Source organism: Cryptomeria japonica, chromosome 2, assembly GCF_030272615.1.
Source record: "Cryptomeria japonica chromosome 2, Sugi_1.0, whole genome shotgun sequence".
In the NCBI taxonomy this organism is placed as follows: domain Eukaryota; kingdom Viridiplantae; phylum Streptophyta; class Pinopsida; order Cupressales; family Cupressaceae; genus Cryptomeria; species Cryptomeria japonica.
In genome coordinates, this window is record NC_081406.1 from 531,389,852 (window position 1) to 531,461,940 (window position 72,089).

General features: G+C 37.3%; 1 protein-coding gene across 2 annotated transcripts; it reads right to left on the reverse strand.

Annotated features, from left to right (window-relative positions):
* Positions 1-992: 992 nt before the first annotated feature.
* On the reverse strand, positions 993-42,806 carry LOC131052183 (uncharacterized). 2 transcript variants are annotated; one of them, XM_057986800.2, is made up of 6 exons: positions 42,147-42,806; positions 37,789-38,907; positions 37,520-37,702; positions 37,271-37,425; positions 36,509-36,619; positions 993-1,343 (listed from the first exon to the last, which is right to left on the reverse strand). In XM_057986800.2, exons 1-6 carry the CDS (start codon positions 42,282-42,284, stop codon positions 1,280-1,282), a joined length of 1,770 nt encoding a protein of 589 aa, XP_057842783.2. In that variant the 5' UTR covers positions 42,285-42,806; the 3' UTR covers positions 993-1,279. The 2 variants fall into 2 exon arrangements, with proteins under 2 accessions (XP_057842783.2, XP_057842784.2); XM_057986801.2 differs by lacking the exon at positions 42,147-42,806 and adding an exon at positions 40,577-40,670.
* Between the last annotated feature and the right edge of the window lie 29,283 nt (positions 42,807-72,089).

Below are 72,089 nucleotides of genomic sequence, written 5' to 3' on the forward strand. Positions count from 1 at the left end.
ACATGCATAGAGGAAAGAAGGTGCCTTAAAATCTCAATGTATAGTAGATAGAATGTGTTTGCATAAGAATTAAAAACGAGATTGCATGAATAGAAAAAGGATGTATGCCTACCAAAAGCAAGTTGATACACATGGAAATATATGTGTGCCTGTCAACAAATAAAAAAGAAAAAAGAAAAAAAAGAATAAGAAAGAAGTAAGGATCATTCTTGCATGAGCTAGATAAAATTAAGGATTAAATTGAGGTTTGTGCTTGATTGCATTTGAAAAGCATACATGCATAGGATAAGACGAGCCATGTTTGTTTACATTTATTTCACATACATCCTAATAACAAAGAGGGAAGTAACCCATGGGCACCCAAGACAATAACAAGAAGCAAGTGCAACTTTGATGCACAAGGCCTTGTAATGAGAGGATAAGTAAAATTAGATATCATATAACCCACCTAAATTTGGGCGACAATAGATGATCTAAAAACATGATATTTGGGCAATAATTAGATAATAGTGGAACAAATCTTCAACTAGTAGGATATGTGTCAATGTAATTACTTCTTCAACCTTTGTTAGATTATCAAATGATGATGTAATTAATAATTCATTATAAATATGTATTATGTCTAAATTAAGTGTTAGCGAACAATTTTCAAGCAGCCTTAATTTTCAAAATTGCTGTTATGTAAGTTTAGCATATGAATCTTTAATCTAATTCAATAGGTAACCCTCCATTTGTTCCTCTCAAACATTGCAACATGCAGGGTCCCCCATCCTGGAATCCAAGTCTCTTGGTGATTATGCATATAGCTTCAGTTTAAAAAATTCCCATTATGTAAGTTTAAGATTTGAATCTTCAATTTAATTCACTAGGTGACCCTCACTTTGTTCATCGTGAACACATAAGCACATGTAGCATATGATTTAGTAATATCTCAAGTAGTCATGCATTATTATCAGAAGCACTGGGGAGACTGATATAATAAAACACAGAAATTGACCATGAATGGATATATATATATCTTCAAAATACTTTGTTTGATGGGTGATAGCATAGTCACCATGAGACATGGATGGAGGTACACGATGTCTTTTTGAAATAGGTATATTCTATGAATGAGTAATGCATATATTACATTTAAATATAATCAGAAGAAGATTCGAGTACATTTTAGGGACAGAGTTGTCATCCTGGAATCCAAGTCTCTTGGTGACTATGCACACTAGCAAAACTGTACTAGGTGTTTTGTTAAACCCTTATCACATAAAGGCCAATGGCACTGTTATGAGCTTCCCGCCTGAGTTCTGAGGCTGTCACAAACATTTCCCCTGCAAAGTGGGCAAACTCTGTACAAAAGGCAACATATTTAATAGTAAGCATTCATTTGCAGTCTAAGTCCATTAGGAAAAGTAAAACTCAAATTCGCAAATTCGGAAATGGAAAATGAGAAATATTCTGTTCTATGTCAGCAAAGCATGCTATAAGCAAATAAACATTAACTTCACCACACATGGAGAAATTTATAATTTTTGATACTCTACAAATAGAGAAGTTTGAATAAGTAAAATCCAATAATCTGAGTTCTTAAACATAACAGAATATAGACAAAAGAAAAAATGTAAAATAATGAGTGCTTCAATCTCATCGATATGCCCTGGAATAAACACATCATTCTGATAATGCAACAAAAAAGTATCACCCTTAAAAATAGATAGCCAAAAGGTCTCTTTGATAAATGATGCACTACCATGATTGGAATAAACATCTCGGCCTGAAAATATTATACAGAAAAGTATCATCCCTAAAAACAGATACCCAAAAGCCACTTTGATAAAGTATGCATTTCCATTATTAGCAATGATCTATTTACTTACAGGCTCGAAACATAGCCTAATTACATCTGACAAGAAAGTTTCAAAAGCAATTTGTTTTGGAAACTTGGTGTGCTTGATTTTAACCTACACATTTGATTACACAGACCCTCTCTAGTATTGTTCTAAAATGTTCCTTGCAAGATTTTTTATGTTATCTTCATAAAATTACTAAACTAAAACTAGAGGCAGCTACAGTTGGATACAATCAAACACCAGGCTTAATGGTATACAAACATTTTATAGAAGGCAATTCAGTCACTGATCAATACACAGAGCTATTGAGATTCTTTTTTAAACAAAGTCTGATCCACAATCATCTTGATTGCTTGCGGACCATTACTAATCTGATTCACAAAAAAAAAAAAAAATGACCTGTAAACTTTTTGCAGACATTTTTCATAAGGATCCACTTCATTAGAATGCTTTACACTCTGAAAACAACAAGGGGTAACATGCCATATACATGATTAAGATCCATGAGCAACTTAGCCTCCAAGCCCTACGAGAATTCCCTCTAACAGAAACTTCAACATTGTAAAAATTGGTCATGATCTCCCTCTTATCTTGAAAATGAGAAAACCAGTTAGCTATACGTCTCAAATTGGAATTGCAATCTTAAGGAATTCATCTTAGGGGAAACTGTACCCCTCTATTGATACATACTATAGTCCATCCATTGTAAAGAATGTTACAAATTATTTACAACAAACATCCCAAACTCTTACTGCTGAAACATGCGATAACCAAATAGTGAATGCATTAGTTTGGCATTTTGCTGAGATTAACAATTTATTGAACCGTGCTCTATAACATTGCTTTTAAAGTACAATCACTTGGATAAAAAATCACTTTTTTCCATTTTGGTAGCAGTTCCATAAGATTAAGATCATGGATGCAACAAATTCCTACAGGAGATGAATTGCCCAAGTACTAAAGTGTGTATATTAGCTTGTGTGAACTTCGGTGACATACTAACCCATAGATCCGTGTTGTGTATTATATGTTTGTGATTAAGTTCTATGTACTTAGGTTTAGTTGTTAGATAGTAGACCACATAGGTACATGGAAGTTACCCAAGTTGGTTGTAACTGGTATGGCTTTTTATACCCTCCCTTGTAAATTCAATCTGAACCTATAAATGATAGCAATGCCATAGAAAATGCAATGTGGATGAAGCAGTTTGCATTTCTATAAACCCCATTTGATTAGTTTCTTGGATCACTAGCAACTAGCAAGTGCAAAAACAGAAATCTTTGAAATTTTTTGGACAATTTAGCCACAAATTAGAGAGGCGGAATTTATGCTCAAGACAGTTAAATCTTGAAATGCAATGATGATAAACTCTATGGTTACAGGATTCATTTCCATATTTGATTTTGGTCTTGAACCTGTGATCTAATTCTCTCTTCACCTGCAATACAAAAATTTAAAAACATGCATCATTTGTTCTTTTATAGTTGATAAGGGTTCATTTTTAATTATACCTTCAAAGGGGAATAAAGAATGAATATGCTGCAAACACAGTCCATAAAACCCATACACTCTAGTCTAGCCATGTGTACTGGTGAGACCATAAAATGTCTCATATTTAACCCATTAAAATCATCTATTTCTTCTTAGTGTATTGTTGTAAAAGTGGATTTGAGTAATGATTGAAATTTTTTAGCTTGATTAAGGTAGAATATAAAATAGATATTTGGTTTATTTTAGTTAAATAAATATGATCCAAAGTGCTTCTAATATGTCTCTATGAGTGTGCAAGATGTTGCAATGTAGTTGAATGAGTTATTAAATAACTCATGACAAGATGAAGCTTCAAAAACACTTACAGCAGAGAGCTCCAGACATTAACTCCAAACAACTCCTGACAAGGCTTTGAAGACATTAAGAGAAGATAGAGAAGATTCTTGAAGACTCCCAGCACATTCCAACAATCATGCAAAATAATGGAGCATCAACCATTCCTAAATCAATGGGCAAAGTGTTTGTTTCATGCAAGTTACAGTTGCACACTACACTACGTTATCTTTCTCCAACAAAGATAATTCAAGCTACCAAAGCACTCCAATGTGATTGAATTATTGTAGAATCTACTTCATCATGATAAACAATGATTTGGTCAACTGAACTGAAGAATAATAATCTTTCATTCACGTTGAGAACTTGAGACTTCCTAGAAATCAGGCGCCCAGAAATTGTGAAAAACGTAGTCTCGGTAAAACGGCCATATCTCTCTCGTTTCTCAACGAAATTAAAAAATTAAAAAGGATCTGGAAAGTAGACTTGAAGGGCTAAAACCCCTTTTGAGGGTTTGGCAAGATTTGCAATAGTGAAGAAGCAGTTCACATCAAAAAATGACTGAGACAAATTGGCGGGATGAAGGACAGCAGTGTCAATTTTCTCAAAGATTTGTAAACTACCCCCTTAAAAATAGGATCTTGGATCCAAATTCTTAGTAGATTGGTTGGGTAGATATGGAATGACAATCCTATAAATATATTATAATCAATCAAGCAAAGGGGGGGATTAGAAAGGCTTGTTTCAGCCCAAAGAAATAGGATAGACTAGTTTCATTTCTAGCAATGTATTTTCCAGAATTTTTTAGAGTAAATTTGAATTCAAGCAAGTATTTTATTTCTAGAAAGTATGAATTAGTTTAGCCTTTTCAATTCATGCAAGTGTTCCTTAGATTAGCCTTTCCTTTCCTGCAAGTGTGTCTTAGATTAGCTTTCCTTTCCTGCAATTTAGAATAGACTGTCAAATGAGTTTTCTCAATTGTCTATTGCATATAGCCATGGACACCACCCTGGATTGATAAATTAAATGATGAGGATTACAGAAACCCTATCATGTACATGTTTAAACCTTTATATTGCTGCATTTGGAGTTGCCTTCGAACATTAAAATAACACCAAATTATATAAAACATGGAAAAAAGTTTCCAGTGTTTTCTCAACACCACCAGAAACAAAATTTGTCATTTGTCAATTTGTAGGAAGTCTTGACGTCCTCCAATGACAGATATGTTGTGATGTGTACAATTTGTAGTAAGTTTTGACATCCTCCAATGACAGATATGTTGTGATGTCACACATCACAGACCCCCTCTTTTCGCTTTCCTAGTTTAGTGTTTTAGGTAGTTGTCTTCGCTTGTTAGTAGTTTCATAGTTTTTGTATTTTGCTTGTGGGAAGGATTAGTCTTGTCAGTCAGGGATATGGTAAGTTTTGAGTCAAATAGGTGGGATCAGGTCAAGAGGTCTTGTTTCAGGTCCGAAATCATTCAAGACTTAGGATTGAAGAGTAAATTGCGAAAGCTGCAAAATCTTGTCAAAAGTTGTCAATCTTGCAAAGTTGTCAAAATGCAAAATTAAGATTAGAAGAATATGGGTGCTTTGATCATTTTGGGGTGGAAATTTCGCCCAATGTTGCTTTCAATCTTCACAAGTATATGGTACGGTTTTGCCCTTTCATCTAATGCAAGAGGTGTGTAAAGTTTGGCCTTGTGATTCAATGCATAAGAATAGAGGAAATCCGACCTTTGGGAGTTTCAATGTGCCACCATTCTCAAAACCCGACCTTGTCTTGGGTGATTCAATGTGTGACTATAGAGGATTCCTGCCCTTGTGTTTTTATACAAAAGCATTGCCTAATTCCGACCTTGCATCTATACATGGCAATGAGAGATTTCCGCCCTTATCCCTGAGGTTTTATTCACCTTGTTTAGACTTTTCAATGCCTAGCAATTAAGGATTTCGCCCTTAGAGGTTTCAATGCACAACCATGTTTCAAATTTAACCTTAAACATGATCAAATGGCAAATGCAATCAATGCATGACCTCTTGCTATACCCGACCTTGTTATGCATGCATAAGAAGAAATTTCGCCTTTGATATTTTATGCAAGAGTTTGGTGTAGATCTGACTTTTGTCTTGCATTACATGAAAGTGCTCGAAAATTTGATCTTGTTAGATGCTTAACGCATGAGCACCCTCAAACTCTAACCTTGATGTGTATGCACAAGCAAGGTAAAACCCCAAAATTATACATGATGTTGACAAAAGTCCAATTTCCTACATGGGAAGCACAGAAACCTGAATATATGCACATCATATGTGAAATCCCACACAGCAAGGTAGTGTTGGCGGCAATATTGTACACGGAAATAAAACTAGTTAATTAAGTTGTAATTGTGTTGGTTAGTTGGCAACCGAGGGGTGGCAGTTGCGGTGCGACGGTTGGCGCTCGCACCCCCTCGGCATCTTTATATACTTCCAAATGTAACTTGTGGACCACAACGACTAGGAATGGAATAACATCTCTTATATTGCATCTGATATCTATGGCATTATTATTCTCCATTACGTGCTTTATGTCTTAAGTTATCACCCGAGGGGGTAAACATTTGGCGCCGTTGCCTAGACGAACTCGGGAACGGAAGACACGGATGGCGCACGGACACGATGGGCCTACCTGTCGGTGAGATTAACCCAGAGGCCGATGACGCGCAAAGGGAACAATCGTCGTGGGACGCAGAGCGTGATGGCAAGAGGCGAAGGGGAAATTGAACCCTGGAATAATCCCGACACACTGTTGATATAAATTGTGGCCGAAAGGCAAAATAAAAATAAAAATAATAAAAAGTTTTTTTTGTACATGGCGTGTGTTTGCTGTGTACGGAAGTGACTTATGCCCAATAGACTCAATAAGGACAAAAATAAAAAGATACAAAGTGACGAATGGGAAGTGGCACAAACCGCGTTGAATCTCAGACAGCAAATAGAACGAAGGCGTAGGCTAAGGCAGCTTGCCAAGGGACGCCCGGCCGAGGGGTTGCTCGAAGGGAACCCAGGAGGTGTCACGGAGGTTGCGGAGGCAGAGATAGACGGAGAGAATTACACTGTCGTAGGGTTGCCCGAAGGGAACCGAGAAGGAGTCACGGAGGGTGCCGAAGGAGAACTCTACAATTCACCAAAATACCACCGTAGGGTAAGAAGTTGTGAAGAGTTGGTGGAACAAACAAGGCGAAGTCTAAACCTGATCGACGCTACCAGAGACCTACTAAAGAATTTGTCCATTTCGGAGGACAACCGAAGGGAGACAGTAGAAGGTGACAGTACGACCGAAGGTGCCGAGGGAGCACAAGGGTACCGTACAGGAGGCATTTTGTTCGGTTCGGTGTCAGCAACTTCCTCTGGAGGACCCACGAGTGGAGGTTTAGTTGCAGGAGGCGGAGGATCGCCAGGTACAAGCACACAAGGAATTAGAGGAGCAAGACCCAGCGGTGGGATGGCGAGTAAACAGAAATTGCCAAAGTTCACAGGGGAGGGCAAGGAAGATCCCTTACGGCACTGCCGTACATGTGAAACCATTTGGTCCGCCAACGGAGTGACAGACCAAGATGACTGGGTACAGCAGTTCCCAGCCACATTACGAGGAGTTGCCATAGATTGGTACCCCGATGTAGACAAGCAAAAAGTGGCCACGTGGGCCAATCTACAGAAGGAATTCACGGAGGAGTTTCGGTTGCTCCATGATGACAATGAAATTGTAACGGAGATATACAGTACCAAACAAGGTACCAAGGAGACAATACGAGCATACAGCAGGAAGCTGAAGGAATTGCTGGGTAAAATGGAAAGCCAACCAGCAGAGGGATTGAAGAAACGATGGTTCGTTGAAGGATTGAAATCCTCCCTACGAAAAAAGATGAAAATTGTACCCTCGACGTCATATGACAACGCCTATAATAGGGCGATGGACCTAGAGAGCGAATACAAAACGTCAAAGAAGAAGAAAAGTAATAAATATTCATCTGACGATGATGAAGGCTCTGACGGGGAAAGCAACAGTAGTGGCGAATCGACTAAAAAGGTGCACGCTCTCCAAAAGGACATGGAACGAATGTTGAAAGAATTCAAAGCCATGAAGGGGAGTACAAGTAAGACTGAAGAAAACGACGTGTGGTGTACCGACTGTAGGAGTGACGGACACACCAAGGGGTCCTGTCCCAAGAAGGCTTTCTGCGACATTTGTTAGGTTGCGGGACATTTGACAAAGGAATGTCCCTACAATATGAAAACCAGGAGCCAACAAGTTCTCTTCACGTAAGAGCAGCCGGTCGTTGGAACTTCGCAAACCAACACAACGGCATCATCTGGAGGTTACCGGGACAACAGACGCGGTGGCGGAAGGAATAGCAACAATAAGAATAACGGAAGCCGTATCCAGTATGACGCCAAGGGCCGGCCAGTTATCCAATGTAGGGCTTGTAATCAGTGGGGGCACTTTGCCCGTGATTGCACGAAGGAAGCCACCCCTCAGCACCTCTGCCGATGGTGTGGGCCAGGCGACCATGAGGACGCAAATTGCCCACAGGCAGGGGTTAATCTCCTCAACATTGAGAAGGCTGAGAAGACTGGTGAGAAAGAAGTACTGGCAATCACCCGCGCCCAGACGAAAAAAACCACTTATCTCGACCCCCATACGGAGAAGGAGAGATTACGGGAGGCAAAGGCCAATATTGAACATGAGATAACAGCCGAACGACGGGACAACGAGGTGGCGAGTACATCATCCCGTACAGAAGCGGAAAATAACATCATTGGGCAAGTACTGCAGATGGAAGTACCTATAAGGGTAAAGGACCTTCTAGAAACAATGCCACAGTTAAGAACCGCCATTTTTAATTCCATACAAACCACTACACAGGCACCTTTGCGTACCACACGAGCGGAAGTTCCGGTCAGCCCTTCGGCTGACCCAATGTTGTTGGCCTTAAATAGTGGTCGGCATCCTACTGTAGTAGAGATGGGAATTCTCAGGGCTATCCTCAAAGACACCGTCGTGGACGGAGGTTCGGGGGTGAATGTACTGCCAAAGGATACATGGAAGAAGCTGGGGAAGCCAAAACTATGGCCACCCACGTTCAACTTGGTAGGTGCAGACCAGCACGGCATCAAGCCACTCGGCACCCTGATGGCCCAGCCGGTCACCATCGGCACGCAACCTTTCATACTAGATTTTGTGGTAATCCCACTCAAGAAGAAGGGGTACGACGCCATCTTAGGCAGAGGGTGGCTGGTTACAGCAAAGGTGAACCACGACTAGAAAAAGAACACCCTTTCTATGGAGAAAGGGGGGCGGAAGTACACCATTGATCTTAGGACCCAGGTTGTTGACGAGGAACTGGCATCATCTTCGGAATCGGAGGGTGAAGGAAAAGGCTACCCGAGGGACGAAGGACGGGGCTTCAAGGAGCCCAACGACGAAGGGATTCTCAAACTAGGAGAATGCTCCGAGGATGAGACAGGGTCATTGAACGGGCTCTTCCACTGGCAGATGCAGGATTACGAAATGTTCCAGAGCTATAGGCTCGAAGTAGAGGAACTAGAGCAACCAACAAAGGTGTACCTGTCGGAATACAGAGAATATTGGAAGGGAGACGCCCCAAACCCTGGCGACGTAGATAATCCGAAGAGTGTCGGCAACGATTGGAACCCTGTGTGGAAGGCCGCAGCCTTCAAAATCTTTATTATTCTTCTTCTTCTTATGTACAGGAAGGAGACCGTGGTCCCTGTAGAATTTGTGGTTCCAAGTCTTTGGATGGCCATGGAAAATAAACTTGCCACCAATAGGTTCAAATTGAAACCCTACCACGAGAAGCGCGCAGGAGACCTGAGAGGCCAGAAGGACACCTGGGAGTCCGGAGGGGGACTCGAGAGGCCGGGCAGGCGACTCGCCAGGCACAGGACCAAAACGGGAGACTCTCGGGTGAGGCAAACCGAGAAGGATGAAGGGCGATCCCAAAGACAGGGGACCCGAGCCGAAGACTCTCTAGACAACTAAATTAGGAAATCGAAAAAAAAAAAAAAGAGTACCGTATGGCCGTACGAATCTGTATGGCTGAAAAAAAAAGTTATATAAAATTAAAAAAAATTTAAAAAAAATTTAAAAAAAAAAGAGAAAAAGGCAAGAAAACAAAAGCGCCACAGTGGAAACACCGTACGATGGGACCACCGGCAGTGGCGACACCGACGGTGACCACCGTACGGTGATCACCGTGCAGTGGGCCACCAGTGGTGGTGACCACCGTGCGGTGGTGACACCAACGGTGGGACCACCGTATGGTGGACACCACCGTACGGTGGTAACCATCGTCGTGCAGAAAGGCCAAAACACAAAAACGCACGCAAAGACTAAGACGCGCAGCCGCTCCGTCGTCAGTGGTCCACCGTACGGTGGAGGGGTGTTGACGACACGAGAAGGTGGCCGCACGATCGGAGGTGCCAGTGCTGTTGTTGACCGTACAGGGAGGTTGTATGGCCAGGGTGGCATCAGGGACATTACACTGCCAAAAAAAAACGACGATGACCAGATTTAAAATGATTCGCTGGAGTTTGAAGCCAAGACACTGGAAATTCAGAGTGGAGAAGAAAGGTTTTTGGCATCTTAAAATATCACAGAAATGTTGTGCGCCATGGACTTTCGTATGGTTCTGAGGGTTGTAAATTGGTGCTGGCGGCGGGGGCGCTGCCCCTCGACCCCGCGGGGGCGCTGCCCCAGACCCCGCTGGAGGCGCTGCCCCCAGACCCCCAGTTTATTTTTTGAGCTACAATACACTTTTTTGAGTTGGGCGAAGGGCATCTGAGAAGTCATGGTAAGTGTGGGTTGTTCCGTACGGTGAGAAAGAAGCCTGACGCTAAGCATTGGCGGGAAGCCATTAGCCGTAGAGGAAGATGGATTTGGAGGGTGCGAACAAACAAAGTTGCGGGAAGGCATTGTAGAATCCGCGCAGTTGTATGACACTAGGGAGTTATTCAGTTCAGTTATTAGCCTTTGGGGAGTGTAATGGAGGATTTGAGGTGTCTCCTAGCCTTTGTGCCAGCGGGTTGTGGCCACCTCCAGACAGGAATGGTACGCTTTGAGGAACTTGGAGTATGTCTCGGCTGGACGTGAGGTTGCCTTGGTGGATGCAAAGAGGGCTCGGGAGGAGCTGACCACCAGGTTGGAGGCAGTACTAGCATGAGACGTAGCTCAGCGTACCCAGGAGTTGGATGTCGAGAGGGCAACGCCGGTGGCTATCGAGGACAAATTGGCTAGGGAGACAGTATCATTTGAGTAGCAATTAGTGGAGGCTGAGACTAAACCGCGTGTTTTGCAGACAAGTTTGGTTTAGGCACAAGAGGACTTGGATGTCAAAAGAAGCAATAATGGTGAAATCCGCACTTGAGCATAGGATGGTAGCAAAAAAGGGTTTTTAAGCGAGGACGTAGCAGGCGTATAAGTTTCGGGCTCGACTGGCGTCAGCAGTTCTGTTTAATGTCATCACTATTTTGTATTAAGTCGTCTGGAGACGACTTCTTTTCTTTTGGGGGGGATGATGTTGGCGGCAATATTGTACACAGAAATAAAACTAGTTAATTAAGTTGTAATTGTGTTGGTTAGTTGGCAACCGAGGGGTGGCAGTTGCGGTGCGACGGTTGGCGCTCGCACCCCCTCGGCATCTTTATATACTTCTGAATGTAACTTGTGGACAACAACGACTAGGAATGGAATAACATCTCTTATATTGCATCTGATATCTATGGCGTTATTATTCTGCATTACGTGCTTTATGTCTTAAGTTATCACCCGAGAGGGGTAAACAGGTAGGAGTGCTAGGTTGGCTAGATTCTTTGAGGGATATACAAACTTCAAAATTGCAAGCAGTTAGTGCTAGGTCGGCTAGGATGGATTTGAAAACTTTAAGTGTATTTGAAAGCTATAAAGGGAGATAGAATTCTCATTAAAGCCTAATATCAAATGCACTTGATCAATCAGCAATAACCAGAGCAGAAGAGCAGCAGAGTTCCATTTTATTCAGAGCAGAATGACAAAGAAGAAGGCGAGTATAAATGAAAGACTGCATCATATGGTGCCTTGATAAACCTAAAACAATACATGATTGGGCAACCTTTGTGAAAACATTACATGAGCACTTGCCAAGTCCGAAATATTTCATGCGAGGGTTGAAATTCCGCAATCATACATGGAACCCTCTAAATCCCAAAAACATACATGAACTTGCTAAAATTCCAAAATCTTACATGATCAATGCAAAACCCCGATTTCATGCATGATAGGCAGCAAATCCCAAAAATCAGTGCAGAGCAGAGGTATGAAATGTTTGATTTGTAATGCTTGCTGATAAGGATACCATCACCTTGTATTTATATGATGAAAGAAGAATGTTGAAAGGGGGCTGACTTACGCTGAGGATAATCACCCCAAGGGATAAGGTATGGCCGACCTGGTGTTAAGGGAATTGAAGCTCCTTCAAAGAACATGGAAGATAAAATGGAACGTGTGAAGGTGACTCCAGGTTGAACCGACCTGATTGAAGAATAGACGATTGCAATTTTTAGAGGGAAAGATACTAAATCTGAACAAATCTAAGTAAAACCCGTGGCCGACATAGCAAGTGTGGTAGGTGTACAAGAAGCATATAAAGAGCAAACTTAGCAAACCATTTTCCACAATGCAAATCACAATCACATACCAGCAAATTGTAAGAAGAGCCAACCAACAAATCCAAAGGAAGAGGTTGGAATGTTGTCAAAGTAGAGTGGTAAATATAAGTTCAAATTCAATGCAGTTCAAAGTAAAAAAGAGCAGAGGTCGAACTGCAAACCTGAGACATTCTTAGTTGCAGATCTGAAACATAGGCCAATTCCATAGCATTTATCAATTTGCAAGGGGTTTTGAGTGATAGGGGTTTGTGAGAGAGTTTTTTGGTCATGTATGTTTGATTCATGGTTTGTTTGTTTTGCAGGTTGAAAGTGAGGAAGGGAGGCTTAAAGGATGACAAGAGAAGTAACATGGAGATGAAGGACAATATTAAATGCACCCCAACAAGGAAGCAGAAAAATCTACTAAGTATGGCTGCATTTGCAAACTTCTCTTGCAATCCAGCCCAAGGCAAATATATCAAGAGTTGGCGCATTTGCAAGCTCCTCTTGCAATCCCACCCGAGGACTTCTCATGCAAACACTGAGGGGGAATTGCAAGACTACCATGCAATCCCGCCCAAGGGAGAAGAAGGATATAGTCGATAATACTTGCAATTTTGCCTTAAAATATGATCAAAATGGAAGGTGAATTCAATGATGAAGTCCAGGCAAGAAGCGTTTAGGGTTTATAAGATACAAATTGACATTGCCTAAGGGATGGGCGGAATACCTTTATCCTCTTGCAATCCCGCCCAAGATGGAGACTATTTCCACGTTGTCTTGCAATTTTCACCAAGTAGAGCGCAATTGCAAGCAAACTTTGCAATCCCACCTAGGAGGGCGCTAATTCACCCTTGTCATGCAATTTCAATCTAAAGAGGACGCTAATCCACATAAGGCTTGTGATTCTGCCCTGGTCATGAAAATGTGGATAGGATCAGCATTTAAGGAGGTTTGCATAGGATGAACACCAGGACTCCAAGGCAAGAAAAGAGGTTAGGCTTCAAGACAAGGAAGAGATTAAGGTTTGAGAGTAATAATGGTAAGGAGGAGATTAACATTGCAACATGAAGAATGATTTCATAACTTTGGTGATACAATCACAAAATGAAGGATTCAACAAAGCAAGCCTATTCCAACAATGCGACGAAGAGCTCAAGATATTCATGACATTACAATAAGGAGTGAATTATAAAACAATCTTGAATTTCAACTCCGTAAAGTTCAACTCCCAAAAGCTTTGCTTCAAAATCTTCCAGTGTATGCGATGAGCTTGTTTAACATTCCTCCTAAATATGCTGAGATTTTGGAAAGAATTCAGAAGCGTTTTCTTTGGTCTGGAGTCAAAGAGTAGAAAAGGATCCTGTTGGTGGCTTGGGAGAGTGTGTGTAGGCCCAAGAATTTTGGGGGTCTGGGTCTGAGAAAGTTGAGGTATTTTAACCTTGCTTTGTTGGCTAAGCAGATTTGGAGGCTTTTTAAATCCCAGGGAGAATGGAGCTCCATTTGGCGGAGTAAGTATTTGCAGAATTTAAATTCTATAGATTCAAAGTATTTGTGGAGTAAGTATTGGAGCTCATAAACTTGCAGAACTTGGGTTCCATCCTCTGGAACAATGTGATTCAGGCCAAATGTATCATTGAAAAAGGGGTTCGATGGAGTGTGGGCTCTGGTAGAAAGGTTTGTTTTTGGGAAGATAGCTGGATTGGTCATGAACCCCTCATTAGACACCAAGATCTCAGACCCTATATGGAGGATTGTCTTGACTGCTTTGGGGGATATGTTGCTGATTATATTTCTGATGGTGTTTGGAAGGATCTCCCAGGGATCAACAGTGATCTGTCTTCCCTTCGGTGTGCCCTTAATTCTGTGAGAATTCCAAGTTGAGATACGCCTGACAAGTTGATTTGGGTTGCTTCCTCCTCTAGTGATTTCTTTGTTGCTTCAGTTGTCTCTTCTCTTGGCAAGTTCCCTTCACCTCCCCCGTTCTGGGCTAAAGTTTAAAAATCTATGCTAATTCCAAAAATAAATATTTTCTTTTGGATTTTGATTCAAAACAAAGCCTTGACGCTGTATAACTTGTGTAAAAGGGGCTTTTTGTGTTGTAATGATTTGGAAACTGCTGCCCACCTCATCCTTGGTTGTTTGTTTGTTTAGGAGGTTTGGAGTTTTTTCCTTTGTCAGTGGCAAGTTGAATGGGTGGTTCCCTCTTCTATTCAGGATCCGTTGGCTCAGTGGGCTGTCCCTACTTCCAACTTTGCTTTAGCTCTCCTGCGGTCTCTGTTGTTGCCACATCTTTCCTAGGGTGTTTGGAAGGAAAGAAATAACAAAGTCTTCAAGGACTTTGCTCTGCCAGTTGATGTTGTCACTTCTAAGATTTGCAAAGCTATCATGGAGAACTTTAATGTCGGGATTGCCAAATTTAACCCTCGTGGTATAATTTCTTGTACTGAATATGACTCTCTAGTGGCTGCTAACTGGAAAATCTAGTGGGATATTACTCACTCTATCAAACCTTGAAAGGGGACTAGAGAAAATGTTGTGTGGCACTCAGCACTCTCTGGGTGGTGAACACTGAAGATCGACTTTGATGGGGTGGCCAAAGGGAATCCTGGACTGGCTAGGTGTGGGGGCGTGTTGAGAGATGAAGATGGTAGGTTATTATTGGCAGTGGCGCTTCCCTTGGGATGTCAGACCAACCACCTTGCTGAAGCTATTGCTGCTTACCATGATCTTTGTTTTGCTAGACAATTGAATTGCACCCATGTGTGGATTGAGGGTGACTCTAATAATACAATCCAATGTCTTAAGGGAGATCAAAAATCGTCATGGTCTATTGCTTGTTGGATTGAGGACTCCATTTATATCATAACGTCTTTTGATAAGTATTATATTTCTCATATTTATAGAGAAGGGAACGGGGTTGCTGATTTTTCCGTCAATTTGGGTGTTAAAAATGATAATATCATTTTTTGGAATGGGGGCGATCGCATTTTGGAGGATGCTAGACATTTGGTTGCCTATGATAGGTTCCACACGTGAAATGCGAGGCCTAATCAAATATGATGGGTTTGCTTTGTAAGTTTGTGCTAAAAGATCATTTATTGATGATGAGGTGGAAGGTACTGGCTGTGATTAGAAATGATTTTAAGTGTATTACACACTTTCTGGGTTATTCTCAATTGGCATTCTGTATTTTCTGCTGGTATTTCTGGGCGGAGATTTTGAGTAGAGCCAAAAAGATGGGTGGTGACAGGAAGCATTTGGAACCCATCAATTGTGACGATGTGAAGAAGAATTTGACTATTTGGAGCCTGGATAAGGGGGGTGTCACACAATACCTAGAGAAGCTCCATGGGTTTGATCCTATGGTCACTGCCCTATTTGCGAAAGGTTGGGAGAATGCCAGCATTACTTTGGTGGGCCGAAGGTTTGAAATAACATAGATCATAGCCCAAGTGACTAGTCTATTGATGGAAGGAACCAATTCTTCAAGGACAAAAAGCTTTCTGCGGGTGCAACTAAGCAGTTCTTGAAGGGGAAAGAGAAGAAGAGACTAGTCAAGAGCTCGAAAGGAGGATACAACACTGGCTCCACTAAATCAATATGGGCAGTTGTGCTTAAGGTACTAATGCAATACTTCTCGTTAGATGGTTGATTTACTAGAATGTATGGAGAGCATTTTGTCCTCCTTAACCATTTCAGGCACAAACGTAAAATTTTGTTTCCTTTTTATTTGTGGTCTTCATTGGATGCAAGTATTAGAGACCACAGGAAGAACCCTAAAAACCTTGTTCCCCATGGGGGTCTCATGCTGCTTATTTTTTATTATTGTAAATCTTTACCCTCTCCGTCTGGGAATCCCCCACCTGCTTCCCCTGAGGATACAACAAATTTTGAAGGAGATGACTAGAGCACAGATGTGATTTTGAGAAAGTTTCTCTAGTTAGGGAGGGGAAGGGCTCTAGGGTTAGAAAGGAGAACGTGAGCCAAAAAAGGGCCTCCTCCATTCTGGCTAGCAAGGAAACATCCCTCTATTCATAGTGCCTTTGGGAAGTCTATGCCTAACACTAACCGTGAGGGTAGATCCTCTTTTCCCAAGGATTTGAATGCTGAGTCACCCCTTTTGAATTTGGAGTAGGAAAGTCCCAATGACCTGTTAGGCATTGCTAGGAATATGGTGGTGGATTCCTTTTGTATCAACAAATGGGTTTTTAATAAAATTAAGGATATTCCCTCAAACTGTATGCTCTTACTAGCAGATAGGAGAATAGGGAGGCCCCGTGGGAGGTTAATGAAGGAGGAAACCTGGTCGTGTCGCTTCAACAAGCCATGAAGGATATTGAGATAATGAAGAGGGATTATGAGGGCCGAATCATAGGCCTAGAAAAAAAAATGAAGAACATTAATGACAGTCTCACCACTCTTGTTTCCTTTAGCCACAAGTGGTTAAGAGCAACTCGGATAGCATTGATACCATGGTGGACTGACTTGAGAAGAGGTACTAGAACAAGAATCAAGTGGTTGATGTTGATGTAGAAGATAAAGGCAAGCAGTTGATGGAAGAGGATGTTGGCCCGTGCAAGCGTACCCATGGAACCTTGAGGGTAGTGGAGCAACCTGCCCAGGTTATCCTGGAATTCAAGAAAATTGCCACGAATATGTCCCAACAGGAAGCTGAAGTTGTTGAGGCCTTAAAGACCTCTTAATTAGGTCTCTTTTGATTTTATTTTTTTTTGTTGTTGGGTGGCTGCCCTTTTAATGTCTTTTTGCTAATGGCAGCGTTTTGTATTTAGGGTTTCAAATCCCTTCAAAACCTATTTGATCCTTAATCAAAAACAATCTTGAATTTCCTTCAAAAATCCAAGATCAAGGTCACTACAAGAAGAGAAGGACATCATGCACAAAGTAACAAATGCGCATGGAAGACACAGCTATGACTACGCATGAGGATCAAGACATGACATCATGAAGAGGGCGAAAAAAGAAGATGACTAGCAATGAGAGCATTTCTTGATCCGATAGTTTCAAAAGAGTTAATGAAAGCTAGAAGATGATGCAATTTGAGAATATGTCCATGATCATCACACCGGGCTTGATAATGTTGAGTATCAAGAGATATTGCTCAAGGTAGGACACTTCTTTGTGATGATCTAGAAGTTGTGAATGCTGAGTTGGTATCTAGTCATCATCAACCCAATCAAGTTATGCCCAATCAACTCATCCAAAATCATTGAAGCCAACTCATTCCAAAATGACAACTATTAATGTGAAAGGCACAAACCTCGATGTAACAAATCCTATTTTCTTATCAATCCACATTCAATGTAGAACATGCATCCAAATTGTTGTAATGATCTCATTGGTTAAGAGGGAGTTAATTGTAACTAACCCTAATTAGGGTTTTATTGTTAAATCTTGGCCATTGATTTGAGAATCAATCAGAGCCATCCATTTGTAATGGAGAAGCTATAAAAGGCCTAACCTTCTCATTTGTAAAGGTTAATAGTTCAGTAGTAGAATAATAAATGGCTAAGTAGACTAGAGTAGAAGGGAAGACCAAAATTGTTGCGAAGGCTTGATGGAATAAACATAATACTTTCATTGAAGATATGGTGGATTTTGTGTGTTATTTCAACATGTTGCATGGTTTCTACTTCTCTAAGTTTAGTTTAAGTTCATTTATCTTGATGGAGAAATGTGGAGATATTTGATGAATTCTTTGGTTCATACTTCTAGTGGTTTGTTGATTGTAAGCTATAGTGTAAAGTTAGCCTAAGCCTAATCATTGTTGCTGAGTTTGATTGTGGATATTGGTTCAAGTTGCGCTAGCATTGGGTATTTGTGTGAATATTTGCAATCATGAAAATCATTCGCTACCTTAGGAGATCGCATTAGTTTTGTGTAGTTGTTGCTATCGTGGTGAAGCACAACTTTGGTTTGAAGGAATTTGTCTATCAAAGCATTATTCATTATTATCAATGTCCTTAGGATTAGTATAGATTCTTTAAACCCTTTATCCTTTTTGACATTTCTTTGTTTGAGAAAAGTTAGTTTGCAAGTTCCAAGCTGTGATTCATAAACGTAAGTCCCTTTGTGATACTAGCATATCACATCATATACACCGAGTCTATCCAGGTGCATTGTCAAGACCTGGCTAAACAAACCTTGGAGTCACCTTGTTTGATCACACAATCTAGCATTTGAGGAGTCTTTGTTCAAGAGAGCATAGGATACTTAGTATTTTATTCTGTGTTGGCAAGTGTCATAAAAAACACATCAACAAGATACTTCACATATGGTTTTGGTATTTCTTTGTTGACATGTGGGAAGGGAGAGGTTTCATTTTAAAACTGTAGACCTATCAAAAGTTTGAAGAAGCCATTGAATTTTGGCTGTAAAGATGGACTGGTAACAAGTTGATATATTAATAGTTCAGATTTCAAGAGTTCAAGGTTTATTTTAGTGGATGATGCCTAAAACCACAAGTTTTTTCAATATTTCAATATAGAATTATGCCTAGTTGATTTGAGGGTTTAGAAGGTGATATTTTATTTGATGAAATATGTAATGTCCCCTTTTTATCAAATGCCTTAGTTTGCCCAGAAATCAAATTTCCAACGAAGTAGGAGATGGAGTAGGGTTATGTACCAACTTAGATCACCCAAATTGAGGTCCTGCAAACATGTTAGATAATCATTGAAATATAATTAAACAAAATATTGTTAGAAATACTAAGCAAAACATAGATCTCATTACTAGGGTTTAGGAACATTAACTTGAATATAAGATAAACATAACTTAACAATGGATCCCAACCATAGGGAGGCTAGGACAAAGGGGTAGGTAAGGGTGCCTAAATGTTCCTCTACCCTAGGCCCAAGAGCAGATCTCTTGTCCCTGTTGACCCCATGGGACCATTTGGTCACTACCATGGGGTGGCGTACCTAGTGAGGAATCCTGTAGCCGTTCCCCTCACCATACTACCTTTATCTTCTGCCCTATAATATGAATTCCTAACTCCCATAGCCAATCATGATAGGGAAGTTAGGATGACTGCAGTAGGGTGTCGTGAGGATCCTTCCCTCCTACGTCCAAGGGCAACACTCCTTATGCCCCCTTGGCCTCATGGGAACATTCGGTCACCACCATGAGGTGGCGTACTTGGAAGATGACCTCACCACTGTTTCCCCTCCCTGTATCTTTCTTTCTTAATTATGGTTGACACTTGACAGTATTAAACAACATAAATAGATTATGCATTATTGCCTTAATTTGGTATAAGAGATTATATGATCACATATAAAGATTATGCATAGTTGACTCTATTAATACACTCAAAATTATATGAACATATGATTTCTTAACTAACCCATATGCTGTTCAATGAGTAATTCAAGTAGTCATTATCATATTGTTAACTGATATTCTTTCCATACCAGATCGCAGATAGATTATTAATATATGCTGGCTGTCGATATCTGAAATTGTCTGGCTTTTTTCCAATGGTGAACTGAATCTGATTCCTTTCATCCCACCTTTTGAATTGCTAAGATGATCTTTTTATATCCTTCTTCCATGCTGGAGAGTCATGCTCTTTGACCACTGCCTATTCATATTTGACTTTTGCTAAGAGACGCCTTGTTTGATTGAACTGTTTCTCTTAATTAACTCATAGTTTGTGAATAGGATCGTTGCACCATAGGAGAGGAAAGGTGGGTCCCTTAAGGCTGATGATAATTAACAAACCCTGCTATATGTTATAGGCGGTCAAAGCACATTGTTCAATTTTATAAAATTGTGAAGTCTTACTTTATAAGACAATTTTATATTCAGATTTGCTGATAAGGGATGTCAGATCGGGGGGCATGACAAAATATGGATGTAATTACAGAACATACAGAAAAATAGTGATTTGTTCCTTTTTCACCTCTTCTCCCTAGATTGTGGCTAGTGATATTAATGTTATTCTTAACTAGGAAGAAAACAAAGGTGGTTTTAATCAAACAAACCCTTCTTCCTCCATGCTAAAGGGCAATATAAACTTTCTTAATCTATTAGATGTTAAGCCTAAAAATAGGTCTCTTCACTTGGACTAGTGGAAGGCAACCAAAACTTTATTTCTAAGAGATTGGATGGATTTCTAGTTCAGTGATGCTTTAATCTCATTCTTTGAAATTTTGAACTAGAGCGGCTCAAAACTAGCCTATCAAGTTTTCTTCCTCCCTCTTCTCCAACTTAAGACAGGCTCCTTTCAAATTCCAACAGATGTGGCCTAGAGACAAAATGTGATGTACAAGCATCCTACTAAACCTTACCACATTTCACTGCATAGCCTCAATTTAGCTCGCAACATAGAACTAGAGTTCAGCAACATCTCAGTCACAACATATCCAGATCACAACAGCTTTGGATCAGTCTACAAAAAGCTACCATCACCAAAAGTTGACAGTTTGGAGCAGTCAATCCTCAGTTCATCAAGTGAAATTTATGAAACCTTTTCATACCTTACAGCATCAAACCTGATATATCACAAGGTAGTATACGACCAAAGGAATCTTCAACTGGAATTGCAACAGATTTCATTATCTCTTAGAGATTCATCATCGGATTTAGGCCGACCTGAATATTTCACAAGACATTGAGTGTTGGTACACATTGCAATCAATACAGATCATTCCTAAAGTTTGAAGTTGATATATATAAATATCTCTTGCATTCATTGAGAGGCAGTTTTTAGTTTTTGGATAAGTTCGGAGTTCAATTTCTTAGCTCTTAGTGGGTTAAATAGTTAATCAGTTAGCCAATTTAGGAGTTTTGAGTTTTATGTTTGAATTTCCTTGTAATGTAAGCTTGTGATAAGCCTATGGCAGTTTGCGAGCCAGTCTATAATCTGCATATTATGATCATTTTATTATATCAAATCAATGATGAGTTATTTTCTATTTGATGACAATTCCGTTGTGTTAACTCTCAGTTGCAAGGTTGGAAAATCCTTTCTCTAGACCTTGCATCCATGACTACATCAAGTGGTATTAGAGTGAGATTTCAAATCTTTGGGTGTAAAGACATTTGGAAATATCTGAGGGTGAGCAAATTGTTGACTTGAGTCAGCCTATAAGTGTTTGTCGATAGAGTGCTCACTACGAGGTAATGTAATGTCCCCTACTAGGGTTTGGTCTATTTTAACCATAATTAATCTATTTCAAAGTACTCGTGACTTAAACTACATAGACTAGGAGACACAACCATCTTAATATGAATCCAATCAGCGATAACATACTGATATTGAATTGATAATTCAATCTGATTTATAATCTCAGATTTACTTGTTCATTCAAATTACTGTTTCCATATATATATATATTATTTTCAGATAGTATTATACTATATACTTTGCTGCAAGGTAGTTCTTATAAAATACTATAGTAATTATAATCATTATATTATTCTCTATAATTATATTATTATTATTAAGTTCTGCAGAAAAACATTATTGTGCTTCTTATATTAAGCACATATTAAGAACACCCCATGCATACAACCGAGAACAAGGATGTTACTGCCTGTAACTTAATGACAGTTCTGATCTGACCTGATCCATGGTGATCTCTACACTATTAATCTTGAAGTATATGCAGCTGGTTCTTGACACTAGGTCAAATGGTCAAGTTGGGCAATCTGAATAGGATATAATAAAGATATGATCCCCTTCTGAAGGAGTTCGATCTCCATCTTATATCTTGCATGTTGGGAAAGGTTGCAATCAAAGAGATATGTCTTTTCCTAATTATGTCTCCACATAATTAGATCACCCCTATTCATAGAAGATCGATTCTCTTAATGCAATCGCACCCCTTTCTTTAATTAGTGATCATGTTGATCGGTTAATTATCCTTAATCGTACCATTTTCATGCTTTGTCTGATTGCTATCATTAAGTGTCCGTAATACTCTTAATTACTGCGGTTTAGTTATGGTTTGTAATTACCAATCTTGTATTACGCACATAGACTAATCATTATTAATTAGTCATCGTTCCTTCTTATTGCACAATCATGTGTCTTGCTTTAATCGATTGCTTTATCAGTTACTCACATGGTCGTTTCATGTATGATCGATCTGTAATACTTGTTCTTGATGAGATTCTTGGTGTGATAATGATATCATTATGTCCTTCATCTCTTGGCATAATTCCTTAATTTAATAATAACTCTTTATCGAATATCAATGAGAATTGAGTTTCATATATGATTGATCTGTCTTTTGATTGTGAAGGACCATCAATTTGGCTCTGCCGATTATCGATATCAAGTCTATTTGATCTATAGTCATCATGCTGACCGATGAATAGTGATTGTCGATCAAGACATACAATTCAATCATCGACATGGAATATACCCCGTTATTTATTCCATTGTGGTTCCCCTCTATGTTAAATGGATTGCCTTCAACATTATCGGTTGCATACCTTCTTAGAAAGATCAGAGATTGTAATATTTGTTTAATGTAATATAAAATACATATTTAATAATTTCAAATAATCATTCGTTGATAAATACTATTTTATATTAATTAATAAATAATAATTGCTTTGTTTAGGTTATATATAACGATCAAGGAGGGGAAATGACAGGTAATTGCAAACTTGAAGCCAGATTGGCAACAAGAGGCAATTGCACTTGATCCAAGGAAAGATGCCACCAGAAGGATGCCTTATTTGGTGGATTTTGTGTGTTATTTCTACATGTTGCATGATTTCTACTTCTCTAAGTTTAGTTAAAGTTCATTGATCTTGATGGAGAAATGTGGAGATATTTGATGAATTCCTTGGTTCATACTTTAGTGGTTTGCTGATTGTAAGCTATAGTGTAAAGTTAGCCTGAGCCTAATCATTGTTGCTAAGTTTGATTGTGGATATTTGTTCAAGTTGCGCCAGCATTGGGTATTTGTAAGAATATTTGCAATCATGAAAATCATTCACTACCTTAGAAGATTGCATCAATTTTGTGTAGTTGTTGCTATCATGGCGAAGCACGGCTTGGTTTGAAGGAGCTTGTCTATCAAAGCATTATTCATTATTATCTTCTTTAAACCCTTTATTAGAATATTGTAATGTTTGTTTGATGGTCATCTTAGTCATCTTAGTCTTCTTAGTCGTCTTTAGTTACTTTCTATTTTTTAGCTTTAGTTTACAGTTTTTTCTTTTAGGAACATCATCTCTTGTAAATTCTTTATATTGAGCTCTCGCTCTGTTGTTTAATAACATCGAATATTTTAACATGGTATCAGAGCAGGCCAATGGGATTTCATAAAATTTGGCAAATTTTTTGAGAAAAAAATTCGTAACCTCTTCTTGTCTAAATTTTTTTCCAAAAATTTGTTTTTTTGATTTTTTATAAATCATTGGAGGTTTAGTTGAAATCTTTTCAGAATTTTGTGGGCTCTTTTGGAGCTATAATTCAAAAATTTTGTGGGTTCGTTGACTTGTGTTTGTGGGCAATTCGAGTGTTACATTTGAAGATCGTGTAGGGCTTCACTGCATTAGGCCTTGTTCAATGTCTTCATCTCCCTGCAACAATGGGACTAGGGCACGCAATTTGCCTCTTTGTTTGGTCGACTGGAGATGTTCTTATGGGTTTTAATAAAAAAAAATTGATGGGTTTTAATAAATTTTTTGATTTTCGCTTTAAAAATTTCTGAAGGGTTTTAATAATTTTTTCCCTTAAAAAATTTTGGGAGGGTTTTAATAAGTTTATCCTAAAAAAATTATTCTATTATCGTAAGGGTTTTTCAATTTTTGCCTCAAAAATCATGTCTGGTCATCTGTAATTCGTGATGTTACTCGTTCACATGGGATTCTGGGTTTTGTCTGATTTTATCCTTAAAAATCACTAGTATAGGTGTTCCTATCTTAATTTTTTACCATTTTTTTTTTGAAAAAACGATGCTTTGAAATCTTCGGTTTCTGGGTTTGGCAATTTTTTTCCTCAAAAATCGTGGCTTCTTGTATTCTGTTTTGGGACATCATGCTCATTTGCAAAAGTTTGTGGATGATTTGTGATCTCTAGAAGTTCTCCAAATTCTGGGAATGTTAGTGGCAGGCTCATCTCAGTGACAAGGTCAGTGGCAGGCTCTTGTTGCAGAACATTCTGAGAAGAAGGGGGCAGCCTTCTCTGTTTTTCTCTGGGTAGTTAGAACGATGACCATTAAGAGAGGGTATTAGAATATTGTAATGTTTCTTTAATGGTCATCTTAGTCTTCTTAGTCATCTTTAGTTAGTTTCTATTTTTCCGCTTTAGTTTACGATTGATTCTTTTAGAAACATCATCTCTTGAAAATTCTTTAAATAGAGCTCTCGCTCCATTGTTTAATAACATCAAATATTTTAACACCCTTTACCCTTTTTGATATTTCTTTGTTTGAGAGTAGTTTGCAAGTTCCAGCTATGATTCATAAACGTAAGTCCCTTTATGATACTAGCATATCACATCATATACACTGAGTCTATCCATGTGCATTGTCAAGACCTAACTAAAGAAACCTTGGAGTCACCTTGTTTGATCATGCAGTCTAGCATTTGAGGAGTCTTTGTTCAAGAAAGCATAGGATACTTAAAATTCTATTCTGTGTTGGCAAGTGACATAAAAACACATCAAAAACATACTTCACATATGGTTTCGGTATTTCTCTGTTGACATGTGGGAAGGGAGAGGTTTCATTTTAAAATTGTAGACCTATCAAAAGTTTGAAGAAGCCATTGAATTTTGGCTGTAAAGATGGACTGGTTACAAGTTGATATATTAATAGTTCAAATTTCAAGAGTTCAAGGTTTATTTTAGTGCATGATGCCTAAAACAAGAAGTTTTTTCAATATTCCAATATAGAATTATGCCCAGTTGATTTGGGGGTTTAAAAGGCGATATTTTATTTGATGAAATATGGATGTAATTACAGAACATACAGAAAAAATAATGATTTGTTCCTTTTTCACCTCTTCTTCCTAGATTGTGGCTAGTGATTTTAATGCTATTCTTAACTAGGAAGAAAACAAAGTTGGTTTTAATCAGATAAACCCTTCTTCCTCCATTCTAAAGGGCAACATAAACTTTCCTAATCTATTAGATGTTAAGCCTAAAATAGGTCTCTTCACTTGGAGTGGTAGAAGGCAAGTTTTCTTCTTCCCTCTTCTCGAACTTAAGACAAGCTCCTTTCAAATTCCAACAGATATGGCCTAGAGCCAAATGTGATGCAGAAGCATACCAGTAAATCTTACCACATTTCACCGCATAGCCTCAATTTGGCTCGCAGCATAGAACTAGAGTTCAACAACATCTCAGTCACAACATATCTAGATCACAACGGCTTTGAATCAGTCTACAAAAAGCTACCATCACCAAAAGTTGACAGTTTGGAGCAGTCAACCCTCAGTTCATCAAGCGAAGTTTACGAGACCTCTTGATACCTTACGGCATCAAACCTGATAGATCACAAGGTAGTATACAACCAAAGGAATCTTCAATTGGAATTGCAACAAATTTCATTAACTCTTGGAGATTCATCATCGGATTTAGACTGATCTAAATGTTTCATAGGACATCGAGTTTTGGTACACATTGCAATCGACACGGATCATTCCTAAAGCTTGGAGTTGATATATATAAATATCTCTTGCATTCATTGAGAGGCAGTTTAGTTTTTGGATAAGTTCAGAATTCGATTTCTTAGCTCTTAGTAGGTTAAATAGTTAATCAGTTAGCCAATTTGGGAGTTTTGAGTTTTATGTTTGAATTTCTTTGTCATGTAAGCTTGTGATATATGGTGGCTTGCGAGCCAGTCTATAATCTACATATTATGATCATTTTATTATATCAAAGCAATGATGAGTTCTTTTCTATTCAAGGACAATTCTGTTGTGTTAACTCTCAGCTGGAAGGCTGGAAAATCCTTTCTCTAGACCCTGCATCCATGACTATATCAAGTGGTATTAGAGTGAGATTTCAAATCCTTTGGGAGTAAAGGCATTCATGGGCATAATATCACGATTGGGAAGAAGCTTATTTTGATATCTTTCAAGGAGCACAAGAATGCACTGCGCAGTAGTGCCAAACTCTATTTAGTGGATGGAAGGAAATATTTGGATCGATTGAGACATGAAAACATATGTTTTACATTAATTCCAAAAAAGTGTGACAATCAAAGTGCAAAAAGTACCAACTCAAAGAAAGAGGAACCACCACAAATGGAAGTATCTGAACTGCTGACAGAAAAACAAAATATTGTATCAAAGAATGTGCTAGGACTACCACCAGTTCAGAGCATCAGCCATCATAGACCTAATATTTGGAGCTAGTTTGCCAAACAAAACGACGCATAGGATGATATCAACAAAAAACTGTGGAGCTAATTAGACAAGTGCAAGAATTGGAAAGAAAAGAGTTGATCCAAGAAATTTTAAGTTGATGTGCGGTACCAAATTACCAATAGTGTTAGCACTAGAAAAGAGAATGGAAGATGTGCACAAATTCAAGAGCCAACAACAAGATCACTATCTGTAATGTCCCCTTGTTGAAATAGGATTTATTAATAAATAAGAATAATAAATTAAAATATAAAAGAATAAAAATAATTTTTAATATAATTAAAATTTAGCTAAATTTAATGAATGGCCAAAAGGCATGAAATGAAAAGTTGTGACTCCCTCAAACATGAGATTATAGAGGGAGAGAAGAGAACTTCATTTGGGGAGAAAAGAGATGAAGGAAGAAAGAAGGGAGCAAAGGAATTAAGGAAGCATTAATGGGAAGAAGATAAGGAAGTGACTCTTCCAAAGGGACAGCAATGGTGAAGGGTTTTGACCCTTTCGAAGGGTGGTAATTGTGAAGGATTGTGAACATTATGAAGAGGTGTGACTCTCCCTCACATTGGAAGATATAAAGGGGAGAAGTTTTCATTTGAGGAGATCAGAAAGAGGAGATCAATTTGAGGAATAATATATTATTCTCAAGGGCAACAATGAAAAGTGGTGACTCAATTCTTATGAAAGGTGGTGAACCTTCCACCAATAAAGAATAAATGAGAATTCATTCCAAGCATCGAAGAAGACTTCAATCACTAGAGGAAATCAATACATAACATCAATTATCCTAAGAGAGCAAAGAATCTTCAGCAAGAAAATACAGATCAAACCATTCAGCAATAGCACTCATCCAAGAAAGCAGCGTTCAGTTTTCAAAGAGGAAAACACATCGAGTTGAATCTGTCCAAATTACCACAGCAGACTGAAAATACATAACCTGCAATAATTATACAAGTATAGTGGGCAAGATTTAGTGTCCTCCCAAAAGGGAAAATTACACTATCAAGTATAGGTTCCCATTACTGACAATGGATGACATTATGGATTGTTTGAGTGGTGCATACTTCACAAATATAGACCTGAAGAGTGGATATCACGAAATTAAAATCAGAGCGAGATGATGGAAGACTACATTCAAGAAAATGAGGGGCTATATGAATGGTTATTCATGCCTTTTGGATAGACCAATGCACCAAGCACATTCATGTGGTTAATGAAAGAGGTCCTAAAACAATTCTCCAGTAAGTTTGTTATTGTTACTTGGATGATATTCTGATTTTTAGTAGAACAAAAAAGAAACATTTGCAGCATATCAGACAAGTATTTCATGAGTTGAGAGAAGTTGTGTAATGTCCCCACTTTGAAAAAGAATTTAATAATAAATCATAATACAATTAAAATATAAATATATAACTTATATTTATTAATATTATTTTCATATTTATCAAATAATAATATAAAATTTTACAATATTATATTATTGATAAAATAACAATGTAATTAGAAAACAAATATAATAATAAATAAATTCAGAAAAAACAATATATGATAGGATAGTAATCATCCTATACAATAAATAAAGTTAATTATTAAATTAAATATAAGATACTACTGGTGTCAGAGATTGTCCCCTCACACTAGACTAATCTGATATTGTTATGAGTTAAACAAACCGTATAAATCATCATTATAATATTCACCTGTCTAATCAGTTGTAAGCAATTATAATGAGATTGGCTAAGGCAAGAATAAATATCGATGACTAGATAATTTATTAAATGATTATGATTCAATCACGATATCAACTAATGATTGGCAATGTCCCAATGGATGCGATTAATAATTGTTTAAAGAAAGAGACATGGGATGTGTCTCTTACCAAGAGGCTCATTACTCCAAACACAATATATAAGGAGGTTCCCTCCATCATTCCAGACACGCTGAGTTGTTCATTCACATTTTGGCATAAATTGGTTATATATACTTACGGATAGAAAGCCGGAAGAACACCACCATCATTGCCCAGTTGGGTGGTTCTACATGCACAGAGTCAGTAAACCAGATCGCATGAATACGTGGACTGGTGTCAGGGATGACAGTATATACATAGCATAGTGACAAAGAACTATAGCACAAACCACGACAGTACAGTTGCCATTACAAAATCAGTCACAGACACAAATTGCATACTCATATCAATGAATGACACCTTCAGAACTGCTGGTATCATTAACTCTATCAGTCATAACATATCCTCAATTGTCAAAATCCGGAAAGCTGATCAAGATAAGTTCCATTATTCGAATTTTATAGTAACTGTAAAATATATCTAATTCTGATAAAATTATATTTATTAATATATTACTTTTCTAATTTGGGGTTATAATGGATGTCTCAGGTTTAAATTAAGGGAAATCCCAAATGGGGACATTACAAGTTGCTGATAAACATCAAGAAGTGTAGCATCATAAAAAACAAAGCTGGTCTATTTGGGATTTGTCATTTCCACAGAAGGACTCAAAATGGACCCAAAGAAAGTAAGGGCAATTGCAGAGTGGTCAACAACAACAAGCTTCAGAGAGGTGAGATCTTTTCATAGATTGGAAAGTTTCTATAGGAAGTTCATTATGAGTTTCAGTGCCATCTGCACACCAATGACTTAAACATGAGGGGAGATCAGAAGGAACTCAAGTAGACATCAAAAGAACAGAAGAGTTTTGAATTGTTGAAGCAAAAGGCGACAGAATAACCAGCGCTAGCCTTATCTAGTTTTGATAAAGTATTTTGAGTTGATTGTGATGCTAGTGGAAGTGCAATAGGAGCAATATTGAGTCAAGAAGGAAGACCAATAGAATATTTTAGTGAGAAGTTAAATGATGCAAGAAAAAGATACTCAATCTATGATAAAGAACTCTATGCCATAATTCAAGCCTTGAAGAAGTGGAGACATTACTTGTTTCTGAAAGAATTTTTGTTGTACACTAATCATCAAGCCCTACAATACTTGAATAGCCAAGGTAAATTGAACCAAAGACACATGATGTGGGTAGAGTTCATGAGCCATACATTTGTGTTGAAACACCACAATGGAAAATCAAACAAGGTGGAAGATGCATCGAGTAAAAGAGAAACTTCTTGACAAAAATGAAGGTAGCTGTAATAGGATTTGAAGTACTGAAACACTTGTATAAGGATGCCCTAGATTTTACAAAAGCCTAGAAAGCAAGTAGAGAACCAATAGTGACATACAAAAGCAAGTGGTTGAATTATTTCATCTAAGATGGTATGTTAGTTAAGGGAAACCCAACTAGGTATTCCTAGGAGTTCAATGTGAGAGAACTTTATCAAAGAGAAACACTGGTGGATTAGCTGGATATTTTTGGTATAGATAAGATAGTGGCTTTGGTGAGTGAACATTATTTTTGGCCTCAAACTTATAAGCATGTAAGGACATTTGTCCAAGAGAGCAGAACTTGTCAAGTTGCAACAAGGAATAGTCAAGACAATAGGATTATACCAATCTTTGATAGTACCAAAAAGACCTTGGGAAGATATAAGCATGGATTTCATGTTGAAATTATCGAGGACATAGAGAGGACATGATTCCATATGTGTAGTGGTGGACCGATTTTCTAAGATGGAAAATTTCATTACATTTGAGAAGACGTGTGATGTTGTATAGGTTTTTGACCTATTTTTTAGGGAGATTGTGAGATTTCATTGATTGCTACGAAGCATTGTTTTAGGAAAGGACACTAAGTTCACAAGATATTTTTGGAGGACATTATGGAAGAAGATGAAGACAAACCTTAAATTCAATTCAGCATTTCATCTACAAACTAATGGACAAATAGAGGTAGTAAATAGGAGTTTGGGCAACTTGTTGAGATGTCTACTAGGAGACAAGGCAAGCTCTTTACTATACTTATGTTTATTGAGTTGTCCACAAACATTTCTTGTGGTAGAATTATAGACTACCACATGGAGAGAAACCATTTCAAATAGTCATTGGATTGGATTGCATCCTAGAGAAGTAGTGAAACTCAGAGACATCAATAAGGAAGATAAAAGGAGTGTGGAAGCAAAGGAATTTGTAGACTACATGTATAAAATGCACAATCAGATCAGGGAACACTTGGAGACAATGAACACCAAATACAAAGGTCAAACAAATGAAAAGAAGAAACATAAGGAATTTGCAGCTGGGGATGAAGTTATGGTACACCTCAAAAAAGAAATATTCTCAATGGGTACATACAACAAGCTGAAGATGAGGAAATTTGGTCCATGTAAGATTCTCAAGAAATTTGATTCAAGGAATGCCTATGAGGTCAAGTTACCAAAAGCAATAGGCATATCACCTATATACAACATTGCAAATCTTCATCAATATCATGATGGACAGCTAAGCAACAACACCACAAAAGTATCCTTCAAGGAACAACTATCACAACAACAACAAGAGCAAATAGAGAAACTTTTGGACAACAGATTTGAACGTGGTACTCAAAACAAGGAGCATAGAGAATACCTAGTTAAGTGGAAAGGAAGACTAGTAGAAGACTCATCATGGATTTCAAAAGCTAAAATGGAATGCTTTGGATTTCTTCTAGAATTGGCAAAGTGCGAGCTTCACTTTCCAAACAACCCTAGTTGTCTCATGCAAGAGCATCCTAGTAAACCTTCTCACATTTCACCGCATAGCTTCAATTTGGCTCACAACAAAGAACCAAAGTTCAACAACATCTCAATCATGACATATCCAAATTTTAGTAGCTTTGAATTAGTTTACAAAAAGGTGCCATCATCAGAATTTCATATTCTAACACATTCAGCCCTCAATTCATTAAGAAAAGTTTACAAAACCTTTTTGTACCTTGCAACATTGAACCCAACAGATCAGGAAGTAGTATGGGACATGAGGAACCTTCAATTATAATTGCAACGAATTTCATTAACTCTTGGAGCTTCATCATCAGATTTAGGTCAGCCTAAATATTTCACAAGATATTGAATTTTGGGACACATTGTGACTAAAGTAGATCATTCCCAATGCTTGGAGCTAATATATATAAACATCTCTTACATTCATTGAGAGGCAGGTAAAGGTTTTGGAGAGGTTTGGAGTTTGATTTCTTATCTCTTAGTGGGTTAGATAGTTATTCAGTTGGCCAATTTGGGAATTTTGAATTTTGAGTTTTATATTTAAATTTTCTAATCATGTAAGCTTGTTATAAGCCTGTGACAACTTGTGAGTCGGTCCGTAATCTACATATTGTAATCATTTTAATATATCAAATCAATGAGAAGTTGTTTTCTGTTCGATGACAATTCTACTTTGTTAACTTTCAATTGCACAGTTGGATAGTTCTTTCTCCAGAATCTCCATCCATGATTGCATCAAAATGCTTTAGGATCTTATTCTTGCTTAGTGGGAAGAAGACAAGCCTTCCTTCGGCACTACTACATTGTACTCTTTCTTTACAAGACTGAAAATTATGAAACTTGTGCTTTAACAATAGAATATGTTTCACTTTGGCAACATCATTGTGGAAAGGAAACGAGTGCAATAGCGCCTAAAATGAAATCACCTTTAAAATTAAGGAGGAAGGTATGGAGCTCCTCAACTTGGAAACATCCTCTTGTCTAAGGAACTCAGTGAATGGTATTTGTAGGAACAGATCTATTTGAAGAAAAACTCAAAGATAGATTAGCTTCAAGAAGAGGATAGGAATTTTTTTTTTTCATAATTCAATCAAATCTTGAAGAATAAGTTACTTAGTCTTCTTGCTAAAATTGTCCCAAGGAAATCAGCTCTCTTCCTTTACTGGGATTAGCTTGGGAGCTGGACATTTCTCCTCTTTTCCAAGAGAATGATCCTTCAATGGAGGGGAAAGATGAGGTTGTTCTTGAACATATTCCTCCCTTGCTTACCTCACAAATGAATGATAAACTTATGCACCCTATTTGTTTGGAGGAGCTTGAGAAGGTGGTCTTCCATATGTAAAAAGGGAAAACTCCTTGCTTTAGCAGATTTTCTTTTGAATTTTTCCAAGAGTTGTGAATTTGTTGAAGTTGGACCTTTTTCCCATTGTCAAGGAATCTAAATCCAACAAATTGATTCTCAAAGATCTTAACAACACCTTTCTAGCTTTGATAACCAACAAGGACATTGTCGATTCTCTTGACCTCTTTTGTCCTATAGAGACATGTGCAAAATTACTGATCATTTGTCATGTACCTAGGGGTGTGATATACATTGTACTACATAATGTTATATAAAGGCTTGAGGTGAGTATGCTCTATAAGTCATCATGCTAACTTATTAAAATAGAAGTAATTATCCCACATGTGTGGAGATGTAATAGTGGTAGGTAGTTGAGTGTTTATGTCGTGGAGCTTAAGCAAGAGAGGATATAGGAAGAATATTATGTGTTTGGGAACTCATATGAGAAATAGTGCAAAGTGCTTTCTACCACAAAGAGCATTGTATGGTGTTACTGACTTCAAGGTTTTGATCTATTCCTAGATATATGGGAGTATTTTTATTATTTTTAATGGATTCATAAATCACTAAGATCATAGTTGATAGGTTGAGAAGTATTTTGGATCCTCCTCTCTTGAGCAAGGAGGCTTTGTCCAAGGCTATGAGATTGTTGACGATATTTGTTGCCAATGAGGTTATCCACTCTGCGTCTAACTCCAAGGATACAGGTATGTTCATTAAGCTCGATATGTCTAAAGCTTATAATAAAATCAAATGGTCTTTTCTCAAGAAAAGTCTATATACCTTTTTGGAATTAGCTTAAGTTCCAGATTGATTGAGTGATGAGCTGCATTCTGATTAATGGAACTCCTTTCCTTATGTTATGTAGCTCTAGAGGGTTGTACCAATGAGATCCTCAATCTCCTTATATGTTCATCATTATGGTTGTGTGGTTAAGTATATTGTTGAACAAACGGAGAAATATTGGATGTCTCTGTGGATGAGATGTTACTAATGATTCAGACCCTCAAATGCACTTCCAATTTATGGATGGTACTGCTTTGCTTGCAGTTGCTTAAATCCAAGAATTTGTCAACCTTCAAAAAGCTCTAGATATTCAATTGGCTGCTTCTGGCCAGCAGATTATGAAGATAAATCTAACATTATCCTTTCTATTATTCCCTTTAACAATTAGCAAAGAATTGCTTCTATCCTATTCAAAGTCGGCCAACTTCCTCTTGATTACCATGGTATCCATTTGTTTGTCTCTAATCCCAAAAATGATCAATGGTGGAAGATCATTAATAATTTGAAATGAGAATCAGACCCTCCGTTAGTCATGTCTAGGAGGTTGCTTGGCTCTTTTGAAATTTGTACTTCAATCTTTACCCATCCATCTACAACTTTCTCGTTTTAACTATTCCCAAGTTCATCCTAAAGGAGTTGGATTCTTCTTCCAGGAATTTTTTATGGGCTGGTTCTCTAGAAAATGCTAAATGGAGCTTGGTCAACTAGGGCCAAGTTTGTAAACGGAAGAGAAGTAGAGAATTAGGATGCAGGCAAGCAGCCCTCAACAGCTAAGCATTGGCAGCTAAGCTCTTTCAGAGATAGTTTAAGAACCCTAACCAGCTTTGGGGAAAAAATCATTACTACAAATATCTTGGAGAAGTGTCTGATTCATACATCCCACGAATGAGTTTAAGAAGTAAAGATTTAGCTATTGGGCATCCCATTAAAGAGGAAGCTTCTTTCATCAAGGCAGCACTCTTTTGGATTATTAAAAGTGGGAAGCAGGCTCTTTTCTGGGAAGATGTTTACTTTGCTTCTTTCTTCATTCCCTGATCTCCAACCTTTGAGTCAGGTTTTTAAGGCTGTTGGTCGGCTCAGTGTTGCTAATTTAAAACCACTCCTAGGGATGGTAGAACTCAAGCTGACACTTGTAAATATTCAAGCTACTTGCCTGAAGGCAAAACTCATAAGGATAGATACATTCTTTTTTCTATTCTATCTGCTAGAACGTGTTGCTCCCTAGAAAATGAGGATGTATTGACTTGGGGCCGTAATTGAAAAGGGATTTACACTATGGCTATGGGATACAACTCCCTCATTAGGAACAATGCTGAGATTGACTACCCCCTACAGAAACAAGGTGTGGAACTGGTTTAACTGGCCTAATTGTAATGCTTTATCGGTTGTTCTGTCATAACAAATGCCTCATTTGGGATAATATTAAGAAGTGAGGGTTTCAAGGCCCTTCCAGATATGTTTTATGCAACAAAGAGGAGTAATTTGCAGCTCATCTCTTTTTTCAATGTCCCTTTGTTAACTGTGTTTGATTTCTATAGTGATAGATTCGGTCAGCTTACTCTTTAAGTTTCCTCTTTGCTTGACTTCTGGGATAGCGTGGCTCATCCTCTCTCCAATGTTCCTATTCTCAAAGTAGCCTAGGAACCTGACCCAGTCCTCATCCTTTGGCAGACGTGGCTGGAATAAGACCAAAGTATCTTCCAGGGACATCAAGACCTAAGTTCTCAAATTTGGCAGAAGGTCTTAGATCCATTGAAAGAAACCATTTTTACCAGGTGCAAAGATACTGATTCTCCATTTCCCTTTGATCAACAAATTTCTGATCTTGTTTGTCTGCATCCCCATAGCCATTTTTCTCACCTTTCTTCCCCAACTCCTTGGGGTTCAAAAAAGTGAATAGATGTGGCAAATGGACTGCTCCTTTTGCAGGATGTATTAAAATAAGCACAGATGGTACATCTAGAGGCAACCTATAATGCCGGCCTTGGAAATTTTGCTCGGGCTGAAGATGGTTCTTATGTTTAATATTCTCTATGGTTATGGAAGTTAAAACCATCAATGCTATTGAAGTTAGAGCCAACCTATTTGCTCTTCAAAGAGCAACTGAGTTTTTAGTCTTTAAGAGGATTATCTATGTAACAAATTCTTTAATCATGGTCACTCTACAGTCTACATAAAGATGAGGCCCATGATACCTCTTAATGCCTTTCAATTCTTGCTGAGGAAATTAAAAGGCTTACTCTTAAGTTCAACTTTATCTCCTTAGTTCATATTCCTAGGGAGCGGAACATGGTGGCAGACTGCCTTGCAAAGTTGGGTAGAATGTGTCTGAATTGAATTCTCTGCCCCCTTATTAATGCTGCTTAACTTCATCAGTTAATTAAAATGACTGTCCTACCTCTTCTTTGGTTGAGCTTATGTTGGTAGGGATGGTAAATTAGTTTTTCAATATCAATATACTGGTTAGGAGCTCATCTTCTTGCTGGTATTTCAGAGATTTATTATAGCAAATGAAGATCCTGATATCATGTGACACCCTGCCATAATGCTGGTTGGATAATCTTGTGTTCTATTTTTGAGCAGTCTTACTTTACTCTAGGCCATTGTTTTACTGGTGAGTATTCAAAACACAGCTGGGCTTTTCTTTTTGTTATATTTGATTATGGCAGCGACTATTTAGTCTATTTGGAAATCCTTGTTATGTAAAATTTTATTTCTGAATTTTAATATATGTTTTCTCTTTGACATAATAAAAAAATGGCAACATAGATGACAGTTTACTGATTTAGATAGAAATAATTAAATAGCACAAAAATAAGATGCTGCCAAATCAGATTTACTGCATTCTCCACAATATTAATTGCTTCAGATGATTAAAATTGTCAAAAACAAGACAACAAGTAAAATCCACATGCTACAAAAAAATACATCAAACATTAGATTGGAACCAAAACTTGGCAATAGTATTGTTAAAGTCATTATAAATAAATATTTAAGCATACCTATGAACCTCTCTCAGCCATTTGTCAACACAAAGTTGATGAAATTCATGATGGCATGGTAAAACTCTCACATGCTCTCCTTCTTCATATTCCACAAGACATATATAGCACCTGATAAAAAATAACTATGGTGAGAACTCTCCACTATGAATGAAAGCGTGAGGAAATCATTGGACTTAACAAGCAAGAAGGAAAAGGGGTTTCCTAGAAACAGGTAAATCATCCCCTTAGATGCTACAAGCACTTACAAGAAGAAGCAAACAAAAGAAAAGAATTGAAGTGAATCATATCAATACCAAATATCAAATCAACATGTAAGATACTACCTATCCAAGTTTGAAGGCTCCAAATGAAAATACACTTGATTCATTCTCAAGAGATGTCTTGATGCTAGGTAGTATGGTTTGCAGAATTTCAAAGATAATAACAAAGTAAATGTAAACTGTATTGAGGAAATTCCTAGATATTTAAAGAATATAAATGGAAACAAATACAAGATTTTCTCTGTTTAAAGTATTGGCAATAAGCACCTTTCAAAGTGTTCAATATTTTTATTGACAAACTAACCAATGAAAATAGATCCAAACTTCCATTCTAAGATGTTTATATAGTAGGCTGCTTTCCAGGTTCTGCAACCAAAACTTAAAAATGGCATAGTATCCTAATTTGGAAAAGGAATATTATATTTCTTTTGCATTAAACATCATGCCCTTCAAACTACCTAGTCAACCAAAGCCCTAAGGGCACACCATGTGAACTTACTGTGCAGCATCCTCATTAACGTTTTTTCCCTTTTGGCTGTACAACCGTATTGGGATGGACTCAACAACATCATCAGGAGCAGGGAAAGATCCAAGTGAAGAAACCGATGATCGTGAGGACAAAGCCATAGACTGGTGATGAATTTCATCAAGAACCTGAGTCAAACAATTCATTTGTTACTAGTGTACAAATTATAGAGAATAACAGACTTCAATGTATGTTTTGGATTGAAAATGACAAGTGACAAACCTCAAACAAAGCTTCTGCCAACATGATAATCCTTGAGATGCTTGAACTGGTATTTGAATCTTGTGGCACTCCAACATCTTGGCATGAGCAATGTGCCCTTTGATTGTGGCCAGGTAAATTACATGATCTCTCATGGCCTGCTAAATTCTCAAAACCACTACTTAAACGTTGCAAAGCACGGACCTGAAATTGAGAAAAACATAGTGAGAATATGACTCCCGGCATTATACACTTACAGCACGAAAAACCAACTGAATAGTACAACAAACCTGAGATCTTGCCCGCTGCCTCCGTTCATCATGGTTCAACCCTCTACTTTCCTGTATTCTGTTGTTATAACTAGAGGTGTCATCATTCATTTGGATCCTCTCATCCCAGTGCCTCCGACCAGCACTCATAGATCTAAGAGTGTGAAGGAACTGATCGTTTACAACAGTTGGTGGTGTTCCAGTATACCTACTAGAGGAAGCTCTACTTAAAGCTTCCCAAAACCTTCTCCCATTGTGTACTCTTGTTTCCCTGTCAACTGCATCTCCACTGCTCAATGAGTCTTCAGTTGATGCCGTCCTCCTAAGCACTCTGTCACGGAGTCGTCCAACACTGCGTGTTCTTCTGAAATTTATATTACTTTCATAATGGTCAGGTGTCCCTCTTCTGTGAAAGTGTCTTGCATCTATTGATTCCACCAAAGTTGAACGACGAGTTGCAGAAAATGCATTTTGATCAGAGACTGATGCATGATTGTTGTTGAAAGTTGTGTTCCATTGCGGACCTCTATTGCTAGCACCTTGAACACTAGAAGATTCTGGAAATACATCTTCCCTTTCTAGCATATCTGAAGGATGATCTTCATATTCTTGTAATCTTACTTGCATTGAACCAACACTTTGTTGCCTAGATCTACTTCCACATGGATTATGTGATCTGCTACCCTGTCCTCTGTGTAGATCTGTACCATTTATTAAATGACTGTCATCAGTTCCTGTGTTCTGCCCAATGCTTGAAGGCTGATTCCTGGGTCGTCTTGCAAATAAAGAATATGATTTTGATGACCCTAAACTTGTGGCCCTGTTTAACCTGATATCAGAAGGATGTTTATTGCAGTTAGAACCATTTGGACAGCGGTTACTAGCAGAGTTACCTTCCCCTCTACCTGTACTTCTACTTGCAAAACTGTTTGAAGGTGCTGACACCTGAGAATTGCAAAATTGTCTGGAGCTCCCACTTGAGTGAGAAACTGAACGAATAAGCCTCTTTTTGCTTCTTGGGTTGCATTTTACAGAAGAGTCAGGTAGGCATTTAATCTTTCCCCTAAGATAGTTCTCTGGATTGGCATCTCTTCTGGCATCTATAGGCCAGCGAATTGCTTCCTCATGAGATGCAGAATTCTGAAACAGTTCAAATCATAATAAGTAATCCAAAATTTTCTATTGAAAATAGATCCTCCTATCTCCAGATACTTGACAAAGAACAACAATGATGGACATGTAGTTTTAATTTCAAGTGGACAAGTTTGCCAAATGACCAGGTCTCACAATTATTTACAAATGTCAAAAATAAATATTAAAATAGAATTGTTCTCATTAGATTGAACAGTTGGCATGGAGAGAATATATATAAAAAGTGAAAAAAAAATCAGAAAGGTCAAAGGAGTTGAGAACCTAACTGCATTCTGCACGCCAGATTACAGGTATCATTAAATTTAAAAGGACCAACATACTGAAACAGACAACTTGCTAATCAGAATATTCCTAAATCATAGAATAGAGTTGATACGAAATTATTTTACAACTTTCAGACTCCGTATAAGTCCAATGATGTCCAAAGCCTTTTAATCAGATAAATATATATTCCAGACTATCCTTAGGATTGAGTGCATTCTCTTCTGTGTTGACACCTCCTGTTTCAAAAGCTTCTAAAACTGGGTTGATCTGGGGTTGCATGCAAGTCATAAAATTATTGTTGGATTTTACCTGGTTTGAGAAGCATTATATTAGACTTTCAACAGTTGAGCTGATAAAAATTTTGTGGATATGAAGAGTATCCAAAGGTTTCTCCTCAAGAATTCTAATAAGTTTATTAAACTTTACTTTGTTCTGCTATAACTATATTGCTTTAGTCTAAAATCCCAACCTACACAAAATGGCCCCTGCAGCCACCATAGCCAAACGTTCATTTGTTAGTAATAGGAGTCACACCTAAGTATTGTCAATTTTTGTCCCTCAATAAAAATCTGTTGTTGACACTATAATCTTCATTGGCAGGAAATAAATGGTAAGAAAATTGACTTTCTATCACGGTATCCTGCAGCTTTGCTAATCAAGCCGAAGATATTCAAAATTAGTGCTATAGATTCTTCTAGATCTGTGAGGCACTGTGTTGCATTAAGATCAACAGGACAAAAAAACACAGTAAACTCCTCAAAACCTTTCAGTGGTTTGGATGAAGTTAACTACCACGTTGATTGGCTTTGAAGTCAAGTTAGAGACTCCATCCAGACCTGAACAATTGATTGTCTCAGTAAGCCAATATTTTATAATCTACACGCCTCACATTGGGTTGTACGACCGACTACTTTACCCAAGAAAGTTTGAACCTGGCCTTTGATAGTAAATAGTCATTGCCTCCATCTCCTCTTCTCCTCCTTCCGTTGATCTGCCTAACATCCCTGACATTTGTCTTGGCCAGCTGGTAGTCACACCTATATCTCATGTACCATGTGTACTATGTCACGCATGTGTTCCTTTTCATTTTTAGAAGGTAGTCTGAAGATGCCTTGTGTATTTTCTGTAATATTGTTACGTGCTTGTGCTTTGCCAGTCATATTGACTGCTGTTGGTTATCTGTATTGCCTGCCAAAGTTATCAAAATAGCCACACCTTTCTGAAATGTGTAATCTCCTTACAGATTCATCACTTGCTGCTTACAAATTGGCATCATACGTAAGTTGTAAATATTACTCAAGCATATTCCTTAGTATAGGGAAAAGTTGAAAAACTATGAAAAAAACACAAACATAAAGATTCTGTTCATCCACGTCTAGCTATTGTTCTTTACCTGTGTCTTAGATACATGCACTATGACCATCCTCAACTGATATATTTGCTTCTGCATAGTTGCTTCAGCTTAGCCAGAAGGTTATCACTAAGAAAGTGTATACATTAAATCATGAATTAGTTATGAATTCAAAATCTGTGATATCAGAGCATTTAGGTGAAGTTTTATTCTCTTTTCCTTGTATATACGCCAAAAACCAGAGCGCAATGGGTATCATTGAATTTGTTACTTGCTTCCTTTTTCCATTACTGCTCAGCAGGCAAGTTGGATGCTGAAATTCACAATTTCCAACTTAAAATCGCTTATCAAAAGATAGGAACTCCAAAGGTTTTTGTTTTCTGGTCCAGGTAAAGTTACGGGTGAATTTCTATTTTCAGTATACATATAGTTTTTGCATGTTTTTGTAACAAAACTATGAAACATTTAATCTGCAATTATAATAAGACAAGTGAATGAAAAGCAGCATTTCTCTTACCTACTATAATGATTGTTTTATCGTGAATTGCCATTTTTTATAGAAAAGAATGCAGCACTACATCAGATTTGATGTCTGCAAGTTTGTTGGGCCGCTTAACGGAAACCTCTATCTCGCATGTTTAATAAATTAGTAGTATAGCCTTGGACAACTTCCATTTCATTATGGAATCTTGGGTTACCCATTGGTGGAAAACTGGTCAATCCATATAGATTTGTTTTTAGTGTGTACTATCTACAAGAAAAAACAACTCTAGCAAGAATTTAAAGAATTTAAGAGCCATTCCTGATAGAAACGATGGAGGGAGATTATTTGGAAACACGTTTACTAGATCTTTGTATAAAGATGCCAAAATAAAGGCCCAATTAATCAAAATAAGCAGCGACCTAATCAACAACAGATTTAACTGGGATATCAAATGGCTTTTTACCCTGAACGTGATAGAAGTATCAAAATGCAATATCACCTATGCCTAAAACTATTCACAATTTGTCTATATCAACCATAAAAAGAATCCCATATCATCACCACCATGCAATGTATTTTAAGATCAAATAAAAACTGCGGAAGAACTGCATTTTCCAGTCAATTATTTAAGTTAGACAAAAGGGACCTCAAAAAGCGAATTCCATTAAAGATGTGTCTCTAATAGGCGCTCTAGAATAAACTCTTAGCTACTAAAGGCTACTGCAGTGGAGCTAGAAGTGTGCAGATGACTCGAATCATAGTTCCGGATAAATAAGGAAGCAGGATTGGCTTAATACTTATTAGATTACAATTGAGATCACATAACTATATGGGATCAATATTGACAGAGGTTTTCCCCTAGCTATAGGCCTATAACAAACAAGGGCCGGGATCACTGATTGAATAAAGGGCTTATTTTGGGTTCCCTTTTTTCCTTCTAAGATTGTTAACTGAACTTCTCACCCCTACCTCTGCTTCAGTCATTTAAATTTGCTCAGGAGGTGCAGACACTCAATTTAACTTGTATTCTTGCAGGGTGAACAAAGAGGATATTGAAAGCATGTTACAAAAGCATCTCTGAAGATAAAGAAAAGACACCTCTCAGGGATAACAGCACAGAATACACACCAATGGGCTATCAGGAGAATTCGGAGGAGGTCGAAAACACCCAGAATGTAACCTGTGGCGCCCCTTTGTTCTTCTTGGCGCATTTGCCTCTTCTGCTTGAGATGACGCCATTGCGTTTCTGCTACTACCGGATCCCATGTTTAATCTTCTTAAACAAAACTACCTATATAATTAACAGACTGAAATCTTATCGATATCACATGCTTCTAAAACCAAAGAAAACCATTCGGCCTATGGGGTTTCCCTGGCATTGTCCTGTTTCTATCTTAATGCCAAAACGGGCACATCCTTTTGCCCTTCTAAATTGGACTATCCAAATCAAGCTCATGTCTTTTTGGTCTAATTCAAACTTTATTTGTATATTTCAATCACAATCTACATGGGCTGTTGCTCTGGAAGTTAAATATTTTTTCAAGGAAATCCTGCAAAAGTCCTCAAAATCTGGGATGACGGGCAGGACGTGGGATGCAATAATTTTAATTGTTAGCCGTTAGGAAGACAGGCTGGAAAAGGGAAGAACCCAAGAGTACGAATGAGCGCTTTGGGAAAGTTTACACTCAAGAAATGGGGATTTTTTTGAAAAAAATAATATTGTTGCATAATGTAATAATAATAATTCAGGGAAAGCTGCAATAGTTTATTCATGCAATATGATGAAAAATAGAGTACAGTGCAAGCATTAGCATACAGGTGAGATACGTGTGGCAGAATAACTGGGGATTCAAGCATGCATGTTACAATTTTAAATTGGATTTTAATAGAGGAAGGCTGTATCTGAGCATTCTCTTATGAAAATGAGCTTGAAGTTTTGCGACTGTTGTGGTGAAAGACGACAATGCTGATTGCTCACGGATTCATATTCTATTTGAAATAGCAGACATGCACAGAACTCGATGGCAGACAATTGGGTGGTGGATTATTGACATTTGAATTTAGGTTAGAGCTTAATCATGATGGCTTACTAATCTCAATGGTTAAGAGTGCTTCATTAGGTCTTCATGGGACCCAATAACCTTTGGAATACGGTAACATCATGTGGGTGTGAGCTACTCAGCTTTCTGAAGCAACAGACAAACAACCATTTGAATTTTATATATGTACTTGGAAAACACTTCATTACCTATTGATATGCTGGTTTTAAGCAAAGCTGTCTACTTGCATGGATAGCTTTCCAGCTATTTTGGCTTGGAAATTTTAGAGTTGTACGGTGACAGCTCTGTGACATTTGTCATTATAACAACACTATTAATGCTGTACTAAATCTTAACTCGTTAATTAAGAGTTCGAAGTACCTAATCATCCTCCTATGCCCAAAGAAAATTTGAAGGGAAGATGAGAAATGCCCACGCTGGAACTCTTTGTTTAACAGACCTTGTGATTAGGAATAATTTTCATGTTATAGGGTTGTATTTATCATGCTGAACAGTGGCAGCAAGAATTTAATAGTTATAAAATTTAAAAATTATTTATATATTAAATAAAACAATTTTGATGCTTCATAATCTTTTAAATAGATGTATTTAAGATATTTAAATTAGATGTTAATTTTAGTCATAAAATATCATTAACATATCAATCTTTCAGAAAATATATTTTAAGTTTGTTGAGTTTTCTTAAAGTATCTATTCAATTTTTCAATAATTCTTGCAGGGTCCTATGTGTAAGAGTCTTTGGAAAGCATGAGAATTTACAAGGACAAAATCATTAATTGTCAATTCATTAGAAATAAGAACATACAAGTTCTTGCTCATTGGTCCATATGGTGGAACTTGGAGCATAAGGGTAAGCCCCTTGCATTACTACAAGGGTACTCCGCTAAGAGTTGGTCTTAGAAAGAGATCAAATGCTTTAGTGACATTATCCACAATGGGCAACTAAAATCGCAGGCCTCTTTGAGCTATGAATATGCTTTACCTCCATCAAACTCAATGACCTACTAAATCATGAGGGAAACCTGTAAGATGTCAAAACTAAGATGGTTTATAAATCTTTTTCTAGTACAAACTTCATTATTGAATTTGTTAATAACTGTTGGAACCTAAACTTAGAGGATAAACAATGACAGAAAATCTTTGTAGTTTTATGGTCTAACATTCTTGAGCCCAAAAAGATTTGCTTCCGGTGGTTATTCATATTGCAAAGATTACCATACAAAATTAATTCTTTTGATGTTGAAATTTGTAACATATGTAGGAAGCCTGAATCAATAAAACATATTTTTCTTGAATGCTTTTATGCTAAGGAAATTTGGAAAATGTTTTGTGATGGTTTAAGTAATTGGGGGGATATAGGGGACATTAATTGGAAGGAAATTCTTATTGGTACTATGAGTGAATTGGATAAAGACTATAATTTGTTTTGGCTGTGTTTTTCTTTTGAGATTTTATGGAATATATGGATAGTAAGGAATGAGGAAAATTTTAAAGGGTTTTAGAGGACACTTACCAAGTCTTTAAAAGGACTCGTATTCTTCAATGTTTCTATCTGGTAACCTTAACAATGGAGATGTCTAAAAGTAAATTTTTTAAGTTGCTTAGGAAAGGCACGATGGACCTATGAAGAAATCAAACATGATCAAATGTGGCCATTTAACAAAATTGAGAACACTCCCTTTCTACAAAGCTACTTGAAATTCTAGATGAGATATAATGATCAAGTTCGAGCAAAGATACTAAAGGAGGACTTGGGTTTGCAAAGTAAGGCTAAATTTCATATCAACTAGGGTGATGATTTCACAATGGAGGTGGCGAGGTCTAGTGATGAGGCCTCTAAGATCAATCCATCGTTGAATTGGAATGGGTTGGATGACTACAATGGTAGCAAAAATTGTTAATAACTATGCGACAACCTTTTAGTGATAAATGTTTTGTTTGGTTTATATCTATTTATAAAAATAGATAGACTTGAGTACACGTTACTCAATTTTATATATTTATAATTTAAATATGATAGTCTTGTATATGTGTAGCATGTATAGTTGACCCTATGTGGTCTCACACAATCCTAAGAAACTTGTTATGATGTATATTTTGTCAAACTATGTATTATTAAAAAAAAAATTATGATTTCAATTTATAAATGAGAAATTTGTTTTAAAATAGATGATATGAGAAGGATACATGTTGATGTATTTAAAATAGTTTTTTTTTTTAAAGATAGGTATGCTAATTGCATATGTAGTTTGTATAATGGATGAAAATTGACTCTAGCAAAAGGAAACTAATTTTTTTTACATTATTTTCACCTATTACACTATGAATCAACAACTTCTAACTTACTTAAAATTGCATCTATTATCCTTTCTTTAAAGTTCAATCTTAAATAGAAAAATACAAATAGCTAACTAAAAATGCTTAAGAAAAAGAAATTGATAAAATTTACTAAAAATATATAAATAAAATTAACTTTCTCATAGTAAAAATAGAAAATAAAGATAATAAATAACATGGGGCTAAAAGGATAAGTTTGTTAGGAAGGATGACACATGTTGCATGGACATCCCCACTATAGAGGAGGGGATTTGCTACTCTCAAGATGACAAGATCTCAAGGAGCAAACCAACCTTCACTACCTCACTAACTTGGAGCTCTGGTGAGCCAAGAACATACAATAATAATGAAAGAAATGACACTATATTAGTATGCATATAAAAGTCATTGGATGACATAAGTATATGATATAGATGTTTTAATTGTCAAGAATGAAAGCAATAGGACACAAATGTTACCATCAATCTGGTAGAGTCTTGGCTTCGAACTCCGATGCGTCGAGCTATCGTCTATACAACCAAAAAATAGAGAGTCACCAAAATCTGCTCTAAACTCAACTCCATGCTTTGAATCTATTTGCCACCTACACACACTTAGACAAGGGAAAAATGTTGGGGCTATATAGGGCCTTGCCTCAATCAAACCCCTGCTTTGGTGTTTCCACATCCACAAATAGCAAATAGATAGATTTGGATAAAACAACAAATAGATAGTGTAATAAAAACAAACCCCTCTTAATGGAGGAAAACCCCTATTATAAGAGATAAAATGATAAATGAACTAAATGCACCTAAATAATAGATACATTCATAGATTTGATAAATGAGATAGTATTAAGATACAATAGATAAGAGAGAAGAAGAGTGTTACGTGGCCCAGACACCTCTCACTTACGATGTCGAATAAATATTTTGACAAAGCTTTGCTAAGAGCATGAGAGCGAGATAGGCAAGAGTGAGTCCTCTTTCAAAATGAGGAAGACAAAAGAGTTTTATTGCTCTACATGGGCAAGAGCGACCATTTCAAATGTGCACGCCAAGGGACACACGTCGGCAAAGGTCTAATATGGAATATGCTTATTCAAATCTAGAATATTCTTGAGACATTTGCATGCTACATTGTTGTCAAGCCAAGTTAATCCCAAAATTAGCTCAAGGGTGGCTAGTGCTACTTTATCTTTAGGATTCAAGATGTCAGAATCATAAATAATCTTTGATCATGAATTTTGTCATAAATGCATCTGGCTCAATGCCAAAAGTGTAATAAATGCACTAGGTGCAATTTGTGACACTATATTTTGCCCCCACTTTAGTTAACTAATCAACTCGAGAGATCAAGTGCACTAAAGTGGTTCAGAAAGAAATATTCATTAATTCCATGCAACACATTAAATGCATTAATTACCTTGAGAAAAAGGATAATGTAGAGGTCGCAGAGGTCAACCAATATGCCTCTAGTCACTCAATAAAAACTACAACATCCAACATGAAATTTCAAATACTACAAAAATCAAAATACATTAGCATGAAAAATGAAAGATATTATCTCAATGAGAAGAATGCTTAAGAAGTGTTAGTACAAGTTGGAAAAGAAAAAATGATAAAAGATGAGTATATGTCCCCTCATGTTTTTTCCCTAATGAGGCAGGGAAAAATGGGAAGGAGGATGATCTAGAACCACCACAAAAAAAAAATTACAAATTTTGGGCTAAAATTTGACTATATACTCAAGGAGTGAGCCCCAAGAAGGGTCATTTTCACTATTGAGCATGAGGATATTCATTGAGATTTATATAGAGCCACAACGAAAAATGTCTCACGGATAAGATAGTTGGCTGACTAGGATTGAGGAGTTGCACACCACCGCAGAGGAGGGCGACCATCTAGATGAGATAGGCCTTGTTGCACACTCTTTCATGAATTTTCATGCATTTTATAGCTATTTTAAAAAGATGCACGCATCATGTATCTGCACGTTCATCCTGAGATGGACACCATGTTGGCATCCAGGGATGTCAGTCATGCTAGTGTCTTGAGGACCCAATGAAGAAGATAAAATAGAGTTTAACTTTCATATTGATGATGTATACTATGAGATTGATGGAAATTGTAACTGATGCAAGTACTCCCAGAGGTTTTCAAGCATACAAGTGGACACTTGTTAAGAATGTTGTGCGATCGCGCAAACAAGTTGTCAGCAGTGCACAAGAGATGGCTATGACATGTGGGAATTTGTTGGGTCTACCAAATGCCAGAGTTCAGGTTCCATGCACCTATGTTGTTGGTGTTGACCGAGAGATGGGATACATACACCATGTCTTTTCATCTCCCTATAGGGGAGATGACAGTTACTTTGGTAGATGTGTACCATATTTTGCACTTGCCCATTTGAGGCCGTTGAGTATCATTAGTAGTATTATCTGCATGGGAGCTTCATGACAAACACGAGTGGTGCACGGGTCAGGTCATAGATGCAATCGACCACATCTACCTACATGTGCTCGAGTAGGGTCGAATTCCCATCCCACTCATTTAATGCATCATGATCACTATGGTGGCACTTCGGGTGGCCATGGATGGATGGGGATTTCATCTTCGAACAAGCCTTGTCCCATTTATTAGAGAGATGGAGGAGAAGGGTATGATGTTTGTGTGGGAGCGCAACATGCTCACACATTTATATCATGATCTGAGCATGTGCATCCACCACAAGTACCATGGCATCATAGCTTGCATGTTGGTCCAAGTGTGGCTCTTTGAGCACACCACCTGCACTTTACCTATCGAGTTCCCCTGCCTAATACCAGTAGAAATGCCATAGGATCGTGTGTATCCACTACATCAAGGCGAGTGGACAACCAAAGACCTAATGTTTTAGAGAGTAGTCCTTGATCACCTCAAGATCGACGATGTGGTTTGGTAGCCATATTGAGACATAGTAGTGTGCTCAATAGATCACATGTAGTTACCTTGGATGCAGCATGATCAATTCCTCACCAAGAAACATGACCATATTATTGTCCCATATTATTGGCGATGGTGCATGCGATAGTTTCGGCAGGTGCAGACCATGCACCTAACTATGCCTACATTCATCAAGTTAGCAATGAGTGAAATCCTATCTCAAGAGCTCTCATGGCCTATAAGAGATGTTAGAGAGAGCCCACCCAAGAGTGACGATGATGACATCCCTCCATGGCTAGATATAGATGTAGTCAAAGTCATAGAGGGATTCACTAGTTGGTGGAGTGTTGAGGGTTCAGCCCCAATTTACCCCGTAGTTACACCAAAGGAGAATGTGGGACCTTTAAGAGATGAGGAGGAGCAATAAAAACAAGAGTCGGTAGAGGGAGAGGGTGATAGGTAGAGGCAACAACAATGCAAGGCCAACCTTGTAGCAACCACATCACCATCAGTTCCAAGGGCTCCTTCACCACCAACAAGCCCACCACCACAACCATCATAGGCGAGGAGGCTGTTTGATGGGTCGATAAAGAATCTGAGGGCATCCAGCGGTAGGGCACCTCCTCCAGATCTAGATTGGTAGAGGGGCGATCTAGGTACAACTTTTGAATCATACATGATATAGATTTGTTATTTGATATAGAGGAGATACATTTTATGATGACATAGATGTTGACAGCGATCACTTTAGTGGTTGCAGACAGTGTTGCATAGTGGCTCAACTTCATCCATCAGGCTCTCTCTGATATCATCCCCAATGTCCAAATCCAAGGTCCCATTCTTGATTCCTATCGACCTTCCCAGTCATTCGGGTGACATGTCCAGTTGTTCAAGCTCGTAGCACAACTTAAGATAGCCTATGAGAAGATAAGAGTGGACCTTGTGTAGAGGGACACACAATTGAGCATTGTGGTAGGGCATAGGGACCAAGCCACGGTGGAGCTTCAAACTATCCTCAAGGAGAGAGACTATGCAATGACATGGGCAGACGGGGTTGAGAGGGCATGCAACACCCTGTAGAGCCAAGTTAGTGACCTCTAAAGGCAAGTCGATGCTACACAGAGTGGCGCAGCTAGCGACATTTACCATCCTCAAGTGTGCTAGTAAATGGAGGATTTGTAAGCAACAAGACAACAAGAGGGCACCCTGAAGGAGGAGTTGATGAACTAGAGGGAGATGATAGCAGATATGAGAGGAATCCGCACACGAAGTGCATCAATAGCTCAATCCCATTCCACCTCAGTCCGTCGGCCATTTTGTAGGGATCAAGATCCTCCAGCACTTACAGGCTCAGAGACCCATGCACCAGGGGGATCATAAGCCTGAAATTTTGTGATATAGCTACACTTTTTGCATAGCATTATTTTGAGAGACACGTATATTGATACTTTCATATACACATATATAGACATCATGTGTTTTTGTAGTGATGTGATATATGTACACTAAGACATACATATATATACATATGAGATTTTGTTTTGGTCACTACTTGTGTCTTCATGGATGTATATCTTTACTTTCACGCATGTTATGTATGTTCATATGATGTATGATTAGAGACACTATCACGATTTAATTTTTACATATTCCACACATGCTTGATTAAATACCATGATAATTTAATGTTATGTAATGATGTAGCTATATGCACAAAAATGAATAACATGCATATGTTTAAAATCTAGTTAAAGAAATTAACCATACATATGCATACATCATAACACACTAGAGAAATGAACATGTTGATGAAGAAATATCATAGTAGGATGATCTTAGTAAGCTAAGCATCACGCATATGACACATAGGAACTTATATGCATAATATCAACACAAGTGCATTTCACTCGCAGGTTCCTTAAGCGACATACCATCCATCTCAGATAGACTGTAAGCACTAGAACCATAGACAAAGGTGACAATGTAAGGACCTAACCAATTAGGACTAAATTTTCCTTTTCGATCAGGTGGCATGTTTACATTTCTCTTATTCTCATAGAGAATGAGGTCACCTACTTTAAAAGTACAAGAAAGGACATTCTAATTGTATTGCTTTGATAAATATTTTTGATAGGATTGAAGATGCTGAAGGGCCTTCAATTGATGCTCATCAAGCAACTCAAGTTGATTGAGACAATGAGCATGGTAGGTATCATCATCAATTAACCCCTTTTAAGGGAAACTCATAGAGAGGAAATTTCCAAGTCAAGAGGCATGATAGCATCAACACCATACAAAAGGTTATGGGGCATCATCCCAGTGGCCGTATGAACACTTGTGCATGTAATGTATGGAAATTGGGAATTAGAGTTTTACTAAGTAAATCCATTAAATAACCCAATTAACACCACATACATTGAAAGAGGATTGAACCCAATAGATCTAGGCTCATTTCAAGTGAGGAAAGAGGTTAGGATTTTGATTAGATTCAACTGGTTAATATTGGTTATCCTCTTTCTTAATTGGATTTGGAATGTAATTGTGAAATTAGGACAAAATGAGGATAATTGAGGTAAATTGACATAAACAACAAACTACAGATGTCACATGGAGCCACCAATTGAAATCTGGGCAAAATAATATGTTTAGAACTTGTTCCCAAAAGTTCAACCTAATTTTTCAAGACCAACTAGCATAGATCTGCCCTGGTCCTTCGAATTTTCCACCATCGAAAGTTGAACCTATTTGTCATTGTTGATATTGTCTAAATTCCTTAGTATAGCTCCTGCACCTATTTCCTGCATACAAAAATAAAGGGAGAGATGTTGTGGATAGGGGTTTGCCTAATTCAAACCCCAATTTAGGAATTAACCTTGAATGAAATAATGCAAATACTGAAATAAATGTTAAGGAGATATACCTGAGATCTACAATTGTTGATAATGATGCAATTGTCTTTGAATGTAATCACAAATGTTGAATGTAATGGCATGAAAAACACATGGATATTAAAAACCCTAATCACACACACATGTTTGCATGAAGATTGATGTAAATTTTATCCATAATGCAAAAATGATGAATATGTAGCCTTGAATCTCTGAAAATGCTTGATGATGAATGCTTTATGGATGGACGAAAAATATAGATGGAGTCTTAGATCTACAATGAAATGATATGATGTCTTTATATAGGTCTTCTTAGGTAAATGACCCATTAGGCCTACCTCCAATGGTCATGTGTAGCCCCAAGGATCAAATTCCATCGAGGAGATATAGAACCTAGCCCATTTCAAATTGGGGCATGTTTGAGAGGGATTAGGGCATCCCATGGCCTAGTCCTTCTACAAACATGAGAAAAAAAAAGAGAAAGGGGGAAGGCAATCCCATTATGGGACCCACAAAATGGTGTTCATGACATCAAATTTGGAGAATAGGGTCAAATCAAACCTAGAGAGGGGATAGGGATAGGACATGGTAAAATGGGAGCACAAACATGAGGTGTAAATTGAGTCGGTTACAATTTACGATGCTACATTTAGCCCCCACTTTAATGGGAGGATGAGCCTATGAAAATACTCATGGTAAAGTAGATATATGAGAGAGAGGAGAAATTAGGAGTGAGATCACAAGGAGATAAGACATCACTAATTTCAAGGAACCAAGCCCCCAATCTTAGGATCTTGACTCACACAATCTCATGCAAGGACACACACAACAAGATGAAGGCTAAAAGGAAAACAAAGACAAAAGGAACACAACACAAAAAGCCTCCAATTCAACTAGTTGAAGAGACCTCGATAATCCAAATATCATAGCCACTAATATCCTTCTCAGAATGCTATCACAAGAACACAAGCGATCACATATAAAGAGCAAGAGCATGCATCAAAGGATGAACCATGATCCACAAATAGAAAATCTGTAAGATCATGGGAAAAATAAAATAGAGAGGACATGGATTCCATAAGCTAGGAAGTTGTGTCATGCTAGGTGATCCATGTTGGGTAGGAGAGTTGGAATAGTCTAGCTATGTTTTGCTAGTTCCACTCATCCTGCTGCATATGTTGATGTTTGGTTTCAAGAGTTAAGCATCTCGCATAAGAATTTGTTTTGTCTATTTTTGAGCATGCAATAACCTATATAACACATGAAATGAAAAAAAAAAGTGTCTAGTTTTGGGAACATCTCGCATAAGGCTTTGTTTTGTATGGTTTCAAGAATATGCACCTCGTATAAGACAAATATATGCATGCTTTCGGGAACATCTTGTATAAGACTTTGTTTTGTATAGTTTCGAGAATGCGTACCCCGTATAAGTAATTAAGTCCAATGAATGAAAAAAAAATATGAACCTTTTCATACTTTAACCTCTAAAAGATTCTTGTAGCCAATTTCTCTTGATCATCAATAGGAGTATGTCTTGTCTCTTGAGATGTAGGAAAAGGGTCCCTAGAAGGAGGAGGTTTTTCTTCTGATTTTGATAGAGCCATTATCAATAAGTACTTGTATTCCCTTTTGAAAATTAAGACAATCATTGGCATGATGATCGTGGGTTTGATGATATGAGAAAAATTGATTATTTGAGGAAGAATCACCTTTATATGGACAATAATTTCTATGTCTTGTTGTTGGCAATATGGATGAATTGATTATGTGTTGCATTGATGTTTTGTCATTGATGTCAATACTAGTTGTTTTGGTTGGTTACCAGTAGAAGATCTAGTGTTACCAGTAAGGGTTTAAGGTTTTATTGGTAGAGCTTTCACTAAGAATCTTTGACAGGATGTGCAAGTGGTGTTGGTGCGGCTTCTAGATGGAATTCAAGATGCAGAAGGTGATCCTTGATCGTGCCTCAACTGATTGGAGACATCGCTTCGGCGTGGTGGACCCAGATTAGGTCCAGTGTCTATCTAGGTTATGGACCGGTATCATGTTAACATGTTCTCTACACATTAACGGGATGTTCTATGGATTGGTTATTGTTGTTTTCATCTAGAGACGACATGGCATATCATTGTAATATGGATGTATGTAATGATCTTATTGTAATATCTTTTAGGTGGCCGACCTAATTGGTTTAGGCCTTAGGGTTTGTATAAATTGGTGTAAGATCTCATTGTAGATCATGGGAATGGGTATATGTGTGTCGTGGTCGTGGAATGTAATATCATATGCGGAGGAGATTTGGTCAATCATAGGTGATCAAATTGGGTTTAAGTAAGAGGTCAAAGGCCTCCGGTATTGATCTTAACCGGGACTATAATCAGGCATGGTAGATGCTATCTCTAGAAGTTCATTCTTCTATATTGTTGTCCAATTATCTTGAGGTGGTTATAACCTCTATGTAGTCAGTGAGATTCTTTTGTAATGAGCAGTACACTCTAGGAAGTGTGCCTTTTTGCATGTGCAAGCCCCTTATTGTATCACATACTTTCTGCAGAAGTATCATCTAACTGTGGGTAGGTTTCCCATCGTGGTTTTTCCCTTTACTGGGTTTTCCACGTACAAATCATGGTGTTATGTGGTATGGTTGTATTGTGTTAATTCTTTGTTTCATTCTTAAGTTTTATTTTTTACCGATATCTATTTCCGCTATTCCGGTATTCGATGTTTATGTGCTCCGGTTAAAGGTTATAAAGTGGTTTGATTAATATAATTTGTTGACAACTGATTCACCCCTCCCCCCTCTCAGTTGTCCACCAGTTATCCTAACACTTGCAAGATACTCCTTAAACCTTTGAATTTTAAGGAGATCATCCATAGGTGAATGATGAGGATGTCCTAAACCTTTTGTACTAGCTCGTGAAGGAGGTTTTGTAGGGACTTTGATTCCTTGTCCATTATAACCTTTTTTTGAGATTATGTTATAACCACTCCTATAAGAGCTTTTTAATTGTGAAGAAGAAAGACTATTATCATGAATTTCATTAAAAAATTTAGTGTAAGGATACATGGAAGGATCAATGGGAGAATTAGATGAAGAAGGAATATCCTTTGTAGGGAATTTCTCCTTTCTATCATCATTTTTCATATTCTCTTTGATAGGTTGGGAAAGAAGGTAATTCTCATCTAAGGCTTAACATTTGCTTAATTTTATGTGAGGAGATAGGTCATGAATAAAATTCATAACACCATCTTCCCTACAAATATTTTGATGGTTAAGATAAGCTCTAAGAGAATAAGGAGGATCTAAAGAGATTGATAAACCAACATTTTGATCTTGCCCTCCTTGCACTAGAGTACACCTATGAGAAGAGGATGGTGTCATGTTTCTCTTCAATGACTTCTCTCCATTAGAGAAATCATTGATAGGAGTATTGACTCTTTCCTCATTCAAATTAGATACCCTAGGAGAGGTACAAGTGTTAACTTTTCCAATGCCATATGTAGGATTGTCATTGTCTACAAAATCCTTTATGTGATCTACACATGTAATCCATGTTCTTAAAAATGTCATCATGAAACAACATATAACATGGATAAAAGCTTTGAGATATTATTTTCAAGTAGAAAATATCTTTGAAACCCTAAAGATGAAATATGCAAAAGTACTATGAATGAAAATAAGTAATGTAAAGTGAAAGAAGCCATTATCCTAGGCATGATTATGATAAATATAATTAAAAAGCAATGTAATCATATGTGAAATAGAAAACAAATCAGATTTAGTGAGTTCCATTATGAGTGCCTAAAATCAGATTTGAAAATATAAGTGAAAAATTATGCAACCCACAAGCCAAATTAGCCAAATAAATTAGGTTTTTTTTATGAAATTAACCATTAAATTTATGGTTTTATGATCTATAAGTGCAAAATTTATTCTTCAAATGCCTACAAATCAAATTTGAGACCACAAATCAGAAATAAGCATGCAAGGAGTCGGGTTCACCAAAATGTAATGTATGAAAATTGGGAATTAGGGTTTCACCAAGTAAATTCACTAAATGGCCCATTAACACAACATACATTGAAAGAGGGTCGAGCCCAATAGATCTAGGTTCAATACAAGTGAGGAAAGAGGTTTATATTTTGATTGGATTCAATTGGTTAATATTGGTTATCCTCTTTCTTAGTTGAATTTGGAATTCAATTGTGAAATTAGAGAAAAATGAGGGGTAATTGAGGTAAAATGATAGAAACAACAAGCTATAGATGTCCCAAGGAGCCACCAACTAAGATCTGGGCAAAATAAGATGTCTATAAATTGTTCCCAAAAGTTCAACCTAATTTTTCGGGATCATGTAGCACAAATCTACCTTGGTCCTCCAAATTTTTTGTCGTCAAAAGGTAAACTTGTTCATCACTGTTGATATTGCTAGAATTCCTGAGTACAAATCTTGTACCTATTTCCTGCACACAAAAATAAAGAGAGAGATGTTGTGGATAGGGTTTTGCCTAAGTCAAACCCTGGTTCAGGAATTAACCTTAAATGAAATCATGTAAATATTAAAATAAATATTTAGGAGTTATACCTCAGATCTGAAATTGTTGATGATTACACAATGCTTTTTAAATGCAATCATAAATATTGAATGTAATGGAATGAAAAACACATGGACATTAAAAACCCTAATCAAACACACATGCTTGCATGAAGATTGATGTAACTTTTCTCCATAATGCTTAAATGATTAATATGAAACCTTGAATCTTTGAAAATGCTTGATGATGAATGCTTTATAGATGCATGAATAATATGGATGGAGTCTTAGATCTAAAATTAATTGATAAGATGTCTTTATATAGGGTTCCCTAGGTAAATTATCGATTAGGTCGACCTCCAACGGTCATGTGTAGCCTCGAGGATCAAATGTTATCGGGGAGATATAAAACCTGCCCCATTTCAAATTGGGGCCCATGAGGGACCAAGGCATTTTGGGATGCCCTGGTCCAGATCAGAGCATCCCATGCCCTAGTCCTTCTAAAAATAGGACCAAAACAAAGAGAAAGGTGGGAGGGAATCCAATGATGGGACCCACCAAAGGGTGTTCATGACATCAAAGTTAGAGGATAGGGTCAAATCAAACCTAGAGAGGGGATGTGGATATAAAAAGATAAAATGGGAGCACAAACATGATGTTTAAATTGGTCTAGTTATAATTTGAGATGCTACAATGCGATGGTCCCTTAATGCATATGTTTCCACTCCTTATGATGTTTATTAACCATATTATGTAGAATCTTCGTAATGGTAGATTGTTCGATTCTTCAACTTGGCCATTGGATTGAGGATGATAAGGTGTAGAAAATTAGCGTTGAATAAGAAAATTCTCCAAAAACTGTTTCATCTCCTTGTCCTTAAATGAGGTACCATTATAAAAAACAATGGTGGAAGGCAATCCAAAATGATAAATAATGTTATTTAAAAGAAAGCCATAGATTACCTTAGTAGTAGTGGATCTTAACAGTATAGCCTTGACCAACTTCGTGAAGTAATCGGTGGTTGTAATGATGAAGGTATGCCCTTTGGAAGAAGGGGAAGATATCATGTCAATAATCTAAAGACCCTAAGTTTTGAAATGGCCAAAGAGAAGCTTGGGCTTAGAGTTCTTATGTAGGAGCTTGAATAAGATTACTAGGTCTTAACAAAACCAAAGGAATATTGATCCATTGTTTGCAAATAATATCCCTTGTGAATCAACATGTGAACAAGGGACCTACCATCAAAATGACCACCTCCAAAGCTTTCATGAGCTTCTTGGAGGGTAAGGGGTATCTCAACTTTTATCAATCACCAAAGAGGAAGACCATTGTAAGATCTATGGTAAAGAACACTAGATAAGATGATATGGTGAGCTAAAAGTTTTCAAATATAGACGCGAGTATTCTTGTTAGAGTCATCAAGAAAACTCCCAGATTTGAGATAATTATAGATGTGAGAAAACCATTCCCTCGAGTCTCTGTGAGCACACGTAAGACTATCGAGTTCAGGTTGATTGGAAACATTGGGAGAGTGGAGAACTTGCACCACAAAGTGATATTCATCTATACTATAGAAATAAGGAGTATCTTGCAATACATAAAAATTATCATCCATATAAAGGTGCTTCTTCTTCAAACACTTCTTTTTGTTTATATTATCAAACTCATGATCAACATGTTAATTATTGCCCAGATTTTCAAAAAATTATGCAAGAACTAGTTGATAATGGAACAATTAAAATCATAAATGACAATATATCTTCTTCTAACAACCCTTGTCCTGTATCACAAAAGACAAGACCTAATCTCATTGATGACCAAGAGAAATTATCTATTAGAAGCTTTTGGAGATTGAAGCATGATAATACTATCTTTTTTCCTTTCATTAGACTTAATTACTATTATAAACATAAGGAAGGTGATGCACATTTCCTTTTTCATCATATCTATTCTCATTCTCTTGGGAATTGTAAAGCATTTAAAATATTTGTTCAATACCTATATGATAGAGCTTGCATAGATCTTACAACTGATCTTTCACTCTTCCTTGGTGAAGTGGTAGTGCCTTAGCACTCCATTCACCCTTCATGTTTCTCCTCGCCGTATGACACTAGTAGTTGAATTTATCTGGGGCTCTTGTCATAAGGTGTGATTTTATTTCAATTACAATAATCTTGGGGTATCAACATTTTTCATCCTTTCCTGTATGCATTGGGGGCAAGAATATCATCATATTCCTTCTCTCTATCCAAAGTTTTACTATTCCCTTTTAGGGGTTGCATTTTTCATTATTTGGTGTCATTTCTTGAAGGGAATGGTATGTCTCTTATGATTAATCTCTCCTTATGGGAGTTTGTGATCCTTCATCTAATTCTTTCTTTCTCTTTGAATATTACCTCTTCTTTAGAGTAGCATTTTGCATATCTTGATGTCTTTCTTGCATTGAATATTAATTTGTGTGAGTATATTGTGCATTTGATTATGTAAAATCTATCCTTATAGGTTGTGTAATTATTCTTATTATCCCTACGCTTGGAGGGAAATGATCCCTCTTATCCTTTCTAAGGATCCACTTTTCCTTTGTTGAGTGATGTTTTCTTATGATTTGATGTCACTCCTTGTGTGAAGTTGTTTGTTTTCTCGAGGATTCTCTCTTATGCAAGAGGTGTGTATACTTGATTACAACCTCTTTTTCACTTGTCAATGTACATCTATTATAAACTTACCCCTCATATTAGGTCAAAATTTTGTCATCCTTCATCAAGAATCCCCTTCACCTAGAAATAGGAGGAAGGTAGGCATTCTTGTTCTCCTTCCCTTCTTTTGGTAGAAGATGTTATGTTTTTTCAAGAAACTCATGTTAGAGGTAGATGTCTTTTGTGAAAATATATTTTCTCCTCCAAGGATAATCTTTACACTCGTTGCAATATATCTCTTTTTTGATTATCTTATCCTTGCTTGTAAGAGTATTGCCTCTTTAGCTCGGATTTATGAACATTGTTGCCTAAAAGGATTTCTCCTTGGTGTTGAATGTGGTTAAATCCTTGTTTCTAGCTTCCTTAAGACATAAACATAGGGCTATGTTGATATCTTAAGGGGGCGCATACATATTTATCTCTTTGTACTATTATTTTGCATGTCTTAAACAAGTTGTTCATTCTCAAAACCAGAGAAAATAAACTCTTACACGAGATGATTCATTCCCAAAACTAGAAGCAACATTGATATATATCTTATACAGGGTGCAAATTCTCAAAACCAAAGAAAATAAACTCTTACACAAGATGTCCTCCAAACCAATCATATATTTGTCTTACACAGGGTTACACATTCTTGAAAATAGAGAAAACAAACTCTTACATGAGATGTTCCTGATACCAAACACATATTTGCATTTTCATTTCATGTCTTACACAAGTTGTTGCATGCTCAAAACCAAAGAAAGCAAACTTTTATATGGGATTATTAACACATGAAACTAGACATCACTTGCATAAACACACGAGGATGAGTGTAACTAGCAAAACACAACTAGACTATTCCTACTCTCCTCCTCAACATAGATCACCTATAAAAACACAACTAGAATGTGTATCCATGTCTTCTCTCACTCTTCTTCTCATGGATCACCTAGAAAAACACATCTAGAATGTGTATCCATGCTTTCTCTATTTCTTCTCATGAGCTCATAACTTTGCTAGTTGTAGTTTATGCATGATGCGTGCTCTTGCTCTTTTTATGTGATCACTTGTGTTCTTGAGATAGAATTTTCAAGAGTGATATTAGTGGTTGAGACATTTTGATATCGAGGTCTCTTTGGCTAGTTAACTTGAGGTCTTTTTTTGGTTTTTATCTTTTGTGTTTTGTGTCTTTTTGCCTTTTGTCTTTTGTCTTTGTTTGCCTTTTTATTTTTGTCTTGTTTTATGTGCCTTTGTATGCCATTGAGTGAGTTAAAATCCTAAAATTGGGGGCTTGGTTCCTCTAAATTAGTGATGTTTTATACTCCTTGCGATTGTCCTCCTAATTGCTCCTCTCTTTCATCTCCTTCATCTACTTTACTACAAGTATTTGTATAGGCTCATGCTCCTATTAAAGTGGGGGATAAATCAAGTGTTGTGAATTGTCATAGGTCCAATTCACAACTCATGTTTGTGCCCCTACTTTAGCGTGTCCTATCCTCATCACCTATCTAGGTCCATTTTGTGCCCATTCTCTAGTTTTGATGCCATGAACACCCATTGATTGATTCCATGGCGAGGTACTTGTTTCCCTTGAGGTTTATGTTGGTCCCTTTTAGACAGGTCCCATGGCACCCAACACCCTGGGCCAGGATCATGGCACTCGGCATCATGGTCCCTCTCAATGGGGCCCAAATTTGAATTGGGGAAGGGGTCATATATCTTTGAGGCTTTGCATGACCATTGGAGGTCAACCTAATTAGTAATTTACCTAGATACCCATATATAAAGACATTTGATTAACCTAATTTTATATATCTATCCATTCTATCCAATGTAAGAACTCTCCCATCCGTGAAGTGTTCATTATCAAGCATTTTCAAAGATCTTCATGGCTACAATATTCCCCATTCAATCATCATGGAGAAAAATTATAACATTCATATGCAAGCATGTGTGTGTGATTAGAGTTTTATAATGTTCATGCCATTTCATACAACATGTGATTACATTTAAAGAACAAAGCATCATCATCAACAATTGTAGATATGAGGTATACATTTCTTGTATTTATTTTAGTATTTGCATTATTTCATTCAAGGTTGATTCCTAAGTCAAACCCCTATTCCTAACAATTCTCCTCCTATGTGTAGGAACAAGTACAAAGTTGTGTCTCAGAGGAATGATAAGATTCACATAGATTAATAGGTTCCCCTTTGGATGACAAAAAGCTAGGAGGAACAAGGCGACCACCACCACGGTCCCAACAATTCAGGTTGAATTTCAGGGAGTAGATTTGAATTATATTCCATAGACCATATCCAATTTTGTGGCTCCATACGACAACTATAGCTTACTGTTTATGCCCAATCTCTTCAATATTCACTCATTTACCCTAATTTCAACATTTTCAAAATTCAATTTTGATAGAGAGAATAAAACATTAACCCCAAGTGGAACCTAATCAATATTTCAGAGCTTTCTTCCTAAGAGGGATTAAATCTAGATCTATTAGGTCCCTCCACCTTTCAATGTAATATTTAATTAAGCAAATTAGTGGTTTTACTACATGTAATGGTGAAACCCTAATTTTCACCTATTACAAGAAGTTAAGATATTATCTTCTTCATATGGAAACTCAAGTGATTGTTAAAAATGATCTCCTTGAACATCTCTTCTTTAGGGCTGATGTTTTCGGAAGGTTCACAAAGTGGGTAGTGTTATTTTTTGAATTTGATCTTAAGTTTGTAACTCAGAAATATATCAAAGGACAATTTGTCATGAATCAGCTGGCGGAAGCTACTTCCTCTAAATATTTTCCCTCTCTAAATTTTTTCCTTGATGATAGTCTATTCACAATTGATCATGAACCCACCCGGGATATGTACTTTGATGGGTCAATATGTCAAACTAGCTCCAAGGTGGGTGTAGTATTATTTTTACCTAAAGGGAAGATGATTTATCTTTCATTTTCCCTTGAGTTTCATTGTACGAATAACATTGTTGAGAATGAAGCCCTTATTGCTAGCCTACATACCACAATCGCCCTAGATGTTGCACATATTTGTATTCACAATGATTCTAAACTCATTGTGAAACAAATCATGAGAGCATATCAGGCCAAGTAGTCCAATCTATCTTAGTATAGGGATTTATCTTTGAGTCTCCTCAAGCATTTCTCACTTTACACCATTGATAGCATCATCATGAGAGAAAATAGTCATGTGGATGCAATGGCAAGTCCTTCCTCCCTTGTACATCCCGATGAGAAGGAGAAGGATTATTATAATTAATCTCTTTAAAATTTGTAGTGTATGTGTATTTATAAGGAACAAAGAGAAAAGTAGATGAAGAAGGAATATCTTGTGTAGGGAGATTTTCCTTTCTATCATCATGCATATCCTCTTTGATAGGTTGGGAAGGGAGATCCTTATCATCTAATGCCTCATATTTACTTAATGTTATGTGGGGAGATAGATGATGAATTAAATGCAAAACATCATCTTCTCTACAAATGCTTTGATGTTTAAGATAGGCTCTAGAAGAATAAGGGGGATCTAGAGATATTGAAACACCAATATTTTGACCTTGCCCCCCTTACGCTAGGGTATGTGTATGAGAAGAAGATGGTGCCATGTTGTTCTTCAATGCTTGCTCTGCATTAGAGATATCTTTAATAGGAGTATTAGCTCTTTCTTTATTCACATTAGATACCCTAGGAGAGGTACAAGTATTAGGTTTTTCATTAGCATCTCTAGGATTAGGATCTACAAAATCTTTTATGTAATCTACATATGTAATGCATTTTCCTAAAAATATCACCAGAAAATAACATACATGATGGATAAAAGCTTCAAGATTTAATTGATTAATAGGAAGCAACTTGGAAATTCTAAAAATACAATATGCCAATGTGCTATGAATGAAAAGAATCAATGTGAAGTGAAAGAAACCATTATCCAACACATAATTATGATAAATATAAGTAAATCGAAATATAATCATATGTGAAATGGCAAATAAATTAGATCTATTAAGTGCCATTATGAATGTCTAAAATCAGATCTGAAAACAAAGGTTACAAATTATGCAACCCACAAATCAAATTAACCAAAATAAATTGGGGTTTTTATGAATTTAACCTCTAAATTTATGTAATTTGATTAAAAATAAGATCTATGAATGCAAAATTAAAAATTAAACTGCTCACAAATCAGATCTGAGAACACAAATCAGTAATAGTGTAAGGAGTCAGGTTCACCAAAATGTAATAGGTGAAAATTAGGGTTTCACCATTACATGTAGTAAAACCACTAATTTTGCTTAATTAACTATTACATTGAAAGAGGGAGGGACCTAATAGATCTAGGTTTAATCCCTCTTAGGAATAAATCTTTGAAATACTGATTAGGTTTCACTCAAGGTTAAGGTTTTATTCTCTCTTTCTAAATTAGATTGTGAAAATGTTGAAATTAGGGTAAATGAGTGAATATTGAAGAGATCGGGCATAAATAGTGAGATATAGTCATCATACAAAGCCACGAACTTGGATCTAGTTTAAAGAATATAATTTGGATCTTCTCCCAAAAATTTGGCTTGAATTGTCGAGATTGTGGTGGTGGTCACCTTGGTCCTCCTAACTTTTCGCCATCCAAAGGGGAACTTGCTCGTCTCTATGAATCTTGTCGTTCCTCCGAAAAGAAACTTTGTACATGTTCCCGCACATAGTGAAAAGGAGGAATTTTTTTGGGAATAGAGGTTTTCCTAAGTCAAACCCCAATTTATGAATTAACCTTGAATGAAATAATGCAAATAATCAAATAAATATTGGAATGATGTACCTTAGATCTGCAATAATTGATGATGATGATTTGTTCATTGAACGTAATCACATATGTTGTATGAAATGGCATGAACATGACAAAACCCTAATCACACACAAGCTTGTTATGAATGTTGTAATTTTTCTTTATAATGATTGAATGAGGAATATGCAGCCTTGAAGATCTCTGAAAATGCTTGATAATAAATGTTTCATGGATGCAAGAGTGCTTAGATTAGATAAAATGGATAGATAGATAAAATTGGGTTGATCAAATGTCTTTATATAGGGGTATCTAGGTAAATTACCGATTAGGCCAACCTCCAACGGTCATTTGGAGCCATGGAGATAAATTTTAACCAGAGAGATGTGACCCCTGTCCCAATTCAAATTTGGGCCCCATTAATAGGGACCAACATAAGCCTCAAGGGAAAGGGGTACCTCACCAAGGAATCCATCAATGGGTGTTCCTAGCATCAAAACTGGAGAACGAGCGTAAAACGGACCTAGATAGGTGTTCAGGATAGGACACAAGATAAAGTAGGGGCACAAACATGAGGTGTAAATTGGACTAGTGATAATTTACGATGCTACACTTCTACATTGCAAAGACGAGAGAAATACATTGTTTCTCCATAGTGGAATATCAAGTTTCATAATCAACAAGAACATGACTAATGTAATATATTTCCCTTTTCTTCCCATCATCATCATACTAAGACAAGAAAGCCACCAGAGCATTGGACAATGTAAGATATACAAAAGGAAGGGTCTATCTTGCGTAGCCAACATCAAGATAGGGGGATTATCCAAGTAACTTTTGATAGAATCAAAAGCTTTTTTACATTCAATATCCCACTTGAACTACTAATATTTCTTGAAAAGACGTATGAATCTAAGGGTACGATCAACCAATTGGGATATAAATATATGAATAGCCTAAATCTTCCCTTGTAAGCTACATTGTTGAGAGATATTTCTAGGTGGAGGCATGTTAATAATTACATCAACTTTATTTGTGTCAACGTTGAATTCATGACAAGACACAATAAATCCTAAAAGCTTGCCGGAGTCAACACCAAAGACACACTTAAGAGGATTAAGTCTCATATTATAGAATCAAAGTATTTCAAAAATAAGCTAAAGGTTTATGATATGATCTTGATGAGTTACATACTTCACCAAGATGGTGTCAACATAATTTTCTAAGATCTTATGAATGAAGTCATGAAATATTAGGGTCATGGCTCGCTGGTAGGTTACTCCTACATTATTCAATCCAAACAACATGGCTACTAATAGAAGGTACTCCATGGTGTTGTAAAGGTAGTCTAATACTGATCTTCTAGATTAATAAGGATCTAATTATAATCCAAGAAGCCATCCATAAAGGAAAGTAAGGCATGACTTACAATAGAATCAAAAATCATATCGATAATCATAAGCAAAAAATCATCTTTAGGAGAAGCATTATTAAGATCACAAAAATCATTACAAACATGAATACGACCGTCAGGTTTACTAAAAACAACAATATTTGAAATTCAAGGCAAATATTTGATAGGACGAATAAACCCGACTTTTAAAAGAAAATATTAGTCTCGACTAATAAAGTGACCCTGAGATTCATCTTGTGAATCTTTTGTTTAATAGGCTTGGCATCAAGAATTAAGATGATATTATGAACCATTATAGACTAATAAATACAATGCATATCCTCATACAACCAAGCAAAGCTATTAGAATATTGATACAAAATATTGGAATGCGACAGTCTAATCTGAGGAAAGGCACTTCTCAATCTTAATCACCTTCTTAGAAGACTTAGGATCTATCATAACATTGATAGTATCTTCCTTAAGAAGCGTACCATGGTGTTCAGGATGAGGTATAGATGTATTTTATACATCAATAAATAGTGAATCCTTCTCATTCACACTCATAACTAATTCACCAAAATATGCTTGATTATTTAGACATCAAGGGAATCGACGCTTATGGTGATAAGGCAGTAAATTAGAATAAACACCCATGAACTCCCTAAGAGCTTCCTTTGAAGAGAAAAAATCCAGGGGAATTTCACTAGATGATGTGAAATCAATGTATTCAGGATGGACCAACTTAAGAGGAAGAGGATTGACAAAAATCATGTTGACAGTTAACCATGGTTTGGCTTGGAAGACGTATGATGGTATCCAACTCATGTATTATGACAATAAAGTTTAGGCTTCAAAGGGAGTCATATACCTTGTTCACTAGGTCCACAACCTCTACCACCATAGCCATATCTAGAAACTAGATTGAACCTCGACCCATAGATGCAATGCAACTCTCTAGAGGTTAGGAGATTACTGTATTATAGATGATCAACATGATAAGTATCGCCTAGATTTATGGATGCATAAGCATCCTTCATAGTCAGGGAAATTGAGATTTTAGTGATCTTTAGGTGGACTGTATTAACCTTATAATCATCAACATGAGCATCAGTAAAATAAAAAGACCCCCAGTCATCACCCAAGCATTCCTTTAATTCAGATATAGAAGATGACTTATCAAGAGATGGAGTAGAATTTGATTGAACAAGGATTGACTTTGGACTTTCTGCCTTTCAAGGATCTACCTTTGGAGGATCCTTCTTTTCAAGTGGTTACTCTTTAAATATGGCTTCCTTCTTTGGGCATCTTCTTTAGGGGATTCCACAAAAGCATTAGTCATTACATTAGAAGATAAAGATGGAATATAGTTTTGAAAAGATGGAGTAATTGTGGTTTGACTAACTACTGACATTTGACATAAGTGCATAGCATTAGGACCAGTCTTGATCGTGACTACCTGATTATTAGCAACAAAATTTTTAAAAAACCATGCAAGGTAGATGAGATATCTGCTGAGGCATGCAATCATGACCTGCCTAAAAGAATATTGTAAGGTAGAGACCCTGACATCACATATCCTAGAGTTGGAATAGTAACTGGTCCGATCTTCAAAGGAAAAATTACAGTGCCTAAGATATTTGGAATGCGACTTAGCCTAATCTGAGGAAAGACACTTTCCAATCTTAATCACCTTCTTAGAAGACTTAGGATCCATCATAACATCGGTAGTATCTCCCTTAAGAAGTGTATCATGATCTTTAGGATGATGTATAGATGTATTTTCTCCATCAATAGACAATGATCCTTCTCATTCACACTCATAAATGATTCACCAAAATATGCCCGACTATTCAAACAATAAGGGAATCAACACTTATGGTGATAGGACAATAAATTAGAATAAACACCCATGAACTCCCTAAGAGCTTCCTCTGAAGAGAAAACATCTAGAGGAATTTCACTAGATGTTGATACAAAATCAATGTATTCAGGATGGACCAACTTAAGAGTAAGAGGCTCAACAAAAATCATGTTGACAATTAACTATGGTTTTGGTTTGTAGGACGTATGATGGTATCCAACTCCAATATTATGAAAATAGAATTTAGGCTCCAAATGGACTCAAATACCCTGTTCCCTAGGTCCACAACCTCTATTACCATAGCCATATCTAGAAACTAGATTGAACGTGGACCCATAAATGCAATGCAACTCTATAGAGGTCAAGAGATTAGTGTAGAATAGATGATCAACATAATAAGTATCACCTGGATTTATGGACATATAATCATCCTATGTAATTAGGGAAAATTAGATCTTAGTGATCTTTAGGTGGACTGGATTAACCTTATATTCACCAACATGAGTGTCAGTAGTATCCAAATACCCCAAGTCATCACCAAAGAATTCATTTACTTTAGATGTATAATATGACTTAGCAGGAGATGGAGTAGAAGTTGATTGAATGAGGGTTGACTCAAGACATTATACCTTAAAAGGATCTACCTTTGGAGGATCCTCTTGAGGAGAATCCTTCTTTTCAAACAGTTCCTTTAGATATGACTTCCTTCTTTGGGCATCTTCTTTAGGGGATTCCACAAAAGCATAAGTCATTACATTAGAAGACAAAGATGGAATATAGTTTTGAAAAGATGGAGTAATTGTGGTTTGACTAACTATTACCATTTGGCATAAGTGCAAAGCATTAGGATCAACCTTGATCGTGACTACCTAATTATTAGTAAATTTTTTTTAAAAAACCATGAAGGTAAATGAGATAGCTCCTAAGGCATGCGATCACAACTTATCCAAAAGGATATTGAAAAGTAGAGGCCCTAACATCACATATACTAGAGTTGGAATAGTAATTGGTTTGATCTTCAAAGGCAAAATTATAGTGCCTAAACTATTTGGAATGTGACCTAGCCTAATTTGAGGAAAGCCACTTCCCAATCTTAATCACCTTCTTAGAAGACTTAAGATCCATCATAAGATCGATAATATCTCCCTTAAGAAGTGTACCATGGTCTTCAAGATGGGGTATAGATGTATTTTCTCCATCAATAGACATTGTTCTTTCTCATTCACACTCATAATTGATTCACCAAAATATGCTTGACTATTTAGACAATAAGGGAATCAACACTTATGGTGATAAGGGTAGTAAATTAGAATAAACACCCATAAAATACGCAAGAGATTCCTTCAAAGAGAAAACATCAGAGGAATTTCACTAGATGTTGATGCGAAATCAATGTATTTAGGACATACCAACTTAAGAGGAAGAGGCTTGACAAAAATCATGTTGATAGTTAACCATGGTTTTGTCTTGTAGGATGTATGATGGTATCCAACTCCTATATTATGACAACCAAGTTTAGTCTCCAAAGGTTCTTAGATACCCTGTTCACTAGGTCCACAACCTCTACCACCATAGCCATATCTAGAAACTACATTGAACCCCAAACCATATGTGCAAAGCAACTCTCTAGAGGTCGGGATATTAGTGTATAATAGATGATCAACATGATAAGTATCATTTGGATTAATGGATGCATAATCATCCTTCGTAGTTAGGGCGAATGAGATCTTAGTGATCTTTAGGTGGACACCAACATGAGTGTCAATAAAATCCAAAGACCTCCAGTCATCACCCAAGCATTCATTTACTTTATGTGATGCCCTACCCTGACTCAGTCTAGCATTTCAGTGATTTTTATATTGAGACTATTATGGATGTTTTATTTTTATGCATTATGGATTTAGAACTTATATGATCCCAGGATTTGGATAACATTGCTATATGTTGATGCTTCATTTATATGCTTTATGATATAGAACTCTATATGATTCTAGAATAGGATGAATTTGAGATGATATATGTCATTATTGGATTTGTAGAACTTTACTATGATGATAGAAATGGGATGCATGTTTTATGTGTGGATCAAAATTATGAGAATTATGATAATTGCTTATGTGGATTTATTTGGATATAAGGTGTAATGATTTGTTTAAGTGTATAGTGTATGTAGAGTGTTTGATGTGTATTCTTATTCATGTGTTTTATATTATATGAGGTTATTTGAAATTACTAATGTGTAATTGAGATGCGCAGAAAAATTATCCATGTGATCATGGAAATATTATGGAGAACCAAACCTAGACCTATGTGCGTTCGTAAAACCAGGGTTTATCTATTTGGAGAGACAACACCCCGTTGGTATCGTATTTTATTCGTGAAAGTGATTGTTGCATGAATGTTAGAATGAATTTATTTATTTGTGTAAATCCAACAAGAGACAAATTTTCAAGTGTAATTTTTGTAAAATTATTTTTATTGTGTCGCTGGACACATGTGATCAATTTATGTTTTGTTTTTTTTAAATTGTCTTTTGGAGAGAGTTGTTTAACCATATCTTTTTCAATTAATTTAATGTGATTCCATAATTGCCTTGGGAAGAGAATCTTTGGGGTGGTCAACTTAGGTTTGACCCGAAAATTAACTTCAAAGGGGTTTAAAAGGGGTTAAATGGACACCTAGGGGTGGTTTAAGAGTGTTTCCTAAAGCCCATAAGGTATACCTAAGGGTTAGGAGTAATTTTAGGCATGTTTCAACTCCCATGTGACCCTTTAGACACCCTAAAAAGTAGGGTTCCTAAGTTGATCAAAAATTGAAATTTAGAAGGCATCATCTAGGTTAGTTAACTTTCTATTTTGTTTAGAGATCTCTTTTGATCTTCTTCTTCTTTTTCCTTTTTGAATTTTTAGAAACCTGTGAGAACTCTCACTAAGGTCTTCTTAGGAAAGAATGAGAGAGTTTGCGGGTAATCACTCACTCTCCATTTTTTGAGACAGGAATTTGAAATAAGGACAACTTTGGTTTTAGAAAATTTGGCTAAGTGTAGAGAGGCAAGGGTTTGTGGAATTGGGCTGCTCATCTTCAACCAATCTAGCATACCTTTGGGCAGTTGAAGGTTGGTCATATTTTCTCCTTGTATTGTTTAATAATTCATGTTGTGTTGAAAGGATTTGCTTGTGTAAAAAGGCTAGTTTCTTGCATGTTTTCCTTGGAAAATTATTGTGTTCTATGTTTTACTTTTTGTATGCATTTTATGTGCTTTGGGAGTAATCAAGGCCTCCTACTCTTGGGAGAGAGGATGGTCTTGTGGGTGGTAGAAGTGATAGCCCTCGAGTGAGAGGCTTTCATTATGAGAGTGATCACAAGGGATTTTATGTGACCCTTGTTGCATGGCCTGTTTATGCATTTGGGGGTCATATGGAGGGAAATAAGGCATGAATGCCTCGGGGGGCATAAGGATGTGGGGTTGTTATACTTATGAGGTATTTGGTTTTCCATGAGGTGGCTATATGTTTTACCATACTTGTAGTTTCCTCAGGGTACTTGGTCCACTACCACCCTTGAAAAGACATCACAATGTGTGGTGCAGTGTAGCCTGGGTTGGGAATGTGTATGTGATTGTTTTTCCCGTGATTGTTTGAGTTGCATGTGTGTTACCTGTCTAGGGCTTGGTTCTCCAAGCTTGGGGGTGGCTACTAGTTAGCCTAGGATGGGAGGTGAGCACTCCATGGTCATAGCTTTGATTTAAAATGCAGGTTGTCGGAAGAAAAGAATAGGACAAGTGGAAGGTTTCAGGAGTTATTTGTTGCAGGAAATCATTTGTAAATGTAATTAATAATTAAAAAGTCCTTGTTATCACTGATTAAAATGGGTTTTTCTTTTCCCATGATTGGCTATGGTTTTGTTGATTTTTTGAATAAGGTGTGGTTCCAAATGCTTCAGCTTTGTTCTAAACCTCAAGGGTTTAGAAGGGTTTTCGTTTATAAATCCTCTTGTGTTTGGTTCTAAAACCTCTGGTTTCTATTCTTTTGTTACTTTATTCACTTAAGTAATGGGTCATGGGGTCGTAGGAAGTGTCCCCCCTTGTTGTTTGCCTAGGCGGTTATGTTAATTAATCAAAAAAAAATTATGCCTTATATGGTTTTCTTCTAAAGTTGTCGGGCCCAGTAACTAGTGCGCATCTCGCGGGTGGATCCACGGCTCGCGCTATTTCGCTAGGCGAAGTTGCGCATAGTTTAAAACCAGCGAAGTTGCGAAAAACACATGGCATGCCACATAGACGGTCCAGCTGGTGGTTGACAGTGAGTAAATTGGCGGCACGTGGCATAAGTCACAACAGTCAGCGGGCCAGGATTAAAGGCTAAAAAGGCAGGCCCCAGAGGTGAGTCAGGTCGCAGGAGGAGATGACTTGGCAGGTACAGCTGTTAATAACTTACTGGAGCCCCGTAGTTTCCTTTTGGCAAATAAGAAGGTGACAAGTCAGCTCCGAAAGTGACTGGGCGCCAGGTGTTCCCGATGAGTCAGCGGACCCACCCTTCCTAAGAGCCTTTTCAAAGGATTAAACGCCGATCAACTTCAGAGATGATCCGACGGCCTGCGCTATTTCGCAAGGGTAAGATGCACGTCCTTTATACCCCGTGAAATAGCGAGAGTGAACGCGAGCCGTCCACGTGTCATGATGATGACCTGGAAGATGTAGCTGTTGCGAAGAGAGTGGGGCCCTGTGGTTTCCTTTTGGCAAATAACAGAGAGACAAGTCAGCTCCGAAAGTGACTGGGTGCCAGGTGTTCACGATGAGTCAGCGGGCCCACCCCTCTTGAGAGCCTTTTCAGAGGATTAAATGCCGATCAACTTTAGAGATGATCCGACGGCCCACACTATTTCGCAAGGGTAAGATGCACGTCCTTTATACCCCGCGAAATAGCGAGAGTGAACGCGAGCCGTCCACGTGTCATGATGACACGTGGTCTAAGAAGAAAGTGTGGGCTCGCCAAGGTGGAACCGGTGGTATGAAAGAAAGACACGTGGCCAGTATCAAGTGGAATGCGAAGGGAATTTCAAGGCCAATGGTTGAACACCACGTGGTATCATGTAGCCAATAAAAAAGCGGGACCCAGAGTAAAGCCAAAGCCGTTAGTTAACCTAACGCTCGATCAAGTTTCTTTTGATCGAACGGTTGACGTTATTTTGCAGGACCAAGCTGCCCGATACTTATGCTTTGCAAAGTTGTGAAAGAGCAGAATGAAACGCTTGTAGGGATGTTGTGACCCGTTGGAGCGAAAAATACGAATTCTTGTATGAATTCAATTTTGAAGGGACGGCCGAAGCATGCAGAATCAATGTTATAGTTAAGGCCCTGAGTACAAATATTTGATTTCCTAACAACCGGGTAAAGATATCTTTTAAAGGATTTTCCAGAAGAGCAGACGCAGAGTTATTTTCCTCAGATACAGAGCAAGTCGGTCTAGTTGCAGAGCGAATTCCTTCAAGCAAAGAATAGGTTCCCTCGTATTTTTGTGTAGCAATTCTTGTGCAGTGTTCTAAATAGATAATTAATTCTTCGCAGAGTTGTTTAAGAGTGGCATTTATTTCTTGCATTTTCAAAAT

Bases quoted from the DNA above. Each gene is read 5' to 3' on its own strand.
- LOC131052183 (XM_057986800.2), bottom strand. From the start codon at position 42,284: ATGGGATCCGGTAGTAGCAGAAACGCAATGGCGTCATCTCAAGCAGAA. The intron at 37,426-37,519 runs GTTTGTCACTTG...TGTTTGACTCAG, and splicing joins TGGCAGAAGCTTTGTTTGAG to GTTCTTGATGAAATTCATCA. The intron at 36,620-37,270 runs GTAAGTTCACAT...ATTTTTTATCAG, and splicing joins GTTAATGAGGATGCTGCACA to GTGCTATATATGTCTTGTGG.